This window comes from Apodemus sylvaticus, chromosome 1 (genome assembly GCF_947179515.1).
Source record: "Apodemus sylvaticus chromosome 1, mApoSyl1.1, whole genome shotgun sequence".
NCBI lineage: Eukaryota > Metazoa > Chordata > Mammalia > Rodentia > Muridae > Apodemus > Apodemus sylvaticus.
The window spans coordinates 187,007,083-187,079,171 of NC_067472.1; the positions used below are offsets into that span (position 1 = coordinate 187,007,083).

General features: G+C 40.9%; 2 pseudogenes; both read right to left on the reverse strand.

Moving 5' to 3' along the window:
• Window positions 1-23,354: 23,354 nt before the first annotated feature.
• Window positions 23,355-30,872, reverse strand: LOC127664121 (cytochrome P450 2A8-like; annotated as a pseudogene).
• Window positions 30,873-40,366: 9,494 nt separating this feature from the next.
• Window positions 40,367-41,637, reverse strand: LOC127664205 (arginine/serine-rich coiled-coil protein 2-like; annotated as a pseudogene).
• Between the last annotated feature and the right edge of the window lie 30,452 nt (window positions 41,638-72,089).

Consider the following 72,089-nt stretch of genomic DNA (forward strand, 5'->3'; position numbering starts at 1 on the left):
TGGTAAATCTTCAAGTTTATCAGAAAATGTTTATAATTCCACTTTTAATCAACATAGGAATACTTTTATACCTACCATAATTGTATCTATATAAAATTTTCCATGATAATCTTCAAATCTGACATGTGTTTCTACATTTTTCTATAAATTTACCAGAAATATTTTCCATGTAAATCTTCAATTCTGTCATAAAATGTTTCTTTCCCATATTTCAATTAATTTAGCAATGTTTACATATCTACCTCTTTACTCCTTAATTTTCCATGAAAATTGCCAATCTTAACATGTTTTTCTGAAATATTTTCCATGTAAATCTTTAATTTGATCATAAAGTGTTTTTACTTCCCTTTAAAAAATAAAAAAAATAAAAATAAAATAAAATAACATCCATTCTGTAAAAAGTCAACTTGCTGTTATGTGACTAGAGAGGACCCACCTCATGGAATAGGTGAAAAAAAATCTTTTAACTTATAAAAAGTTGATACATCAGTACATTGTTTTAAATAGACAAACATATTATAATTGTATGTAATTGTAATATCATTACAAATACAGATATAATTGTATTTAAAATTTCTTAGAAACAATTTCTTAAATAAATCTGCTTCTTAAAAGTGTTTGGCAGCTTAGAAACAATGAATTCATGAAATTCTTAGGCAAATGGATGGAGCTAGAAAACATCATACTAAGTGAGGTAACCCAGACTCAAAAGGTGACTCATGGTATGCACTCACTAATAAGTGGATATTAACCTAGAAAACTGGAATACCCCAAACATAATACATACATCAAATGAGGTACAAGAAGAAAGGAGGAGTGGCCCCTTGTTCTAGAAAGACTCAGTGAAGAAGTATAGGGCAAAACCAGAACGGGGAAGTGGGAAGGGGTGGGTGGGAGGACAGGGGGAGAAAAGGGGGCTTATGGGACTTTCGGGGAGTGGGGGGCTAGAAAAGGGGAAATCATTTGAAATGTAAATAAAAAATATATTGAAGAAAAAAAAAGAAAAAAAAGTGTTTGGCAGCAAATTAAGAAAGGATATAAATACTGGAAATCTTGATTACCTTACTATTCTAGCAGGAACAAAACTCTTTTTCTAATTAGGATAGAATCAGTATTAATACTTGCCAATATTCTTACCTATATTATCCTGGGAAGACTTTTTCAGGATGGATTTCGGCTCTCCTCGTGGTCTTACTCCACTGAGGTATATTTTAAGAGTGTTATTTTAATAGTCATATAAAACATTAATGAAAGGCTTTGAATTCTTTGTTGTTTGATTTCCTAATTTATATTACATTACAAATGAAAAAACTATTAATTTGTTCTTCAACCAGTTGATTACATTTGGAGACATTTTCTTTACAACTTTTCCTAATGTGGAATATAGGGGAGAATTTAGCCCACAAAAATTAGCCCCCCCCAAAAAAAACACATACACAGATACAGAAAAATGCACACACACTCATGAACACACACACACACACACACACACACACACACACACACACACACACACACACAATTACTAGTACCTCTTCAGCCTTTGTTTTGATAGTTGTACTGACTGGTATTTTTACTCTATAGACTCAATGTCAGTCTTTGGCCCTGGAGTAGCACAGCACCTTCTCTCATGGTACCTTGTGCATATTTCACTGACTATGATGTTACCACCCAAAAGGTTGATTTTTGGACCATCAAATAGATTTCTAGAACTCTTAAAATCCCACCACAGCTTTCACATTATTCAAGCCATTCCTTCATAACTCATGCATGGATGAATCCTGAAATCACAATCTGCCTGTTTCTGTGACAAACAAGCATTTCTATGATTTAATAAGATAATGACAAGAGCAAAGGACTATAAAACCTAGTGGGCACTTGTGGTTTTACTGTGGAACTGTTCAGAATTCCAAATAGAAGTTAACATGTGTAATTTGAAAGGAGTCTGAATAGTTTTGAGTACTGAAAATTTTTGAATATTCATTTTCAACATTAGCTTTGATGATTTGGGAAATTTTCAAACATTTTCAATATTATTTTCTTCTCTTGTGGAAGTAATTAATCGTAATGAGCACAGAATTGGCTTGAAATACAACTTTAAATTTTCTACCAAACCATTTTCTAAACAGGAATGGATAGGCCTTGGCCTTTATGTTCATGTCCAAATGAGGTGGAAGACAAAAGCCCCCGTTGTAGAGAGGTAAATATTAGTTACACTATCATTCAGATAATCGATTGAGAGTGAAAGGATTCATTTCTGTGGAAAACAGATGTGAACAGATCATTGATGGATGGAGCATTCTGGAAGACATGGGTGCCTTCCAACAACTACGAAAGACGCTACACCTGACAAAATGGTCCTTTGCATGTAAAGCTGGTTGTCAGAGGAGGAAAGAAATGCATTGGCATCCTGTAGTAATGACTGAAAATGGAGAACCACCACAATTTATGTAAACGTACTGACAAGAGAAATGCCTGAAATGACAGCTACTAGTGTGGGTCTTAGTTCACAAATTGAATTCAGTAAGGCTTGGAAAGCCAAGGAAGCTTAGATGGACAGCCATGTTCCTAGCTAATCCCAGCAGGCTCTTTTTCCAAACTGCAGAGTTGGTTCTTGGCAATGGTGGGGGAATGTGATGGGCATGTTCATAGGAACCACACTGAGAACGTTTTCAAGTGAATAAGCATGCATTATACTGTGAAACTTGTAAGACAAAGGTCTCAAAGTACTCCCAACAAGAATTTGCTTCCTCTCTTTGAATTTATCTACTATTACTGTATAGTTAATAAACCTTACCAGGACAAAGGTCTTTCATCGTTAAAATAAAAGACTTCTGAAAATAAAAACAAAATATATTTTATTACAACTAGAGAAAAACCTTACCTATAAAAATGATCAGATTCAATGTTAGTATCAATTTCTATGAGACAATTCTAGAGACTATTCTAGAAGAAATATTCATTTGTAGCAAATGACTTCATGAAGAACTGTTATATTTTAAATCAAAGATGACAATAGTTTATCAAACATTAATGCCTAAATATAAATTCACACACACAATTGTGTGTAAAATGAACTCTCTCATACTGATAGAGAGCACAAAACTGATCAGAAAAAAGTCAATTGTTTTGAAAATGAATTCTTATGATTCTTTTTAAACCTAGGCTGATGGTTCTGGGAAGAATTATAGATTGAGTCTGGCCGCATATCATATGAATATCAAAACTTAGGAGGCAAAAGCAGATGGATTGCTGTGATTTCCTAGACAAACAGAGCTACATTTAGTGAGACCATGTCTCAACCCCACTGTTAAAAGAGTTAAACCCAGAACTGAGCTGAAAGCTGTCCCTTGAGTGCCATTCTCTGGCCACAATTTAACCCAACATAAGCAGGCCTGCTGTACCAGGAACTTAAAAGTTTGACCTCTTCTCATTGAATGCTCTGCCCATTTTCCAGAAGACATACACCATGCCCTGATTTCCAATGTCCAGGCAAAGGCAGCCAACCTCAGGACTCCTGCACCAGAAACACCCATGGATAACCAGTTGCCTAAAGGTCACAATGAAAACACTAACCACAAGTGCTAATTCAATATGACACATCCAGAGCCCAGGTATCCTACTATAGCAATCTCTGGATATCCTATCATGATCCAAGCACAATAAAATGTCATTAAATCCAATCTTATGAAGATGGTAAACGAATTTAAAGGAAAAATTAACAAATGCCTTAATTAAACTGGAAACTACAATCAAGCAAGTGAAGAAAATGAATAAAACAATTCAATACCTGCAAATGGTCAAAGAAGTGGTAAAGAAAACACAGAGGGAACCATGGAGATGGAAAATCTAAGAAAGACAACAGGAACAGAAGCACAGCCAACAGAATAAAAATAATGGAAGAGTCGATCTCGGGTATAGATGATATGAAAAAAGAACCTAACACATCAACCAAAGAAAATGTTAAACCTAAAAAAATTACTGACTCAAAGTATACAGAAATTCTGAGTCACTGTAAAATCCTACTAAGAGTAATGGGAATGAACAAGAGTGAAGACAGTTCCAGCTGCAAGGACAAGAAAATATTTGAAAGAAAAAACATAGAAAAAATTCACCCAACCTAAAGAAAAAATGCCTATCAACAACAAAGTTGATTGGTGTTCCCAAAAAATAATAATCCTATGTTCTCTATGTTCTATGCTCTATGCTCAGTGACCTCCGGAGAAAGAAGAAATCAGAGTTTCTAGAATTCAATGAAAATGAAGGCACAAAGTATCCAAATTTATGGGACACAATCAAAGCAATGCACAACAAAATGTTCATAGAACTTTGTCTATTCAAAAAATTGGAGAGATTTCACACCACTAACTTAACAGCACATCTGCAACCTGAAGAAGAAACAGAAGCAAGCACACTCCAGAGGAGTAGATGGCACGAAATAGTCAACAGAGAAACAAAAAAAAAAAAACAATACAAAGAATCAACAAAAACAAGAGCTGCTTAATCAACTCTGAGATTCCATTCTACACACATCACAAAAGCAAAGACGCAGCTATACCACTCCTGGGCATATATCCAAAGGATGCTTCACCATGCCACCTCTAGGAAACTTGCTCAACTATGTTCATAAAACCTTGATTTGTAAAAGCCAGAAACAGAAAACAACCAGGATGGACTTCAACTGAAAAATGGTTCAGGAAAATTTGACATATTTAAAAAATGAAATGCCATTCATTTATTTAAAAACAAGGAATTAATGAAATTTGAAATCAAATGAATGGGATTTAAAAATTTCATCGTGAGTGTGGCAATCCAAACCCAGAAATGCAGATGTAGTACGTACTCACTTAGAAGTGAGTACTTCTTTGCCCATATAGAACAGAATAATCATTCTAAAATCCACAGACCTAAAGGCTAAAACATGAGGGCCCCAGGGTAGAAGCTTTAATCTCACTCAGAGGCAAAAACATAGAAATCAGGTTTCCATTTAGGCAGGGAAAATTTTGGGAGATGGGGAAGGGAACTGATGTGGGAGCAAGTGTAGGTAGTATCAGGGACAAGAGATACCTGGAGGTATCCTCCAGGGAAAGGAGGAGAATACCAATGCACTCACAAAAACATCAGCCCAAAATTCATCCTACCTACAAGATATTCAGGGATTAAAATGGAACATAGATTAAGGGAATAGCCACCCATTATCTGGCTCAAACTGAAACCATTAATAATATTCTGCTATTATTGCACACAGGATCCAAGGATAACTCTTATGAGAGGATACATCCAGCACAGAATGGAAAGAGATGTATGTACCCACATCCAAACATCAAGTAGAGTTTGGACGGTCTTGTGGAAGAATTGGGGAAGGACATTGAACACAAAGGCCAACAGTGTGATTGAGGGCTCTGGGACAAGAAAACCTAAAGAATCAACTAAACTGGGCCCATGAGGGCTCACAGAGATTGAACCACCCATGAAAGAGCACAAATGGGGTACACATAGGCATCCTCCCCATAAGGAGCAGATGTGCATCTTGGTCTTCATGTGGGTTCTCTAAAAACTGAAGTGAGGACTGTTTCACACTGTTGGATGCATTTGGATTCCTTTCTGCTAGTAGAGCTGCTTTCTCTGCTCTCAGTGGGAGAAGGAGCTAAAATCTCTACTCTTATTTAAGGTAATAGGACCAGCTACTATATGCTATATTAATAATCATTATAAAAACCTTACTTTCATTGAAGCTGACATGCTTCACTCCGGTTTTCTGGGCTGGTGTCTCTGTCCTGTGACATAGGTTTAAAAGTTATAATTATTGTGCTATTCATAAAAACATTTGGCAAGTGTATTAAGCACTTTATATTTGAGTCCCTACTCTATCTTACTCTAGAGGGTTACTAACAGTATTTTTTGGAACAGGATCTCACTATGTAGGCATGCTCCTCTGAAATCTGCTCTATGGACCATGATGGCCTTAACTCACAGAGATCTGTGTATCTTCTACTTCCACAGTTCCGGGATAAAATGCATGGGCCAACAGGAATAGACAAACACTGTTGAATTTGCTTTTCAGCAATTGACTGTGATTGGTGACTGCTATCCTTTCCAGCTTTTCTCAAGAGAAAACATGAGGAATACTAAGCACTTAATCAAACACAAACAAAAGTGCTCAGACAAACCCCCAGCACACACAAATACACTTTTCAAAAGCATTAAAGACAAAATTAGACGTGCTTGATATAATATGTCTGTTGACAGTTATGGAAGACTAGGAGGAAGGAATCGAGGCCTGAGGGAGATAGGAACCCCAGAGGTCGACCAACAGAAGCAGATAAACTGGACACTTAGGGTTCTCAGAGACTGAACCACCTATCCTAGAACAAACATGCACTGGACGGACACCTCCTGACACATATGTAGCAGATATACAGCTAAGTCTTCACACAGATACCGATCAACTGGGACTCGGTCTATCCATAAGGCTGTTGCCTGTACATGGGGTATATCCTTCTAGCTGCACTGTTTTGTCTGGACTCAGAGAGAGGAAGGGCCTACCCTTGCAGAAATGAACTGCCATGGTAGGGACATACAGGAGATCCCCAACTGATCAGAGGTGAAGTGGAGGAGGAACAGAGAAAGAAATATGGGATGGAACAGAGAAAGAAATGTAGGAACAGGATATGTAGGATGGATGACCAGGAGGGAGTCAGTTAAGCTAGATGTAATGTGAATAAAATAAAATAGAATAAAATAAAATAAGTTTTTACAAAAGGCATTATAGATTTGAAAGGAGAGTAAGCTACCTCTACCAAGGCTCATCGTAAAACACAGAGCTATTATGTGGGAATAATGGCTCAAAATAAACAGGTATACATATGGTCTAAACAGAAAATTCAAGCATACATAAGAGTATTTCATATGGAAAGGGCATATAGCATTGTAAGAACAAGCTGTTTCAGAACTAAACATTCACAGAATTCAGGACAAGATTGAAAATGCTAAAGTACCAGACTCTGTGGAAAGAAATGAACTACTTATATATCCACTTTGAAAGCTCCATCTGAAATGGGGAAGAAAAATGTCTTGACCTGTGGAATTACCAAACTAGCTGGGTACTTGTACTATGTCTCTTAAAGTACATCTTCCAGTGAAAGTTCGTTTCCTGCTGAGTTGGATATTTCAAACTTAAACAGATCATTAGGAAACACTATTTGTTACCTGTGATTATGATGTCATCTTTAGGGTCATAGAATATAAAATTTCAGGCTTAGGGACTATCGGTGTTTATCCATGATAAAACACTTGTCAATGACACCTATGGACCTTAATTCAGTGACAAACACTGTCAAAAGCAAAAATATGATGGTCGAGCAACAATTGTTCTACCTTATCCTTTGGTTTGGTTGAAGGCTCATGAGTTGAATTCCTTAACTAGCTAGTGATCCCTGGTGTGTGCTGTTCTTGTGTTGTGTTGAAACAGTCTCTTTTCCAGCTCCCACTTCATGTGTGCTAAGGTTTCTAACTATGTGCCTCTGAGTTTCTCAAAATCTTCCTGTCATTTTAATATTCCTGACCTAAGCAATTGTCGCTCTCAATAACAGCACTAAGATTGAAGAAAAGAAGAAACTGTACCCATTTATCTCTACCGGTGCATGTGCGTTAGCACACATTGCTTCTAAAAATTCTACCATTTCAGGTTTCCGTTCATATGTAGCAAGCAGTAAGGGGGTCAAGCCATACTGTAAAGGAAAGAATATTGCATTTTACAAAATGAATTGTTTCTCAATGAAAATTCATCACAGATTTGGTAAGCATAAATATACTGTAAAGTGTTACAAGGGTTCATTTATCCTACAACACCAGTTGCCCTTTCCCACACACAGCTTTTTCCCTATGACACACCTTTTCCCTGTCCAACATTATCTGTGAACAACACTCCCTTCCAGAACTCTCCCCAAACACTCAATGTTTCCAGTCTACTTAGCTCCATGGAGTAGGCCCTCCATTGACACAGCCCTGATACATAAAGTTTGGTATGTCCCTGTTGAAGAACTGGGCTCCAGAAAGGTGTGGAGCAGCGTTTCTCAATCTGTGTGTGAAATACATTTATTTGCTAAACTAAGAATTACCTTGCAAGCTCAACAGCATTTCCTATGTATATCAAAGTTTTTAAAAATTAAATAATTTTTTTAATTTTCTCCAATGATCAAATTTCCTAATTTTTCTGTCACCTCTCTCACTTTCCAGTGCACTCTCATACTCGAGTCAAACCCACATCAGTACCTTCTTTGCAACAACACACTTCTATCTATTCTATAATCATATAACATGAAATGAATTTATTTTTATTGTCTGTGTATATGTGATGTGTATGTGTAGTCCTAAATCCTTTATTTTTGAATGTTAAAATCAAGGCCAATTCTGAGACAAAATATGCTATGCTGTGTTTTTCTGAACTAACTACCAAAAATATGAAAACCATGTTTGGAGAAAGCAGCGTTCCTGTAAACAGATATATTGAGAATGCTTGAACTTCTGCACGTAGAAAACAGATGTGAGTGTCACTGCTAGAAGTGCACTGGGAATGAAGTTGAGTGATCTTTACCTTTGTTTTGGCTTCAATATCTACATTGTGCTTTAGAAGCATTTTTACAATGGGTAGGTTACCCGTGGATACAGCATGGTGTAAGGCTGTATTCCCAATAAAATCCATCACATTTGGATCAGCATTGTAGTCGAGCAATACAGAAACACAATGTATATTGCCTCGCTGGGCAGCCTGTAGAAATTGGACAAAAAAAAAAAAAATACATCTTCAATTCAAGGAATCCAAGAGAGACATTTCTACCATCACACTGAATAGTTCCCCTTAAAGCAAACACAGAGTTTCAGTTATGCATATTATCTATTTTGACACAAAGTCTTAAGTACTCCAGACTCACCTGATTTTAGAATTTCCCCACAACATCTTTTTACAAGCGGTAGAATTTAAAGGTAGAATGCACCCAGATTTTCTAAGAATTCTGGTCTGTGCTGGTTTGCTGTCGCAGTGCAGAGATTAGTTGTTTGGTTAGTTTTTGTTCTCTTTGCCAGTTTGACATAGGCTAACACACCTGGAAAGATTGTCACTTGAGGAACTTCCCCTATCAGAGTTCCCTCTGGGCAACTATGTGTAATATATTTTTGATTTTGATGGAAGTAGGAAAGCCCAGGGTCTTAAGGTTGGAGGCACAGCTGGGAGAATATACTCAGATGTATGAAAATAATCTGTGCAAGCCCTGGTAAAAGTCATGGAAAAGCTGCATTCGCCCATGATCTCTAGTTTAGCTCTTCCCTCCAGTTCCTGATTATGAGCTCCTGCCCTGGTTCCCCTTGAGAATGAACTGTGACATGTAAATATAAACCAAATAACCATTTCCTTTCCTGACTTGTTTTTGGTCAGTGTTTTATTACAGCCACAGAAACCAAACAAGGACAACCTCTAATCCATTTCATACCACAACAGATGTCCAATAGCTACCTTAATCAAGGGTGTGCAGCCTTCATCATCCCGGATATTAACGCTGGAGTTATTTTCTAATAATAGTAATACCACGTCTGGATGGTTGTGGGCACATGCATAATGCAGTGATGTCCTGCAAAAGGAAAGGACATTTAGGAACATTTCTGAATGCTAAATAAGAGCCCCATCACTTTTAAGTGCTACATAGTATGGAGGTAATTTCCATCTGATGTAAGCAAGGAACTGGAGTTTCCTTACTTGGTTATGTCTACCCAGATGTTCATTTGCTGTGCTAGGGATATAATGCACGGCTGATCTGAGTAAGGCAGGAGTTCTATCAAGGCTCTCATCCTGCACAAAGCAGCCTGTCTGGATCATAGAAAAGCTCCCACTAAATTATCTCAGCTTGAATCTAAATCCTACTCTACTATCTGGGATTTCTATGAAGCCCATGACTCCATTTCATAATAACTGACTCCCATTAAGAAGTATGGAGAGGGTCCTGATCCTGGAAAGGACTGATCTAGCATTGGTGGGGAATATAAGCACAGAGAAAAAGGAGGGAGGTGATTGGAGAATGGATGGAGAGGAGAAGGTTTATGATACATATGGGGAGGTGAGATCTGGGAAAGGGGTAATCATTTGGAATGTAAACAAAGAATATAGAAAATAAAAATATTAAAAAAACTAGGGTTTCAAAGAGTATGGTTCATTTCATTTCATATTTAAATTTTAGAATATAAGGAAATTTTGGGCAGAAAAACATAATCGTTTAAAAATGGGAAGATCTGTTAAGAGAGTAGAATGTGTATTTTATACAGTAGATATCTAATATATGTGTGGGGAATAAATGGACCAACTGAAAATCTACAGTTGGACAATTCAGTCTTTTTAAAGAAAACAATCAGTAAGCAAGAGAATATCTTGAAACTATAATTTATAATTTATTCTTCATGAACCTTGAACTTGAAGACTAATTAACCCCTTAGAACTACTAGACTCTGAAGAAGGAAATGGAAGAAGATCTCAAAAAATGGGAAAACCTCCCATGCTCAGGGATCGGTAGAATCAATATAGTTAAAATGGCCATTTTGCCAAAAGCAATGTACAGATTCAATGCAATACTCATCAAAATCTCAACTCAATTCTTCACAAGTTAGAAAGAGGAATTATCAAATTCATCTGGAATAACAAAAAACCCAGGATAGCTAAAAGTATTCTCAGCAACAAAAGAAATTCTGGGGGAATCAGTATCCCTGACCTCAAGCAATACTACAGAGCAATAGTGTTTAAAACTGCATGGTATTGGTACAGTGACAGGCAGGCAGATCAATGGAACAGGATTGAAGATCCAGAAATGAACCCACACACCTATGGCCACTTGATCCTTGACAAAGGGGCTGAAAACATCCAATGGAAAAAAGATAGCCTTTTCAACAATGGTGCTGGTTCAACTGGAGGTCAGCATGCAGAAGAATGCGAATTGATCTATCCTTGTCTCCTTGTACTAAGCACAAATCCAAATGGATCAAGGACCTCCACATAAAGCCAGACACTCTGAAGCTAATAGAAAAGAAACTGGGGAAGACCCTTGAGGACATCAGTACAGGGAGAAAGTTTCTGAACAGAACACCAATAGCTTATGCTCTAAGATCAAGAACTGACAAATGGGACCTCATAAAATTACAAAGTTTCTGTAAGGCAAAGGACACCATCAAAAGGACAAATCGGCAACCAACAAATTGGGAAAAGATCTTCACCAATCCTACATCAGATAGAGGACTAATATCGAATATATATAAAGAACTCAAGAAGTTAGACTCCAGAAAACTAAACAACCTTATTAAAAAATGCGGTACACAGTTAAACAAAGAATTCTCACCTGAAGAACTTTAGATGGCAGAGAAGCAGCTATAAAAATGCTCAACTTCATTAGTTATTAGGGAAATGCAAATCAAAACAACCCTGAGATTTCACCCTACACCAGTCAGAATGGCTAAGATTAAAAATTCAGGAGACAGCAGGTGTTGGAGAGGATGTGGAGAAAGAGGAACATTCCTTCATTGCTAGTGGGGTTGCAAATTGGTACAACCACTCCGGAAATAAGTCTGGCAGTTCCTCCGAAAACTGGGCACCTCACTTCCAGAAGATCCTGCTATACCACTCCTGGGCATATACCCAGAATATTCCCCACCATGTAATAAGGATACATGCTCTACTATGTTCATAGCAGCCCTATTTATAATTGCCAGAAGCTGGAAAGAACCCAGGTATCCCTCAACAGAAGAGTGGATGCAAAAAATGTGGTATATCTACATAATGGAGTACTATTCAGCCATTAGAAACAATGAATTCATGAAATTCTTAGGCAAATGGATGGAGCTAGAGAACATCATAATGAGGTAACCCAGACTCAAAAGGTGAATCATGGTATGCACTTACTAATAAGTGGATATTAACCTAGAACACTGGAATACCCAAAACATAATCCACACATCAAATGAGGTACAAGAAGAACGGAGGAGTAGCCTCTTATACTGGAAAGACTCAGTGAAGCAGTATTTGGGAAAACCAGAGAGGCAAAATGGGAAGGGGTGGGTGGGAGGACAGGGGGATAGAAGGGGGCTTATGGGACTTTCGGGGAGTGGGGGGCTAGAAAAGGGGAAATCATTTGAAATGTAAATAAAAATATATGGAATAAAAAAATAGAACTACAAAATGATCAAGAATCATGTAGACGACAGAAAATCTTCTGTTGTGTCATTAGTTCCCCTTCATAAACTAGAACGGAGTAAAAATAGGAAATAAGAATGAGGGGCTGGGGTGATTGGAAGAACTCAATTGGTAAATCACTTTCCCTGAAAACCTGAGTGCAGATATGTGGATAAGGGGATCCCCAAAGCTACTTACTTACCCAAAGTCTGAGAATCAATGTGTTCCAAGAGAGTAAATTAAACATTCCAGGGATTTGGCCAAATGAACATGTCTCTCTAAAACTGAGGGACCACGTGCTGGAACCCATAGGGAGGCCTGATGGCCTGAGGTCAGTCCCCAGAACACACAGTAGGGCAGAAGACAAGTGTCCAGTGGCGAGTCCTCGGACCATCACACATTTAGCTCCACATGTGTGGGACAAGGGAAAGTGAGAGGAAGACAATGCCCATCTCTTTCCTTCACATGTGTATCAATGCATGCACAACATGTACCTAGGGTGAGTATGGGGGTACAGGGCCAGAGTTCAAAATGTCTTTGTATGATCCATTCGCAAACACAGGTCATATTGACCTAAGATTTCTCAGTGATTTTTTGCATTAAAGTGGATGATTTATCTTATGATAAATTTTCCATTGTTGAATAATAGTATTTATTAATGGCTTATATATTAAGACAAATCTAGACGGGTGGCTTGGTAGTTAACAGCTCTAGTTGTGTTTTCTCAGATACTCAGTTTTTGTTGCTAGCACACACATTGCAGCACTGTGTGTAGCTCCAGTTCCAGGGGATCAAGCACTTGATTCCATCACACATGTTGCTTCAAAAATGCACATAGGCACAACACCTGTGTGTGTTTATTTCTCTCTCTCTCTCTCTCTCTCTCTGTGTGTGTGTGTGTGTGTGTGTGTGAAAGAGAGAGGGGGTATGTGTTTTGCTGTGTGTGTTTGTCTACAAAATTTAAGTGTAAACATAAAAATAAAATGATGCAGTTTGGTTAAGGCCTAGGAGCTGCTGTTCCAGGGTGTGCAGGTCTCTTATGCCTCAGAGCACTAAACAAGTGACCATGCAGGGACCCAATGGAAATGAACCTAAGCACACCATCTCTCCTCCATTAGGATGGAGCCCTGGAAGCTGATTTTCTCCCTGCTTGGCTCTGAGTATGCCTGACAGGTCCTACTCTACTGTCCACCCCCTCCCCCTCACCAACTCCAATGCCCATTACCTGTTCCTCCTATCAGATTCATCCACATGATGTCGACTGGAGTGTATTAATCGTTCAGTTTTGTCCAGGTCACCCACACTGGCTGCTCGCTGCAAAGGACCCGTAGGGTCATATCCGATATAGAAGAGGGTAAATTTGTGCCTTCTCTGACGATTTATGCATGTACAGCCCAAACATGAATGCCACAGACGGGTGTACCAGCGACTCCTTTGGGGGACGTTTCTTGTCTGGACATCATATCTAAGATCTTCCTCCATTATTGAGGCCTAGGGCCTCAGGGCCCCCTGAGGGTCACCCAAGATCTACTTTCCCTCTCTTCCCTTCCCTTTAGCTGATCACTGCTTCCCAAATTCTATAATAAAACAAAACAGATTTAAAACTCTTGTGAACAAAACACTAAACAGTCCAGCACGTTCAGTATCAACTGAACTATACTTCAGTATACAGCAGTACTGCTATGCTAGAACCACCACTGTTACATGCTGTGAGGTCACAATGGTGCTATGTTAATGTTCTATGCACACATGCCCCATTCTTCAGTGGTTGGAGGCCAGGTATCTAATACACTTATGTACTAAGCTCATTCTTTGAAAGTACACAATCTAGTAGTGTTTTCTTAGTATGTCATTAAAATTATGCACCCATCACCCTATTTGTTTTAAAAACATTTTTATCAAGGGCGGCGGCGGCGGCGGCGGCAGTAGCAGTGGCTGCTCCAGCTGAAGGGCCATCAGCAGTGGAACCAAGGCGACACAGGGTCCAGTTAGGCCCTGCGCCCACGACCACTGACCTTCGCTGACCAGCCGGGCGGCAAGCAACTGCGGTTCTGCGGAGCCTTTCGCTGCACGGAAGCCACTTCAGAACTCGGCTGCCCGCCAGTCAGGAGAGACTCACCGCCATCTTGATCCCGGGCTCCAGAGATCGGTCAGACTGAGGTACACAAACATAATCCTAGGCCCGCAGGGGTCTGAGCCAGACGGGAGTTGGCCTGCACCCAGGCCCTGGGCTGTTCGAGTGGCCATCGGGGCGCCAACCCAGCCAGGAGTTTTTTTTTTTTTGCCCCGGCCGGTGCACGCACCACCATTTTGCCTATAGGAGCCAGAGTGCTCGGGAGGGCAGAGACTGCTAACAAGCGTAGCCTGAGGCTAACAAAACGGGGGTCTAGGCCCCAAAAGGCACAGGACTGACCCCAAGAACTGGGCGGCTTGGTGGACCATCTGTGTGTCAACCAGCCCAGGAGGTTATTAGCACAACAGACTCTCCCGGTGCTTTCGCGGAGCGCGGACGCGCACGCCCGCCATCTGGGTCACCTGGCGGACCCAAATAACAGACATAGCCCTAGGGGAACTTTGCTCGGACCTTGGCCTCCCAGGCGTTTGCCTGGACTCAGGGCCCAGGCGACAAGGCTAACCTAGTGTGCGCCAGCCCGGTTGGGGAAATCGGCTGCCCAGCGGAGTGAGCGGAGCACAGGGGAGGTCACAGCAACATTCACCTTCAGAGCTCCCTGGGGGTGCACACGGGTTCCACCTGGTCCACAGACACAATCTGGGGCAAGGCCTCAGGCAGAAGCCCCCAGCTCAACTCTCTCCGCTTCAGATCAGCCTGGGTGGCCGCCACATCTCCAGGTCCCTCAAGAGGCTAGTGGGGGCTTCCGGGCGGCCAGCTGGGAGAAGTCGGTGTGCTCCAATAAATCCTGCGGGCCCCAGCGGGAGCCTTCAGGTGCCTGCTTCGGGATCTGAACAGCCTGGACAACAGCACCCTGTCTATAGGCAGTGCAGAGTGTAAGCTGTGCACCAGAGGCCAACGGGGAAGGGGCAGCTTGCACTGGTGAGTCCAGCACTGACAAGACCAAGTAACACCAGTGAGAGCTAGATGGCAAAAGGCAAACGCAGAAAAGTCACTAACAGAAATCAAGGCAATATGGCAACATCTGAACCAAATTCTCCTCTACCAGCAAGTCCTGGATACCCCATCACACCAGTAAAACAAGATTTGGATTTAAAATCACTGGTCATGATGCTGGTACAGGAACACATGAAGGACATTGAGGAGAAAATGGATCAAAAGTTAGAAGCCCTTGCAAGGGAAACACAAAAATCATTGAAAGAAATCCAGGAGAATACAAAAGCCAACAAGGAGGAAATGCAAAAAACACTTAAAGAAATACAGGAGAACTTTGCTCAACAGGCTGAGGTCATGAAAGACGAAACACAAAAATCTCTTAAAGAAATACAGGAGAACTTTGGTCAACAGGCTGAGCTCATGAAAGAGGAAACACAAAAATCTCTTAAAGAATTACAGGAAAACACAAACATGCAAGGGAAGGAGCTAAGCAAAACCATCCAGGATCTAAAATCAGAAGTAGAAACAACTAAGAAAACTCAAAGGGAGACAACTTTGGAGATAGAAAGCCTTGGGAAGAAATCAGGGGACAGAGATGCAAATATCAACAACAGAATACAAGAGATAGAAGAAAGAATCTCAGATGCTGAAGATTCCATAGAAACCATGGACTCAACAGTTAAAGAAAATGCAAAGTGCAAAAAGCTTGTAACCCAAAATATCCAGGAAATCCAGGACACAATGAGAAGACCAAACCTAAGGATTATAGGCATAGATGAGAGTGAAGATTTACAACTTAAAGGGCCAGCAAATATCTTCAATAAAATTATGGAAGAAAACTTCCCTAACCTAAAGAGAGAGATGCCCATGAATATACAAGAAGCCTACAGAACTCCAAACAGACTGGACCAGAACAGAAATACTTCCCGTCACATAATAATCAAAACACCAAATGTTCTAAACAAAGAAAGAATACTAAAGGCAGTAAGAGAAAAAGGCCAAGTAACATATAAAGGAAGACCTATCAGAATCACAGCAGACTTTTCACCTGAGACTATGAAGGTTAGAAGGTCCTGGGCAGATCTCATGCAGACTCTAAGAGAACACAAATGCCAACCAAAACTACTATATCCAGCAAAACTCTCAATCACCATAGATGGAGAAACTAAGATATTTCACGACAAAACCAAGTTCACCCAATATCTATCCACAAACCCGGCCCTAAAAAGGATAATAGGAGGACAACACCAATACAAGGAGGGAAACTCCACCCTGAAAAAAGCAAGATAGTAACCTTTCATCAAACCCAAAAGAAGTTAAGCAATCAAATTTAAAAAATAACGTCAAAAATGATAGGAAGTAACAATCACTATTCCTTAATATCTCTTAACATCAATGGACTCAATGCCCCAATAAAAAGACACAGACTAACTGACTGGATACGTAAACAGGACCCTACATTTTGCTGCTTACAGGAAACACACCTCAGGGTCAAAGACAAACACTACCTTAGAGTAAAAGGCTGGAAGACAATTTTACAAGCAAATGGTCTCAGGAAACAAGCTGGAGTAGCCATTTTAATATCAGATAAAATTGACTTTCAACCCAAAGTCATCAAAAGAGACTCTGAGGGACACTTCTTGCTGGTCAAAGGAAAAATACAACAAGAAGAACTCTCAATCCTGAACATCTATGCTCCAAATGCAAGGGCACCCTCTTTCATAAAAGAAACTTTATTAAAACTCAAAGCACACATTACACCTAACACAATAATTGTGGGTGACTTCAACACTGCACTTTCCTCAATGGACTGATCAGGAAAACAGAAACTAAACAAGGACACAATGAAACTAATTGAAGCTTTGGACCAATTAGACTTAACTGATATATATAGAACATTCTATCCTAAAACAAAAGAATATACCTTTTTTTCAGCACCTCATGGTACCTTCTCCAAAATCGACCATATAATTGGTCACAAGACAGACCTCAACAAATATAAAAAGATAGAACTAATCCCATGCCTCCTATCTGATCACTATGGAATAAAAGTGGTCTTCAATAGCAACAGAAACAACAGAAAACCCACATACACGTGGAAATTGAACAATACTCTACTCAATGACACCTTGGTCAAGGAAGAAATAAAGAAAGAAATTAAAGACTTTTTAGAACACAATGAAAATGAAAACACAACATACCCAAATCTATGGGACACAATGAAAGCAGTGCTAAGAGGAAAACTCATAGCCCTGAGTGCCTCCAAAAAGAAAATGGAGAGAGCATACATTACCAACTTAATGACACACCTGAAAGCCCTAGAACAAAAAGAAGCTATTTCACCCAGGAGGAGTAGAAGGCAGGAAATCATCAAACTCAGGGCCGAAATCAATCAAGTAGAAACAAAGAGAACCATACAAAAAATCAACAAAACTAGGAGCTGGTTCTTTGAGAAAATCAACAAGATAGATAAACCCTTAGCCAGACTGACCAAAGGGCACAGAGAAAGTATCCAAATTAACAAACTTAGAAATGAAAAGGGAGACATAACAACGGAAACTGAGGAAATCCAAAAAATCATCAGATCCTACTACAAGAGCCTGTACTCAACACAACTGGAGAATCTGGAGGAAATGGACAATTTCCTTGACAGATACCAAATACCAAAATTAAATCAGGACCAACTAGACCATCTAAACAGTCCCATAAAGCCTAAAGAAATAGAAGGAGTCATAGAAAGTCTTCCAACCAAAAAAAGCACAGGACCAGATGGTTTCAGTGCAGAATTCTACCAGACCTTCAAAGAAGAGTTAACACCAATACTCTTCAAACTATTCCACAAAATAGAAACAGAAGGAACACTACCCAATTCCTTCTACGAAGCCACAATTACGCTGATACCAAAGCCACACAAAGATCCAACAAAGAAAGAGAACTTCAGACCAATTTCCCTTATGAACATCGATGCAAAAATACTCAACAAAATTCTTGCCAACCGAATCCAAGAACACATCAAAACGATCATCCACCATGATCAAGTAGGCTTTAGCCCGGGAATGCAGGGTTGGTTCAATATACGGAAATCCATCAATACAATCCACTACATAAACAAACTCAAAGAACAAAACCACATGGTCATTTCATTGGATGCTGAAAAAGCATTTGACAAAATTCAGCATCCTTTCATGCTTAAAGTCTTGGAGAAAACAGGAATTCAAGGCCCATACCTAAACATAGTAAAAGCAATATACAGCAAACCGGTAGCCAGCATCAAACTAAACGGAGAGAAACTTGAAGCAATCCCACTGAAATCAGGGACCAGACAAGGCTGCCCCCTTTCTCCTTATCTTTTCAATATTGTACTTGAGGTACTAGCTCGGGCAATTCGACAACATAAGGAGGTCAAAGGGATACAAATTGGAAAGGAGGAAGTCAAACTATCATTATTTGCAGACGACATGATCGTCTACCTAAGTGACCCAAAGAACTCCACTAGAGAGCTCCTACAGCTGATAAACAACTTCAGCAAAGTGGCAGGTTACAAAATCAACTCAAGCAAATCAGTGGCCTTCCTATACTCAAAGGATAAGCAGGCTGAGAAAGAAATTAGGGAAATGACCCCCTTCACAATAGCCACAAACAGTATAAAGTATCTTGGGGTGACTCTTACCAAACATGCGAAAGATCTGTATGGCAAGAACTTCAAGACTCTGAAGAAGGAAATGGAAGAAGACCTCAAAAAATGGGAAAACCTCCCATGCTCATGGATCGGTAGAATCAATATAGTTAAAATGGCCATTTTGCCTAAAGCACTATACAGATTCAATGCAATACCCATCAAAATCCCAACTCAATTCTTCACAGAGTTAGAAAGAGCAATTATCAAATTCATCTGGAACAACAAAAAACCCAGGATAGCTAAAACTATTCTCAGCAACAAAAGAAAATCTGGGGGAATCAGTATCCCTGACCTCAAGCAATACTACAGAGCAATAGTGTTAAAAACTGCATGGTATTGGTACAGTGACAGGCAGGAGGATCAATGGAACAGGATTGAAGATCCAGAAATGAACCCACACACCTATGGCCACTTGATCCTCGACAAAGAGGCTGAAAACATCCAATGGAAAAAAGATAGCCTTTTCAACAAATGGTGCTGGTTCAACTGGAGGTCAGCATGCAGAAGAATGCGAATTGATCCATCCTTGTCTCCTTGTACTAAGCTCAAATCCAAATGGATCAAGGACCTCCACATAAAGCCAGACACTCTGAAGCTAATAGAAAAGAAACTGGGGAAGACCCTTGAGGACATCGGTACAGGGAGAAAGTTTCTGAACAGAACACCAATAGCGTATGCTCTAAGAGCAAGAATTGACAAATGGGACCTCATAAGGTTACAGAGTTTCTGTAAGGCAAAGGACACCATCAAGAGGACAGATCGGCAACCAACAAATTGGGAAAAGATCTTCACCAATCCTACATCAGATAGAGGGCTAATATCCAATATATATAAAGAACTCAAGAAGTTAGACTCCAGAAAACCGAACAACCCTATTAAAAAATGGGGTACAGAGTTAAACAAAGAATTCTCACCTGAAGAACTTCGGATGGCGGAGAAGCATCTTAAAAAATGCTCCACTTCATTAGTCATTAGGGAAATGCAAATCAAAACAACCCTAAGATTTCATCTTACACCAGTCAGAATGGCTAAGATTAAAAATTCAGGAGACAGCAGGTGTTGGAGAGGGTGCGGAGAAAGAGGAACACTCCTCCACTGCTGGTGGGGTTGCAAATTGGTACAACCACTCTGGAAAGCAGTCTGGCGGTTCCTCCGAAAACTGGGCACCTCACTTCCAGAAGATCCTGCTATACCACTCCTGGGCATATACCCAGAGGATTCCCCACCATGTAATAAGGATACATGCTCTACTATGTTCATAGCAGCCCTATTTATAATTGCCAGATGCTGGAAAGAACCCAGGTATCCCTCAACAGAAGAGTGGATACAAAAAATGTGGTATATCTACACAATGGAGTACTATTCAGCCATTAGAAACAATGAATTCATGAAATTCTTAGGCAAATGGATGGAGCTAGAGAACATCATACTAAGTGAGGTAACCCAGACTCAAAAGGTGAATCATGGTATGCACTCACTAATAAGTGGTTATTAACCTAGAAAACTGGAATACCCAAAACATAATCCACACATCAAATGAGATACAAGAAGAAAGCAGGAGTGGTCCCTGGTTCTGGAAAGACTCAGTGAAACAGTATTTGGCAAAACCAGAACGGGGAACTGGGAAGGGGTGGGAGGGAGGACAGGGGAAGAGAAGGGGGCTTACGGGACTTTCGGGGAGTGGGGGGGGCTAGAAAAGGGGAAATCATTTGAAATGTAAATAAATTATATCAAATAAAAAAAAAAAAACATTTTTATCTTTAAGAAGAAATCCTGTGGCCATTAGAAGTTACTCTTTACTCCTCCAGAGCCTACCACCTATCAGATTGTTAGATTCCAGCTCAACACATCCCTCTTTGATGACAGAAGTGTTACCTCCTAAAATAGGAACTTTAATTCTGGTTGTATAGAGCATCAATACAATAGCCTTCTCAATAACCCATGATATGCGGGGGTTTCTGTGGGTCCCACTCCAACTTCTGCTTTTCAGTTCTCATTCTATTGGGTATTGTTGTGTTAGTGGCTACTGCTGCTGTTGTTTCATTTTTAGTTTAGGGGATTTGGGTATTTTTGTTTGATTTATTGATTGATTTGAGAGAGGGAAAGAGGGAGGAAGAAAGAGAGAGAAAGAGAGAGAGATTCACAGACACACAAAGATACACTCACAGGCACACAGGCTTGGGCACAGGCACAGGCACGGGCACGGGCACAGGCATGGGCATGGACACGGACACGGACACGGACACGGACACAAACACAGACACACACACAGACACAGACACAGAGGGAGAATGTGTGTGTAGACCTGTCTGTTCTGAACCTAGCTCTGTAGACCGAGATGGCTCTGTAGATCAGGGAACCTGATATAGCTGTATGGTAAGAGGCTCTGTCAGAGCCTGACATAAACGGAGGCAAATGCTTCAGCCAACCATTGGATTGAGCATGGCGTCCCCAATGGAGGAGTGAGAAAAAGGACTGAAGGACCTTAAAGTTTTGCAACCCCCTAGGAAGAATAATAATATCAACCAACCAGACCAACCACAGAGCTCCTGGGACTAAACCACCAACCAAAGAGTATACATGCAGGGACCCACAACTCCAGCTGCATATGTAGAAGAGGATGTCAAAGGATGGGCATGAATAGTATGAGAGGCCCTTGGTCCTGTGAAGGCTCGATACCCCAGTGTAGGGGAATGCAAGGTAGGAGAGGTGGGAGTGGATGGATAGAAAAACACCTTCAAAGAAGTAGGCGGAGGGGGATGGAATAGGTGGTTCCTGGCCTGCTTCAGATTATTATATAATCTGCAATCTGCAATAGGTGAGCCCTTATTAAGCAAGGCTGGAAGGGACTCATTTTAGGAAAGATTCCTGCTATTAATATGCTTATCCTCTTGTTATTCTTAAACATACATAATAATCAATAAATAATAGCACACTCCTTTGGAGCAGATTGCTGCAGATCCATGAAGACGCACTGTCTTATAGTGACGCTATATAGACAAACAGATGACTTAACTTTTAATGATGATCTATAAGAATTCCTAAAATTATATCTGTAATTATGAAGCTCTTTTGTAATAGGAATGCAATTGGGCCCTTTTTCTGATAGTCAAAACTGCAATGAGAACTCTGTCAGTCTCCCAAGTGTCACAAGTTAATTGCTCTTAGATGGGAACCAGACCTTGTCCTACTCAGAGCACATGCCAAGAGGTTGTTAAACAATTAACCAGAGGTCATGAAAAGGAAACTAAAGATTTATCATAGATGCTAGGACAGCAGATAAAATGTTGACTGGGTTTATCTATGCAAACATTCACTTACTTAGGGTTTTAAACCTTCAGTGAAGCTGTGGAGCAGAGACAGGTAATAAATCTTAGCTAGATAATTACTTCTAGTGGATATGCATGTAAACATTCTCTGTTGCCTACTTCTATCTCAATTTATGATTTGATATTTTCTTTGAACTTGTGATGAACATCATACCATGGTATCATGTATTCTGAAAGATGTACTGAAGACAAAGAAGAAAGGACTTTCTCTTTTTGCCTTTCCCCACTTTGAACGGGAACTTTTTATCCTTTCCCACTTAGAAGAATTTTTCCTTTTCCCTTCACATAGGATCTTCCTGCTCTTCCCCATAGATAGCTTTTATAGGAAACTTTTTTATTTTTATTTATTCGATATATTCTTTATTTACATTTCAAATGATTTCCTCTTTTCTGGCTCCCCACTCCCTGAAAGTCCCATAAGCCCTCTTCCCTCCCCCTATTCCCAAATCCACCACTTCCAAATTCCCTGTTCTGGTATTCCCCTATACTGCTGCACTGAGCCTTTCCAGAACCAGGGGCCACTCCACAGTTCCTCTTGGACATCATTTAATATGTGGATTATGTCTTGGGTATTCCATGTTTCTAGCCTTATATCCACTTTGCAGTGAGTGCATATCATGATTGCTCTTTTGAGACTGGGTTGCCTCACTTAGTATGATGTTCTCCAGCTCCGTCCATTTGTCTAAGAATTTCATGAATTCATTGTTTCTGATGCTCCACTATGTTTATAGGAAACTTATTACAACTTAATAATAAATGATATTATAACTCTTTTAAGTGTCCCTTTTTCTTCCTGCTACTTCCAAGTAGCAGGTTGAAAGTTAGAACCCAAACAAAGGTGATTTTCTTAATCTCCTGTTGTTTTAGGATGAGGTGCTAAGTGCCTGAGACTGCAGTCTCTGACCTCAGAGGAACACAGAAGGCAGTTCAATTATAATAGCATAGCAAATTAAATGTAGATAAGTAAACTTTTTATTATACAGCAACTCTAAATATCTCATAAGACCTAGTCTTACCCACCCTCCAACACTCTTCCCCCTCCTCTGCCTGAAGAAGAACTTACAAGATAGACAATCACTTCCTGCTTGGTCTGGCCCCCTGCACAGCACTGTAATCTGAATAAACTTTCTGATTCTCCATTGCCCTTGAATGTGAGATAAGGGGACCCATGATTGGCTGGCACAATGGGAACTCTACATCCTCCTCTAACAAATAGGCTCTCAAATGTGGCTGCTCTGTTTCTACATCCAAAGAGTGAGAAGACCTGTGTGTGTGACCTGGGAAAAATTCAGATTCAGCCTGAGCCATGATTTTTCCCATCTCTGAAAGGAGTTTGACCATGCCTTTCCTTTGACCCCAGTCCACTTGGTTGTCTGGAAGGGAGACTCCAACAGTAAGATCAAAGGGGGAGAAAGATATAAGACTACTCTTCAGAAGGGGAGCCAGGAAGTGTTAGCCCTGTGTGTGTGAGGAGGGGCCTCTTACCAACAGAAAAGAGCATAAATGGATTGCTCTTCTTAAACTGCCCCCTGTTGTGCTGAAACTGCTGAGGGTTAAAGTCATTGGGATTGGAGATGTACTTGGGATCTTTCAGCAAAGAGCCCAGGATAGGCAATACATCAGTGCCCTGGAAGACAGGAGCCATGGGACTAATTAGGCAAGGTGATAGATGAGCATCCTCAGGGCTCACAAGATTGGAAGGAAGAGGAGAAAAGGAGAGGGGCTGAGCTAAGAGGGAAGTGTTGGCCAATGTGACAGGTTCTCTTGGAGCAGTGGTGGTTCAAGTTCTCTGAGGAAGGTCGCTTGAGAGACTCACAATCTCTTGGAACAGAATGTTAGGGAATGAGCAAGCCCATGCCTGTCAATTCAGGAGGTTGTGGGCCCAGGAAGAAGTTCACACTCCCTGGTACAGCAATTTGGGGTTTGTGTGCCTCAGCAGGCTGTATGGAGGACGTGAGCCTCTTCAACATAAGTAACAAATTCTAAAGAAACAGAGTCATGGTCCTTACCATGAGAGTTTGCTAAACATGGGGTTGATGCCTGAAAAACAGGGAGACCCAGGATTGAGGACAGCTTAAACACCATGGTGAAGGAGCAAAATTTTCATTGAGAAGGAAGTGTGTAAAACTCTGACTGGGGATGGCCTGCTGAGTCAAGAGGACTGGAATGAAGACTCTTAGGCTCGGCATGGAAGTACCTTGGGGATGAGGATGCCCCAAAACTTGATGTCCTTGGTAGTTCTACAAGCCACACCAAGAGGAATTATGTCTCCATATCTCTGGGATCTCATGGATCACAGCCTTGGTGTAAGGTGTCTGCATTCTATCCTCATACTGAGGCTGTTGGTTCCTGCCAATCACCTGGTCAATCTCCTCATGCACCATAGCTGAGAAGAGATGTGTTTATACATTTAGAAAGGGAAGATGCATTAAATATGCAAAAATATGGTGATGTGGAATTATGGGTGAAATGTTATAGACCATTTGCAGTAGATGCTAGCTATATATGGTGCTGGAATAGGATCCCATTAACCTTCTTGGGCTAGAATCAGAGGCATTAGCAGGAGACATTTACAGATTGGTAAGAGAAAAAAAAGCAAAGTACATTCAATGATTGAGAGGAGCAGTTTCCAAATACCTTCAGGCCTTTTCATTTTTTTAAATACAAGTGAGGCTCAGCATGAGATGGGAAGTTTTCAGCGATAAATTAGTAAGCCAGGATTCCCTCCAACACTGAGCCCCAGACACACTAGACAAGGCACACTACCATATGGAACATCACCATAGCAATACCATTGAATATATCTCAGAACTAGAGACATTGGACCATTCTAGCCTAAGCAGGCCTTAGGTTCATGCTGAATAAGGCAAATTGTAATTTTGAGCAATCAACCATTTGCCATCTTATGTCTGCCTGAAATTAGACATGCTCATGATTATATAAGTACATGCATTGTGGGAAATGGCATGCCCAGTTAGCAAAGGCTTACATAACTCAAGCCTGTCAATCAAAACCCAAAACCACACACACCCTGCCTTTAGCAATCAACCCTTTGTCTTTCTGAACTCATAAAAGGAAACCCTGGACAATCGCCTGGGATCCTCAGCAAATCCTGCTCAACCCTCCACTCCTTTACACTGTAGCTATTCCTTACTTTCTCCTTGATTAGGAAAAATACCCAACAGCTTTTCCATTTGTTGCATTTCTTCAGAATTCTGAAAGTAGCTTAAAAATATGCTAAGAACCTGGAGAAACCAGTCAGATGGTGACCAGCATTCACAATGGGTGCCTATCAGATCAGCTTCCTTCAGAGACTATCTTAAATCTCTGATATCTGGGAGAACTGGGGTAGGGATAGCCAATGTCCAGCACGGTGTAGTGGTCTGTGGCCTCTACCGTCCCTGTCTCCCTCAACTTTACCTGCAACGGCAGGTGCTTCATGAGGAGCAAGAAGTTGAAGCTCATGGCTGTGCTGTCCATCTCTGTGCCCACGAAGAAAAGGTTCAGTGTGGTCATCAACAGATTCCTCTTGGGAAAATGAATTTGGGTGTTCTTCTCCTACAGGGAGAGGCACATTTATCTTAATTCCACTTAGCACTCTTTTAGACACTACTGGGAGTTTTCCCAGGATTCACTTTTCTTGGGTTCAGATTGAAGGTGGGAAAGGAGAGTCTGACCAATCAAGGCCCTCCCCAAGTGCTGGCTTCTCTCATACCCCCCAAGAAACAAACATAAAATCCTCCTTCCTTGGTCTTTCCCTTGGTGAATCTCTGTACTTTTGCTATCAACCTGGTTGGAATTTATTTAAAATAGTAATGATATTTTTAAAAAGAGGAGAGATGGTGGAGAGGGTAAGAAAGGGGAGAGAAGTAGAGAAGATAGAAATAGATGACAAAGGGAGGAGTTTCTGCAAGATGGAGAATCAGAATTGGCAATGAGAACAGCCTACTTTTTCACAATTTGAAGATGCCCTTGGAGGAAATTCTTCCCCTGCAGGTATGCATTTGTGAAGCGTGCCTGCATGTGTTTTTGCACACATGTATATGCCTAAATGAGCATGAGTGCCAGAGTGCATCTCTCTCACTGTGTGTATGTGTGTGTATGTGTGGGTGTGCGTGTGTGTGTGTGTGTGTGTCTGTGTGTGTGTGCATGCACATCTGTGTGCTGATTATTTCTGGGTACAAGTGCGCCTGTGGGTGTCCACACCCATAAGTATATATGAGACAGCCAGAAGAGAACATTGCATATCTTTTATCAGTCACTGCCCTATTCATTTGAGGCAGGGTCTGCTGTCGAACCTAGCTGTAAAAGAACTTCTGGGGAAATTAGTATCCCAGACCTCAAGCAATACTACAGAGCAATAGTGTTAAAAAACTGCATGGCAATGGCACAGTGACAGGCAAGTGGACCAATGGAATAGAATTGAAGACCCAGAAATGAATCCACACACCTAGGGTCACTTGATCTTCGACAAAGGAGCCAAAAACATCCAGTGGAAAAAAGATAGCCTTTTCAACAAATGGTGCTGCTTCAACTGGAGGTCAGCATGCAGAAGAATGCCAATTGATCCATTCTTATCTCATTGTACTAAGCTCAACTCCAAGTGGATCAAGGACCTCCACATAAAACCAGACACACTGAAACTAATAGAAAGGGATACCAAGCAGGATACCTGGGGGACAGTTAGAGAACCACAGAAATCCAGGGAGATTTGAATTCTAAAACAATCTCAAAAAGGCCAAAGAGCAAATTAACAGTAACAGGAAAGTGGATCCAGGGCAGAAAGGGCTTCGAAAGGGCACTCAGGGAAGGCCATGGAACCTGCCACTACACATCTGTCAGGCCTAGTTCCCCATGTGCTGTGATTCTCGCCATAGCCTTTGAAGAACCAGGTGAAGAAAGCTTGCTCTCCACGACCACTGACTTCCTCAGCCTAGTTCTCCAGAGCCTCCCTCATGGCATCATTTCCCCATGGCACCACAGCAGGACAAGGCCCCAGAGGAGTGTTGAACACAGGAACATACTGCTCCCTGATCCGGTGAAGGGACAAGTTAGAGAGGCCATTCCTGGAACATCCCATGTCCTGATGTCAGGTACATAGATGCATTGCGGTGATGTATCAAACCTCTAAACTATGTCTGCATCCTGGCCTAGTCAGTCTTCTGCCTCAGAATCTGAGCCACACTGGGCATGCTCCACAGCTCAAATGCACCATCTCTCTGCCCAGTACTACCTTTAAGAGGGAATCATAAAACTTCTTTGTGTCTAGAATGTTGCCAAGGAAGGGTAATGGGGTAGGTCCTTGAGGCATCTTCCTCAAGATTTTCCTCTGCCTCCACTCAGATGTTATGATTATGACACTGAAGCAGGTCAGCATAGCCCCCAGGAGCATCCCAGAGGCCAACATGGAGGCAGTGGGATGGACATGCAGGTGGTTATCTCTGGGATGGTGTATCTTTATACTCTAGGCTGGAAGGATGGCTCTAGCTCCTGTTTAATAATTATCTCATTTTTTCCTCCCAGCTATTGCCCATGGTGACATTGCCTTGGTTATGAAACTGGCAGCAAGAGAAGAGGAAGGGGGTTCACATGTAGTGGATGTTAGGACAGAAGAAAATTGTACCAAGTTTGCATAATGAGATGAGAGTATGGATTAGGACATTTCTATAATTGAAGACATGGTAACATCTGCATGTGAAGGAAGCATGCAGATACAAGGTAGAGGGTCTCAGACAGAGAAAGAACATCACGGGGACATGGATTTATGGTTTTAAAAATAATCCAGGGGCTTGGGACTTTTATTTGATTGCACAGGACATGTTGCTGTGGATTCAGGACCCTCTAGTGAGAATGCATAGAAAGTTAGTACCTTAGAGGGGAGATTCTGGAGTTGTGATCTGAAGATGTGGGGTTAATGGAGGATCCAGACCTGTGGGTTTGGAGTTCCTGGCAGGTGAAGTGTATTGAATGTCCAATAGGATCCTGCAGCCAGCACTGGATTCCAGCTGTTGCATTTTCTTTGACCCTATGCTGTCTCCCAATACCAAGAATTCTTAAGGAAGCCTCAAAGTGAGACCAGGACTGATACCATATAACCATATAAGTAAGACATTCCATTCCCACATTTGGCATGGAAAAGGGGAAAACAGCCAGGTCCTCATGTCCCTGGGACATTGCTTAGGATGAGGAGAAAAGCAGGGGAAATCTCAGTTGTCAGAAGGCCTGAGGTGGTTTTATAAAGCAGTAATACCAACCACCAACACAGAGGAAAACCCCAACTGGCCCAAAACTTCCTAATTAGTTGTAAGTTAACTTAGATCTTAAAATTGCTTACACAATGGTCACATTGTCAAATTTCCTTTGAAGGATTTAGGTTTATATTTGGAGCCCTGGCAGCTCTCAGCCTTAGTCAGAGAAATCTCCTTAGGCAATAGACAGAAATCAGTGCAGAAACGCACAATTGGTCACAGTGCTAGGAACAGGAGATGGAGGGTCAGCCCTAAATAATTGGAAAGTCTTAACCAATGACCTCCCACCACCACAATGGCTCAGCAAATCTTGCACAAGAGGCAGGAAGAACGTAGGAGCTGGAGGATGAGAAGGAGGACTGTGGAGTGCTGTCTTCTAGATGTGACATAGAGGCTGCATTCATAAACTCACAAAAGCTGGGTCACTTACAGAAGACCTGGACAAGGTCAACTCAGCCAACTCTGGCATAAATGGTGAAAGTGCACCCCAAACCCTATGACTTAATGAAGAGCTATTGGCAATTGAGAGCTGATGGAGAGAGCTAACCATTCTTTGGGGAGGGGTGTTCCCACTGGTGCGATTCCCATGTTCTAAGTGAATGGCCCCCTCCTCACCCAGTCACACATGAGCAGCTCTAATTTAATGGGTTATCAAAAAAGAAGACATGACGTTGGGAAAGGAAATTTGGTAAGATTTGGAAGAAGAAAATGAGTTGTTGTGATCATATTTCATTTCACATGTATACATTCCCTCTCAAGAATAAAGAAGCGTGTAACTAAAAACTGAGCACACAAAATAACGAGCTTCACTATGGCACAGCCACACACAGCTTGCGCTCACTGGTCTCCCTCTCCACTCTTCTACCCATCCCCTCTATCTTCCTGCTCCGTCCTTCCTCACTCCTGGTACAGAACACACATTCTCTTAGTCTTTCTCCCCCATTGCCAATGTTCTCTCACAACAGCTGTGTCTCTTCTTTCTACTTCCAAGATCTACAACCCCATATGTGCACACAAGTCTAGGGTTTCTTCTTACAAGGGGCACAACTCTGGTCTTTGTGAGTCTGGGACACTTTGCTTAAATTTAGTAGTTTCTAGGTTCTTCCAGGTTCCTATCGTTGCCATGGATTCATTTTCTTCTTCTGGGGGGACACATAGGTTGTCTCCATGAGGACCGTATATAAAATAAATATGGATGTCTAAATATCCTTATGGTAGGACTCAGCATATTTGTAAACTCCAATGGAATGGCACAGTGGGTAAAGAAGCTTGCAGCAGGCATGATGGTGAGTTAGTCCTCAGGAGGAAAGAACTGACTTCCACAGCTTTCCTAGAGTTTACACACACACACACACACACACACACACACACACACACACACACAAACCGGGTCTTTTTAACACACACACAAACACACACACACATGCACAAGTTCAAAACTGTAATACAATATTTTTAATAACAAATTCTGGACTTCTAAAAGAAAATGTAGGGAAAGGACACTGAACTATCAATATATACAAGAACTCGCTATAATATAATTATTACATATAGATATATACATATTAAATTCAGTGTAATGAATTCAGAGATAGAGAGAGAAATAATGTCCAGAAATGAAAAATAAGATTATATGAAGTTCAGAGAGCTTCTGCCTAGCACGGAGCACAGTTGGCAAAGTGAAGAGCAGATATGTATAATGGGTGGGAAAAGAATTTGTCAAACAATAAATAGATAAATGAACTGAACAGACAGTTCTCAAAAAAAAAGGAAAGAAAAAACAAGTATCTAATAAGCAGAACTTACAGGGGCTGAACCTAGGCCTCCCTGCACATAGGTAGCACATGTGCACTTGGTTTTCATGTGAGTTCTGAACATCTGGAGCAGATGCTATCCCAACAGCTGTTGCCTGCACATGGAATGTGTTCTACCAGCTGGGCTGCCTTGTCCGTCCCCAGTGGGAGAGGATGTGCACAGCCTTTCAAAGACTTGAAGTGCCAGGGTGAAGGGAGACACAGAGGGACCGTGGCCCTCAAAGGAGAAGGGGAGGGGAAATAGAGGAAGGATTGTGGGAGGGGTGACCAGGACCAGGACAGGACAGTGAGCAGAATGTAGAGTCAATACATAAAAGAAAAGAAAAGAAACTTTTTAAAAAAGAAAGAATTTGCATCATACACCAACAGGGAAATAAAAACCAAAACTAGTTTGAGAGTCTCAGAAGTGGCTTCTAATTTATCAAACCCCACCCCACCTCCACTGCCACCACTGTACTGTTTACGCCCTGAACACAGGCTTGTCCTTCCTTGGACAATTTCAGTAGCTGTTGTGTTATCAAGGCATCCATTCTCCTATGGGGACACTACAGACAGGACAGAGAGGGTGAAAGGGGGCACATGACTTAGAGACCCTCAGGCTAAAGGCCTTGAACATTTGTCTGTCCTGTTCACTCCACTTTTTCTGCTTCTGGGCTCTCATTTCCCCACCATTAAAAAGGGAAAGTCATAGCTAAGGCTGTGTTGCATCTCCTTTTGGAGTGATTCCTGGTGTCAAACAATTAGAAAACAGAAGAATGAAATCTGGTATGAGGCTTGAGTGAATTTGTGGAAAGCACAGTGGACTGTGGGGTGACCAGGATGGGAGCTGGAAAGAATGCAAGGCCACACTGTGTCCTCCATATTCTTTACATCTTCATAATGCTATTATTAACATACAAAGGAATGCATTTCTCCCTGACCTTTTCTTACACACAGATCACTAACTATGTTCTCATTCACACACACACACACACACACACACACACACACACACACACACACACACACCTTTATTGGCCTCCCCATAAAATTATTCACTGCTAGCTTATTCACACCTATCAAATTTTGAGCATGGTGCATTGCAGAAAGATTTCTTCATGCTGTCCTTGGCTTTCACCTAATCAAGTTTAACTATCCCAATGTCTCTCCTTTTGGAAGATGAGATTTTCAGAAAGGATTCACTCCTCTATTTTCCTCATTCAGTCAAAGCTGCCCCACTGCAGCTGATGGAGGAAGCTCTCCTTCTGGTGGACAGACAGGAAGACAGAGAGGAAGACAGAAAGGAAGATGATAACACACTACAAGAATCAGATGGGTATATGCCCAGGAGTGGTATAGCAGGGTCCTCTGGAAGTCTCATGTCCAGTTTTCTGAGGAACCTCCAGACTGATTTCAAAACTGGTTGTACCATCTTACTGCCCCACCAGCAGTGGAGGAGTGTTCCTCTTTCTTTACATCCTCGCCAACAGCTGCTGTCTCCTGAGTTTTTGACCTTAGCCATTCTGACTGGTGTAAGGTGAAATCTCAGGGTTGTTTTGATCTGCATTTCCCAAATGACTGGGCATATACCCAAAGGATTCCCAGGCATGCAATAAAGACACATGCTCCATTATGTTCATAGCAGCCTTATTTGTAATAGGCAGAAGCTGGAAAGAACCCAGATGCCCCTCAAAGGAGGAATGGATACAGAAAATGTGGAATATTTACACATTGGAATACTACTCAGCAATTAGAAACAATGAATTCACAAAATGTTTAGGCAAATGGTTTGATCTGGAAAATATCATCCTAAGTGAGGTAACCCAATCACAAAAGAATACACATGGAATGCAATCTCTGATAAGTGGATATTAATTAGCCCAGAAGCCCTGAATACCCAAGGCACAAATTGCATAACAAATAACTCCCATGAAGAAGTATGGAGAAGGTCCTGATCCTGGAAAGGATTGATCTAGCATTGAAGGGAATATAAGGACAGAGAAAAAGGAGGGAAGTGATTGGAGAAGGGATGGAGAGAAGAAGGTTTATGGGACATATGGGGAGGGGGGATCCGGGAAAGGGGAAATAATTTGGAATGTAAACAAAGAATATAGAAAATAAAAATATTTAAAAAAAGAATCAGATGGGAATATGAGAGGAGGGAAGATCTAGGAGCAGTTTGGGAGAAAAGGGTAAATATGATAAGTATATATGGAATTTTCAAAGAAACAAATATATACAAAAGAATATGAAGAAAAAAGCATTATAAACAGTAAATAATCATATCAACAGTGAAGCCACAGAGCTAAAGGAAGAGGTGGGGACATGGGCAGAGGCTGACTCTGGTACACTGTGATTGACGTACACAGGAGTGGAGAGTCAGACATGACAGTGAGATGGGCTGACTGCAGACACCAAGACACCCTGCATCAGGCAGGAGATCAGAGTCTCTCTCTCTCTCTCTCTCTCTCTCTCTCTCTCTCTCTCTCTCTCTCTCTCTCTCTCTCCTCTTTCTTGTCTTGCCCCCTTTCCTTCATTCAGAGCCCCCTCTCTGCCTCAGACTCTGCTCCCAATACTCTGCGTTTCTGATTTTCTATTATTCTCCTGGTACTCATGGTTGGTGCCCCTGTGGCTGTTCATTCTATGTCTCACCCTTGGTGCCAGAGCTGAGCGAAGTCATGATCAGGTCCCAGAAGGTGGGCTCACTCTGCCTGAAGTTCAGCATCTGAGCAGCAGGGATCTGTCCAGGGCTCCAGTGGTTGAGTACAGGGATGCAACGTGCAGACAACTGACTGCAATCCAGGGCATGAGTCTTCTCTAAACCTTCTCTCCAGAATTGGGATGATGTCAGTGAATGACATGGAGATGTCAGAATAGAGGCTCACTCATCACTTTTTCACAGCGGTCCAATAAGAGCTGTGGAAACATTTACTTCTTGTGAAGGCTATTTGTGAACGACAGAACCACAATGGCATCTCCAACCCAGGGGCCCTTTAGCTTCTTTAGGACTAGAATTCGGTTCTGTATCTATGGTGCTTGCAATATGGGATTTAGTAAATGATTCTGCAATGAATTAGCAAATAGTGAAAGATCCCTATGCCGGTATATTGCACCACAGCTCTGAACCTTGTCAGAAGGGGTCTATCAGGATTGCCTTTTGGCAGAGGCTCACTCCTTCCCACTAAGCATCCTTTGTGAAAAGGACTGAGCAGCATTGGGATTTTGTCTGAGATGCCATTACCAACCCTTACTTAGCGTGTCCTCTTGACCACTGTTAGCATCAGAACCATCCAGGAACACCAGAAGCTGTTTACAGCCAGCCTCTGAACCCAGTGATGACATCATTCCTAGGCATCAAGACCTTTCTCTGTTGCCACAGCAACCACCCCATGCCACCAACTCTTGTGTTATTCATTTTACCTGCATTACCTGCACGACACTACTTGTGTTACCTACATAATGGCTCAGATAAAAGTCAAGGACCACGACCCATAGCTCTCTCTCACTCTCTCTCTCTCTCTCTCTCTCTCTCTCTCTCTCTCTCTCTCTCTCTCTGTTCTTTCATTCCTCTTCAGGAGTTCCTCTTTCAATAAAGACCACCGACATGAGCACTGTGCTGGCTTGGAGTGATCTGTCCAGGAGTACTCTGCTTTTCATCTAACATTGAGGCTGAAACTCACGCGTGACCACCCAGGCGGTTTCGAGGCTCCACTGCAAGCACCACCACCACTGCTGCGGGGCGCACAGGACTCCACCACGAAGTCTGGCCTCTGCCACGTGGGTTAAACCCCACAGGACCTCATCCGGACAGGTCAACAAGCTGCATAGGCTCACTTTTCCTGCCACCAGATTACCAAAACCTTCACACAGGCATCAGCAGATTGGTAAGGTTTTCCAGGGCAGGGCCCCTTCTCCAAAGAGATTCGGCCACCCTCTATGGGCTCAGGGGATGGACTTTCCACGGTCCCTATGACCAGCCTCCCAGCCGACACCCCAGGTCATGACTTCAACCCTTGGGTGATCCCTCCCTCTCAGAAACGCTACTCATGAAGCGGTTTTCTCTTTTTGCTGTAGAGGAGTCCTAAGCTTAGGTAAATCGTTTTTTCCTGTGAGTCCTGGTCTCACATAGCCACTAGCATACCTGTGACAACCCTGTTTGTCTAGATTGACTGTTTATTTGTATTAGTTATTGAATTTTTCTCAGAATGTGTGTAGGAATAGTTCAGTAACATCCCCACACCCAATGAGTATCTGTCATCTTCAGCCATACCTCAAGGTTTTCTTCTGAAATGTCTCCTGGAAAATCTCAAATCTCTAAAACTAACACCCGACTTTTGCCATAAGGTCTGAGATCAATACCCATTAGACAATGGCTGCAAACAGCCACTTAATGTCACATTTGATTCTGTCATTTTAAGGGATCTTCACGTGTACTGCCAGTGGTCCAATAAATGGAAAGAGGTCCTTTATGCTCAAACTTTTACCTATCTTCGGTCCAAACCCTCTCTCTGCAATTCTTGTACCATCAACTTCTTCTAGCTATGCAACCTCTACAGGATGACACCACAGTCCTCAATCCAGTTACAGAACCACCCCTTACCACTGCAGACTTGTCTCTGCAACCTGGCCTAAGACCCCAGCCTCCTCAGCTTCCTCTTCTCACCAGACTTCCCCAGAGCCTCCTTGCTTGACCTCTCCAGACTCCTTCTCTCTTCCTGGCCCAGCTGCAGGCCACTCCAATCATTCCACACTGTACCTACTTTCAGCCCTCCCACCACACTTAAGTCTACAGTTAAACCCCCTACTTCTCCCCTCCCCTACCCAACCCAACCCAGCAGCAGTCCTTCCTTTAAGGGAAGTTGCTGGGGTAGATGGTCCAATCAGAGTACATGTCCTTTTCTCACTAAGTGAACTTTCCCAAATAGAACAGAGACTGGAATCCTACACCTCTAACTCTTCGTCCTCCATTAAAGAATTTCAGTGTATTACTCAATCTTAGCTTGACCTTTCCTTGCTCGACCTCTCTAGACTCCTTCCCTAGAATACATGCAGACATGACTCATCAAACAAATCCAACATATCCAATCAGATCTGAGATAGTACCTGACCAGGATGCTCAATGGAGTTATGATTCCCTAGATGTTATTTTAGCCAGAGATGGATTCATAACCTGCCTCCTGGCTGGTCTCTGTAGAGCAGCCTTAAAATCAGCAAATTTTGAAAAAGTCCAAGAGGTCATCCAAGATAAACAAGAAAACCAGTCTTGATTTTTAGAGACCATTACAAAGGCCCTTTTACAACATACTAATTTAGACCCTGAAAACCCAGAAGGTAAGCAATTCCTGATGACATACTTCTTTTCCCAGAGCTACCCTGACATTTTAAAGACAAACTCAGACATTTGGAGAGGGAACCCCTACCTCCACAGGAAGGAGTCTTAGCACTGACCTGCAAATTGTAGCATCAGAGAGATGAAGAGGCCTGCAGACAAAAGTACCATATGCTGGCAAAGGCTGTGTGACCATCCCCAGACACTGCCCAGGCTTCCTGGGCTTCTAAGGCTCAGGGACCACCAGGGTCCGGCTACAAAAGTGATCAACAAGGTCATTGGATGAAGGCTTGTCCTAACCCTGCAATCCAAAAGGGCCGTGACCTAGGTGTCATGAGGAGGATTATTGGGCTATCCCTTGTCCTGTGCGACTCAGGACAGAGGGACATCACTCTCAGGTAGCCCTCCAGCTGATGATCTAGGCTTGCCGGTGGACGACTGAAGAGGCCTGAGCTCCCTTGATCTGACTGCTTCCATCACCACCAGAGAACCGAGGTAGTCATCATGGTATCTGGGCAGCCCATCTCCTTCCTCTTGGACTCTGGGACCACTTACTCAGTCCTGATGTAGTTTTGGGAACTCACCTTTCATTCTTGTTCCCCTGTTGTCATTGTAGGAGGACAACCTTACCTTCCTCACCAAACACCACTAATTTGTTGCATTTTTAGGGGTGTTCCTCTCACCCTTCCTGTTTGGTAGTACCAGTGTGTCCTGTCCCCTTATTTGGAAGGGATCTTCTAGCTAAGTGGGGAGCCTCTACTTCATTTGCTCCCCTCACTTGTCTAAACCCAACCTTGCCAGCAGACCCTCTCCTCCTCCTCCTCCTAGCCAGTCAACCTTCTAAATCTAGCATGTTGTTCCCTTTGTCAGCTTCTCAGTAGACCCCCAAATCTGTGATGATTAGAACCCCTCTGTTGCTAATCATCTTTCTCCTGTTGAGAAAGAGGAACACTCCTCTACTGCTGGTGGGATTGCAAGTTGGTAATAAGGACACATGATTCACTATGTTCATAGAAGCCTTATTTATAATAGCCAGAAGCTGGAGAGAACCCAGATGATGTCTTTCCAAAGAGAAATGGATACAAAAAATTGGTATAATTATGCAATGGAGTACTACTCAGCTACTAAAAAGAATGAATTCATGAAATTGTTAGGCAAATGGATGGAATTAGAAAGTGCCATCCTGACTAAGGTAAACCAATCACAAAAGAACACACACAGTATGCACTCACTGATAAGTGGATATTAGCTCAAATGCTCAAAAAGACTGTCCTACCTGGGGATTCATCCTATAATGTCACCAAATACTGACACTATTGTGAATGCCAAAAAGTGCTTGCTGAAAGGAGCCTGATATGGCTGTCTCCTAAGGGACCCTGTCAGAGCCTTATAGATAGAGGCTGATGCTAGCACCCAACCATTGTGCTGAGCGTGGGGTCCCAAGGGAGAAGCTAGATGGAGGATTGGAGGAGCTGAAGGGGTTTGCCTACTCGTGGGAAGAAGGCCAATGACTGCCAATCAGACCCCCAAGGGCTCCCAGGGACTAAGCCATCAATCAAGGGTTATGAATGGTTCCAAGTGAAATTGTGGTAGAGGAATGACTTGTTGGGCATCAATGGGAGGAAAGGTCCTTGGTCCTATGAAGGTTTAATAGATGCCCCAGCATGGTGAAATGGAGAGGGGGTAGGTGGGAGTGGGTTGGGTTGAGGGGCAGCTTCTGGGAGGCAGTGGGAGGGAGGATGGATTGAGGGATTTCTGGGAGGGCAGAAACAAGGAAAGGATATATCATTTGAAATGTAAATGAAGAATATATTCAATAAAAAAAGAAAAGAAAATATCATCCTGACTGGGATAACCCACACCTAAAGGGACATTCAAAGTATGTACTCACTGATAAGTGGATATTAACCAAAATGTAAAGAATCCCCAAGATACAACCCACAGTCCATAAGAAGTTTAACAATACTGAAGGCCCAAGAGAGCATGCTTCAACCTTGTTTAGAAAGGGGCACCCAGCTGGACAGTGGTGGTGCAAGCCTTTAATCCCAGCACTTGGGAGACAGAGGAAGGAGGATTTCTCAGTTGGAGGCCAGCCTGGTCTATAGAGTGAGTTTCAGGACAGCCAGAGCTACACAGAGAAACCCTATCTCGAAAAACCAAAAAAAAGAAAGAAGGAAAGAAAGAAAGAAAGAAAGAAAGAAAGAAAGAAAGAAAGAAAGAAAGAAAGAATTGAAAAGAAAAGAAAAAGAAAGAAAAAGAAAAGGAAAAGGAAAAGAAAAGGAAAAGAAAAGAAAAAGAAAGGGGAACACAATAATCCCAGGAGGCAGAGGAATGCAGGGACCTGGGTGGAGAGGGGAGGGGGAATGGAGCAGGATCAGGTTTGAGGGGAGACAGGAGAGAAGCCCAGAGGGCCTGAAAAATGAATGGAAATATGCAGCTGTGGGGGTGGGGTAGGGTAAGGGGAACCTCTAGAAATTCCCATAGACCTGGGATGTGAGAGGCTTGTAGGATTCATTGAGGATACCCTTATTCAAAATGCCCAAGAGTGGGGAGATGTACCCTTTATTTGTAAAAGCCATAAACAGAAAACAACCAGGATGGACTTCAACTGAAAAATGGATCAGGAAAATGTGGCATATTTACAAACTGAAATATCATTCAGCTATTAAAAACAAGGAAACCATGAAATTTGAAGGAAAATGAATGGGATTTAAAATTTTCATTCTGAGTGTGACTGCTATCCATGCCAGCTTTTCTCAAGAGAAAACTCGAAAACCTGAGAATTTCATGAAGTTGTTGTTTTTAATAGCTGTGTAGTATTCCATTGTGTAAATATACCTTTTTTTTTTATCCACTACTATGTTGAAGGACATCTGGTTTCTTTCCAGCTTCTGGCTATTATAAATTAGGCTTCTATGAACATAGTGGAGCATGTGTCCTTATTACATGTTGGAGCATCTTCTGGGTATATGCCCAGGAAGGATATACCTGGGTCCTCAGGTAGTACTATGTCTAATTTTCTGATGAAGCTCCAAACTGATTTCCAGATTGGTTGTCCCAACTTGCAATACCACCAGCAATGGAGGAGTGTTTCTCTTTCTCTGCATCCTTGACAACATCTGCTGTCCCCTGAGTTTTTCATCTTAGCCATTGTGACTAGTGTGAGGTGGAATCTCAGGATCGTTTTGATTTGCATTTCCCTGATAACTAAGGATATAGAACATTTTTTTATGTGCTTCACAGCCATTCAAGTTTCCTCAGTCGAGAATTCTCTGTATCATTGTGTACCTCATTTTTTAACAGTTTTAATTGACTCTAGAGTCTCACTTCTAAGGTTCTTTGTATATATTGGATATTAGCCCTCTATCATATGTATGTATCAGGATTGGTAAAGATCTTTTCCCAATCTGTTGGCTTCCATTTTTTCCTGTTGACAGTGTCCTTTGCCTTACAGGAGCTTTGCAATTTTATGAGGTCACTTTCTTTGATTCTTGTTCTTAGAGGATAAGCCATTGGTGCTCTTCTGTTCAGGAAATTTTTCCCTGTGCTGACATATTCAAGGCTTTTCCCCACTTTCTCCTCTATAAGCTTCAATGTATCTGGATTCATGTGAAGGTCCTTGATCCACTTAGACTTGAGCTTTGTACAAGGAGATCAGAATAGGTTGATTTGCATTTTTTTGCATGCAGATCTCCAGTTGACCCAGCACCATTTGTTAAAAATGCTGTCTTTTTTCCACCGGATGTTTTTTAGCTCCTTTGTCTAAGATCAAGTGGCCATAGGTGTGTGGGTTCATTTCTGGATCTTCAGTTTTGTTCCTTATTATACCTTCCTGTCTCTGTATCAATACCATGCAATTTTTGTCATTATTGCTTTGTAATACAGCTTGATGTCAGGGATGGTTATTCCCCCTGAAATTCTTTTATTGTTGAAAATAGTTTTCACTCTCCTGGGCTTTTTGTTATTCTTAATGAATTTGCTAATTGCTCTTTCTAACTCTATGAAGAATTGAGTTGGTGTTTTGGTGGGGATTGCACTGACTCTGTAGATCTCTTTCAGTAAGATGGCTAGTCTTACTATATTAATCCTGCCAATCCACGAGCACGTGAGATCTTTCCATCTTTGAGTTCTTTCTCCAGAGACTCGAAGTTATCACACAGATCTTTCACTTGCTTGGTTAGAGTCACACCAAGGTATTTTATGTTATTTGTGACTATTGTGAAGGGTGTCACCTCCCTAATTCCCTTTTTTCAATTGCATATTTTCTTTATTCACATTTCAAGTCTTATTCCCTTTCCATTTCTTATCATCACTGCCCAGCTTGTGTGCAGGATTATGTGCCACATGGCCAGACCTTCTAAAGGACATCTACAGAAACGTTGGCTTCATTTTTCAAGAAATGGAAATAACTGTGCTAGGTTAAATCAAAAGTATAGAAGACAGGGGACACGAGAAAATCTATGTATGAGATTTTATCCCACCCAAAGCTTTAATATATTTGAAAAGTAGAATTCATGAACTAAAAACTATTGTCCTTCTAGAGTCCTGTCAAGTTTAATAGAAGTGGGTTCAACCTGATTACAACACTGACACCAGTATCACTGATCTGATATTTACAAAAAAGTAATATTTTACAATAAATTAATGTCAATGCAACACCCAAGTCAGTTATAATACTAGCTGTTTGGTGAACAAGGTCCTAACATCAGACCAAGTCTATAAAGTCCAAATGGATATTTTCCAAACTTCACACATTGAAGATGTGAAACCCAAACCTGTTTCTCTTTGTGTGTGGGTTTGCAATCATACTGAGCATCAAGATTTCAAAAAAAACTTCTTGTTGCTTCAAAGTCTTTTAACTTTCTTCATCAATGGAGCTATAGCCAACTTCATCTTCACTCTTAATGCCCATTAACTTCCTAAATTTGACATTTTGGTCCTTGTTTCCAAAATTCATTTTTTTAAGATTTCAGCAGACTGAGATTTGTTGCCTTCTTTCTTGCCTTGCCAGAGCATTTTCCTCTCTTTCCCTTGCTCAGCAAATTTCACTGGATTCACAGCTGCTGGGTTATAGTAACTGGGCACTGCTGCTATACCTGTCTCTGCCAAGGCTTTAGCTTCCAGGGCCACTATTTGGGCGTCCATAGCTATCTGAGGAGTAACCTGGGTAACCTGGGTTCCTGATTTCAACACTGCCTCCAGTTGCTGCAGCCACTGCAGCCATTTCTTGTTGTTTCTGATTTTGACCATTTCATTTTTTGTTCTTATAGTTTCTTTGTCCTTTTTCATCTAGTTAATCTTCATGGGTAAATTGCTGTGTTTCTGCCTCTGAAGGGAGTTGGACTAGGTGTCTGGCTTAGGCTTCTGCTAAATCTTCTTGGTTTTTTTTTTATCCTCTTCTATTTTGACTTCAACTGCATGTTCTGCTCCTGGTTCTAGTCCTATGCCTGTGTATGGATCTTAATCAGGAGAATGTTCTGATCCTTCTTTTTCTATATCTGCTTCTAGATGGTGACATCTTCCTGCCTCTGCTTCTGGGTTGGGATTGATTTTCCAATCCCTACTTCTTGAGCAAGACTTCTTCCTTTCCCTGTTTCTACTGCTATAGCGTCTTTAACTTGATCTAACTTCTGCCCCATGATGACTTCCTTTCTTTGTGTTTGTGTCTGTCCTCACCATTCCCAGATGAATTTAATCATTCTCTTCCTTTGTCAGAAGAGTGTTCTTTGTCATTGTGCTCCTCAGACTTGTGTCTCTTAGAGGCCTTATCTTTGGATTCCTGTCTCTTTGCTTCTGCTCAGGCTCCTGTGCTTGCTTCCATCATTAACTAATTTTTGTTTTCTTTCTCTTGACTTTGACCTCAACTTTGAAAAATGATGTTTTGAGGCTACAGAAAAAATAGATATATTTGACTACTCTTTTTTTCTTTTCTCTATCTGGTGATGTCTTTTCTGGGCCTAATCTCATTCTGTATCAATAGCCACCATTGCTTTTGAGTCCCAGCTGCTAAATTGGTGCTTCTGCTTACCCACACTCAATAGTACTCCCTAATTTCTTTCTCAGCCCGTTTGTCCTTTGAGTAGAGGAAGGTTATTGATTTGGTTGAGTTTATTGTATATCCAGCCATCTTGATGAAGTTCATTATCAGGTTTAGGAGTTCACTGGTGGAATTTTAAGTAGACTATCATATCGTCTGCTAATAGTGATATTTTGACTTCTTCCTTTCCAATTTTTATCCGTTTGACTTCCTTGTTGTCTAATTGCTCTGGCTAGGACTTCAAGTACTATATTGAATAGGTAGGAGGAGAGTAGGCAGCCTTGTCAACTCCCTGATTTTAGTGGGATTGCTTCTAGTTTCTCTTCATTTAGTTTGATGTTGGCTACTGGTTTCCTGTATATTCCCTTCACTATGTTTAGGTATGGGACTTGAATTCCTGCTGTTTCCAAGACTTTTACCCTGAAGGAGTGTTGGATTTTGTCAAATGCTTTCTCAGTATCTAATGAGATGATTGTGTGGTTTTTTCTGTGGGTTTGGTGCAGAATTTTATCAGACCTTCAATGAAGACCTAATTCCAATACTCTTCAAATTATTCCACAAAATAGAAACAGAAGGAATGCTACCCAATTTGTTCTATGAAGCCACAATTATACTTATACCTAAATCACGCAAAGGCCCAACATAGCAAGAGAACTTCAGACCAATTTCCTTTATGAATATTGATGCAAAATTCTTGGAAAAAAATCCAAGAACACATCAAAATGATCATTCACCATGATCCAGTAGTCTTCATCCCAGGAATGCACGATGGTTCCATATATGGAAATCCATTTATATAATCCACCATATAAACAAACTCAAGGAAAAAAAACACAATCATCTCATTAGATACTGAGAATGCATTTGACAAAATCCAACACTCCTTCATTATAAAAGTCTTGGAAACCTCAGGTATTCAAGTCCCATACCTAAACATTTGAAGTGAGAAAACACATTCCAAATTCAGATCTTTGGAGGTGGTGATATTTAATTAAATATAGGCTAAGCCTTCTATGGATAAACCATCTTGTTCTCCAGGGTAAAAGAGAAGAGAGCAAGATAAAATTTGCTGCATTGAAGATAACAAACAATAACAATTATAAAGTCACTGAAGACAATGAAGGATTAATTTCCTCAGTCAGAGGTAGAAAGCCAATACTTCAAGGGGTATGGAGAGGGGTGCATCTTATAAGGAGGGTGGAAAGTCTATTTCTTTGGGTGATATAAGCCCTTGAGAATCTGAAGGTTCAAAGTTCCAGCCTCATGGTGTCCTGCCACACAGCTCCGTCCCAGGTTACAGGATCCCATCCTTTTTTTTTTCCATTTTTTTAATTCGATATATTTTTTATTTACATTTCCAATTGTTTCTGCTTTTCTAGCCTTCCCACTCCCCGAAAGTCCCATAAGCCCCCTCCTCTCCCCCTGTCCTCCCACCCAACCCTTCCCACTTCCCCATTCTGGTTTTGCCCTACGCTGCTTCACTGAGCCTTTCCAGAACAAGGGGGCACTCCTCCGTTCTTCTTGTGCCTCATTTGATGTTTGGATTATGTTTTGGGTATTCCAGTTTTCTAGGTTAATATCCACTTATTAGTGAGTGCATACCATGATTCATCTTTTGAGTCTGGGTTACCTCACTTAGTATGATGTTCTCCAGCTCCATCCATTTGCCTACAAATTTCATGAATTCATTGTTTCATTGTGGCAGAATAGTTCTCCATTGTGTATATATACCACATTTTTTGCATCCACTCTACTGTTGAGGGAGACTTGGGTTGTTTCCAGCTTCTGGAAATTATAAATAGGGCTGCTATGAACATAGTGGAATATGGATCCTTATTACATGCTGGGGAATCTTCTGGGTATATGCCCAGGAGTGGTATAGCTGGATCTTCTGGAAGTGAGGTGCCCAGTTTTCAGAGGAACCACCAGACTGATTTCCAGAGTGGTTGTACCAATTTGCAACCCCACCAGCAGTGGAGGAGTATTCCTCTTTCTCCACATCCTTTCCAACCCCTGATGTCTCCTGAATTTTTAATCTTAGCCATTCTGACTGGTGTAAGGTGAAAACTCAGGGTTGTTTTGATTTGATTTCCCTAATGACTAATGAAGTTGAGCATTTTTTAAGATCTTTCTCCGCCATCTGAAGTTCTTCAGGTGAGAATTCCTTGTTTAACTCTGTACCCCATTTTTAATAGGGTTGTTTGGTTTTCTGGAGTCTAACTTCTTGAGTTCTTTATATATATTGGATATTAGCCCTCTATCTGATGTAGGATTGGTGAAGATCTTTTCCCAATTTGTTGGTTGCCGATTTGTCCTTTTGATGGTGTCCTTTGCCTTACAGAAACTGCAATGTTATGAGGTCCCATTTGTCAATTCTTGATCTTAGAGCATACGCTATTGGTGTTGGCCACTTGATCCTCGACAAAAGGGCGGAAAATATCCAATGGAAAAAAGATAGCCTTTTCAACAATGGTGCTAGTTCAACTGGAGGTCAGCATGCAGAAGAATGCGAATTGATCCATCCTTGTCTCCTTGTACTAAGCTCAACTCCAAATGGATCAAGGACCTCCACATAAAGCCAGACACTCTGAAGCTAATAGAAAAGAAACTGGGGAAGACTCTTGAGGACATCGGTACAGGGGGAAAGTTCCTGAACAGAACACCAATAGCTTATGCTCTAAGAGCAAGAATTGACAAACGGGACTTCATAAAATTACAAAGTTTCTGTAAGGCAAAGGACACCATCAAAAGGGCAAATCAGCAACCAACAAATTGGGAAAAGATCTTCACCAACCCTACATCAGATAGAAGGCTAATATCCAATATATACAAAAAACTCAAGTAGTTAGACCCCAGAAAACCAAATAATCTTATTAAAAAAATGGACTACATAGTGAAACAAAGAATTTTCACCTGAAGAATTTCGGATGGTGGAGAAGCATCTTGAAAATGCTCAACTTCATTAGTCATTAGGGAAATGCAAATCAAAACAACTCTGAGATTTCACCACACACCAGTCAGAATAGCTAAGGTTAAAAACTCAGGAGACAGCAGGTGTTGGCAAGGATGTGGAGAAAGAGGAACACTCCTCCACTGCTGGTGGGATTGCAAGCTAGTACAACCACTATGGAAATCAGTCTGGTGGTTACTCTGAATACTGGACATGACACTTCTGGAGGACCCTGCTATACCTCTCCTGGGCATATACCCAAAGGATTCCCAGACATGCAATAAGGACACATGCTCCATTACGTTCATAGCAGCCTTATTTATAATAGCCAAAAGCTGGAAAGAACCCAGATGTCCCTCAGTGGAGGAATGGATACAGAAAATGTGGTATATTTACACAACGGAATACTACTCAGCAATTAAAAACAATGAATTCATGAAATTTTTAGGCAAATGGTTGGAAATGGAAAATATCATCCTAAGTGAGGTAACCCAATCACAAAAGAATACACGTGGAATGCAATCCCTGATAAGTGGATATTAATTAGCCCAGAAGCTCTGAGTACCCAAGGCACAATAAGCATAACAAATGACTCCCATGAAGAAGTAAGGAGAGGGTCCTGATCCTGGAAAGGCTTGATCTAGCATTGTAGGGGAGTACCAGGACAGAGAAAAAGGAGGGAAATAATTGGGAGAATGGGTGGAGAAAAGAAGGCTTATGGGACATATGGGGAGGGGGGAACTGGAAAAGGGGAAATCATTTGGAATGTAAACAAAGAATATAGAAAAATATGTATAAATATATATTTTATATATATACATATATATATATACATATACATATATACATATATATATGTATACATATACATATACATATATATATATATATATATATATATATATATATATATATATATATATATATATATATATATATATATATATATATATATATATATATAAAAGAACTGGGAAAGGGGAAATCATTTGGAATGTAAACAAAGAATATAGAAAATATATATATATAAAAGAAATGTTCAACATCATTAGTCATTAGGGAAATGCAAATTGAAACAATCCTGAGATTTCACCTCACACCAGTCAGAATGGCTAAGGTTAAAATCTCAGGAGACAGCGGGTGTTGATGAGGATGTGGAGAAAGAGGAACACTCCTCCACTGCTGGTGGGATTGCAAGCTGGTACAACCACTATGGAAATCAGTCTGGCGGTTCCTCAGAAAACTGGGCATGACATTCCAGAGGACCCTGCCATACCACTCTTGGGCATATACCCAGAGTATTCCCCTGGCATGCAACAAAGACACATGCTCCACTATGATCATAGCAGCCTTATTTATAATAGCCAGAAACTGGAAAGAACCCAGATGTCCCTCAGGGGAGGAACGGATTCAGAAATTGTGGTATATTTACACAACGGAATACTACTCAGCAATTAAAAACAATGATTTCATTAAATTTTTAGGCAAATGGTTGGAACTGGTAAATATCACCCTAAGTGAGGTAACCCAGTCTCAAAAGAACACTCATGGTATGCACTCACTGATAAGTGGATATTAGACCAGAAGCTTGGAATACCCAAGACACAATGCACATATCAAATGATGCCCAAGTAGAAGGAAGAAGTGGCCCCCAGTCCTGGAAAAGCTCAGTACAACAGGAATACCAGAACATGGAAGTGGGAAGGGGTGGATTTGGTAACAGGGGGAGGGAAGAGGGCTTATGGGACTCTCAGGAAGGGGGGGATCCAGGAAAGGAAAACTCACTTGAAATGTAAATAAAGAATATATGGAATAAAAATAAACAGGAGACAGCAGGTGTTGGCAAGGATGTAGAGAAAGAGGAACAGTCCTCCACTGCTGGTGGGATTGCAAGCTGGTACAACCACTCTGGAAATCAGTCTGGTGGTTCCTAAGAAAACTGGGCATGACACTTCTGGAGGACCCTGTTATACCTCTCCTGGGCATTTACCTAGAGGATTCCCTGGCATGCAATAAGGACACATGCTCCATTATGTTCATAGCGGCCTTATTTATAATAGCCAGAAGCTGGAAAGAATACAGATGTCCCTCAGTGGAGGAATGGATACAGAAAATGTGGTATATTTACACAATGGAATACTACTCAGCAATTAAAAACAATGAATTCATTAAATTTTTAGGCAAATAGTTGGAACTGGAAAATATCATCCTAAGTGAGGTAACCCAATCACAAAATAATACACATAGAATGCAATCCCTGATAAGTGGATGTTAATTAGCCCAGAAACTCTGAATACTCAAGACCCAATTAACATATCAAATGATTCCCAAGAGGGAAGGAGAGTGCCCTCTTCCTGGAAAGGCTTTGTGCAACAATGTAGGGGATTGCCAGGACAGAGAAGTGGGAGGGGAATGGGCAGAGGAAAGAAGGCTTATGGTACTTATGGGGAGCAGGAAACCGAGAAAGGGGAAATCATTTGGAATTTAAACAAAGAATATAGAAAATTGAAAAAAAGGAAAAGAAAAAAAGAAAACGGAAAAAAAGATGCTACTATGAAAGAAAAAGTACTTTGTCCTTGCCACTTGTTTCAATGATAAAGACTGAAATATGCAGCATTCTGTCCATTGCTCCATAACAGACCTACCTCTTCCTGACCATTGCTTTCCCATGGCTACAGTTATCTCATGGTGAACCATGATCAAAGCTGCTGTTATGAATTGGGCATTTAGAGATGTCAGCAGAGCTGTCCCTCAGGTTCTCACATTTCTGCCATGATCCTATTCCTTCCTGCTCAGTGTGACTTCCACAAATAGACTTCTCATGAGGCTTTCAGTAACTTTCACATACTCTCTATAAGATCTCTTCCTGCAGGAGCTGTGAGGACAAAGCACAATGATCAGTGGCCTTTGAGAGTTTGATGTTTTCCCATATTACTCTGTTCATTAGGACATGTGGACAGCCCAAATTGGGAATTTTATTGATGACAGTCATATGTTCGATATTCTAGATAATAAATGAATAAAACAGGCAGTTAGGTTAATGCATTCATTAGAATATGTGTACTTCTTTGAGAGTATGAGGTGATATTGACCACAACTATTTCTTAAATCCTCTATCACAGGTTATCATAAAAGATTTTTCCTCTGTTAGCTGTGAATATTTAAGAGGCAGAAAGAAGAATTACACACTGGTTCAGTGTTGTTACCAGTGTTGCCATTGTGGAAGATGTCTCTGTCTTTTCTTTTTATTAATTGACTGTTTATATCTTTTAAAACATTTGACTCTTAGTCTACATGTATTCCATTATTCTTACATTTATGAATATATCTATACAAAATATACATCATAAATTCAGCTCTTTCAATTGGTGCCACTAATTGATATGTGTATCAATTCTACTGAATTTGGTATGCATTCAAGTATTTCTTGCCTCTTCCTCTTGGTGTATGTAGAGAGAATTTTTATCAATAACAGTTTTTATAGGTGACAATAAAAACCAATCCAAAGGGAAATCCACACAGGTAAAAGAACTCATATTGAGTTTCCTGTTTGGATGTGTGGGTTAAGTTCTAAATATGCCATATGTAGATATAATCCAAAGTGACAAATTGATTTTAGAGTTGGTGTCTGTCAGAAGACAAGAGCGTTAGTAGTAACAATCTGAATACTGACCGAAGATTTTGATGAGAATGAGTTGAAGTGTTTTAATGGAAAACTGGTTTGTGTGATCAAAAATACTTTTGGGCATATTGGAAACTGAGGAAGTTTGGGATAGGAGAGTGATTAAATATCTAAAATGGCTATATTGATGTAGTGTGATTTACACTAAAACTTAGCCTGAATCTTAAAAGATGATTCCTACATGAGGAAAACTATGAGAGCCCTCAAAATTTGAACAAGAGAAAAATGCTTGTTTAAAGTACAGTTTCAGCATGCTCTACCAGGATCTGAGGCTTTGAGTTTCTGTTTAAATAAAAAGTGAAGTTGAATTCACCTGCAGTTCTATAATTCTATTTATCTTGGGTTCTCCATTCTCATCGTCTCAAGGATTAAATGTTCCTCAGTAAATAGCTCTATTCAGATTTCTGTGCTGGAAGCTTCAGTATCTGAAGTGAACATGGTTGAAATTTTATGAGCCTTTCATATCTGAGTAGTCATATATTGACTCAAAAGTAAATATAGGGACTTCATTGTATATTTTAATTCCCCTAAATTCAGGGGGATAAAATGTGTATTACATCATGGAAAATATTTTCGTGTGTAAATTTCTATGTTCAGATTTTATAATCTGATGCATATTTTTCTGTGCAATAGGAGATTGCAGTATTTTAGAACTCAAATGAAATTTTTACTATACTATATTAGTTGATATTTCAAAAGACATATCACCTACAAATTATTTGATAATCTTATATCTGTAATGGAACCTGCTGTTGTATCATTGTAATTAACAACATAGTAGCAGGCAGCATTCTTTGATTTGATTTTTTGGCTTTTTTGTTTGTTTGTTTTGTTTTTTTGAGGCAGGGTTTCTCTGTATAGCCCTGGCTGTCCTGGAACTCACTGTGTAGACCTGGCTGGCCTCGAACTCAGAAATCCACCTGCCTCTGCCTCCCAGAGTGCTAGGATTACAGGCATACGCCACCACCGCCCGGCTAGCAGGCAGCATCTTATGCACACATTTTCATAATCTGTGACTAATTAATGTGGTTGTAAAATCACGGTAGACATTTTCTGTCTTTTTGAATTGTTTTTTAGATTGACATAATTTTATAATTTTAGATTTTATATATGTATATGAATATTTATGTATGCTTGTAATACATTGGAAAAATAGAAAGGTTGTTATTAAATAGAAAGAAATATACTTTTATCTTTTTATAGGATATTTTCTTTATTTGCATTTCAAATATTTTCCCCTTTCCAAGTCCAACCCACAAAACTCCTATCCCATCGCCCCTGTTCCTGCTTCTATGAGTGTGTTCCTCCACCCACCCAACCACTCCCACTTCCCCCGCCTTGCCATTCCCCTACATTGGGGCATCAAACCTTCACAAAACCAAAGGCCCCTCCTCCCATTGATGTCCAACAAGTCCATCCTCTGCTACAAATAAGGTGGAGCCATGGGTTACTACATATATACTCTCTGGTTGGTGGTTTAGTCCCTGCGAGCTCTGGGAGGGTTTGGTTGGTTGATATTATTGTTCCTACTATGGGGTTGCAAACACCTTCAGCTCCTACAGACCTTTCTCTACATCTTCCACTGGGGACCCTGTATTCAATCCAATGGTTGGCTGCAAGCCTCTGTATTTGTCAGATTCTGACAGAGGCTATCAAGAGACAGCTACATCAGGCTCCTGTCTGAAAGTACTTCTTGGAATTCATAATAGTGGTTGGGCTTGGTAACTGTGTATGGTATAGATTCCCAGGTGGGGCAGTCTCTTGATGGACTTTTCCTCAGTCTCTGCTCCACACTTTGTATCTCCTCCCGTGGGTATTTTATTCCCCCTTCTAAGAAGGACAGAAGTATCCATACTTTGGTCTTCCTTCTTCTTGAGCTTCATGTGGTCTATGAATTGTATCTTGGGTATTCCAAGCTTTGGGGCTAATATCCACTTATCAGTGAGTGCATACCATGTGCATTGTTTGTGACTGGCTTACCTCACTCAGGATGATATTTTCTACTTCCGTCCATTTGCCTAAGAATTTCAGCAAGTCATTGTTTTAATAGCTGAGTAGTACTCCATTGCCTCAAAGTACAACACTTTCTGTAACATGGATTGTGTTTTAAATATAATCAGGAGATATAATTATATCCATAACATTTGTTCCACTACTGCACCAGAATAGCTTACAGGCCAGTCACTATTTTAGTTTGCAATGTTTGTAACTTTGGGATAGCCATGCTTACGTTTCTGTTCTGGTAGCATGCAGAGTACCTTGCATATCTTGAATGCTACTTAGGAGAGAGAAGCTTAATACATAATGTTTTACTTGTGTTTATATTGTAAATATACTTTTTTTTATAAGGCATTAGTAAGATTTGATATTTTTGGATTTTATATATGTATATGAATATTTATGTATGTTTGTAGTAGTGAAAAAATAGAAAGGTTGTTATTAAATAGAAAGAAAAATACACATGAGAGAGGCGTCTGTTTCTTTCAAATAATGGTGTTCTTTGATTTAAACTTTTGAATTTCATGATGTCTGATTTATGAATTTTTGTTTTTATTCTCTATACTTTTGGAGTACTTCTCAGGAAATACTATTCTGTATAATGAAGTCAAGTGAATTTTCTACTTCCAGGTAAAAAGTGACCTTCAGAATTCATAAGACAAAACTCGGTTCAATATAAAAAATGGAATGTTCTGAGATCACTCAGCATCTCCTAAACTTTCTGCAGCCATTTACTTATGTTAATTGCTTTTAGAAAATGACTTAGTCCCCTTGATTTTCAGGTTTTATGGGAATAGCCCTCTACTTTTTAAAGAGTTTCCACTGTACAGTCAACTTCAACAAGCACGCTGGAATTTAGTTCCATTAGGAAATTTTAGGATGTGGACATCAGTGGGCCTGCTCAGATATCCATCAGAAAGGGATATAATCATTATGATTGTAAACAGTCTATTACAAATCCATTGCAATTAAATTTAATTACAGTCATGATAAGTATCCCAGGAAGTTTTATAAAGGAAAGCTGGCCAGGCAGCCTGAAGTCAGTGGCTTTTGGTGTGAGAGGAATAGATAGATCCAGGGAATGCATTTTTGAAGGAGTAACATTTTAAAGGAAACTTGTGTGAATCAGGGAAAAGAGACAGAAGAGTAAGTTCCAGGCAAAGAACATCAAAATCTCAGGTAGGAAAATGAATGTAGCCCATTGAAGTTAACTTGAAGAAGAAAGTCTGCCTGGCAATGCACCTGTGAAAAGCTGTAGGAGGGACACTGTCTCCTAATGTGATCCTGTTTGTCCCCTGAATGCACTTTGTGAAGCCACATTCAAGTTACACCCATTGTAGTAAAGAGTCATTGTTGGACCTAGCTGAGTGTGCTCAGCCTTCTTTGAAACGTCTGTGACTCAAACAAAGCTATAGGCAGGCAGAGCAACCCAAACCAAGGTCAGTGCTCATGCCCCACTCTGTGTGGGGGTCATATTTATACTCTATCACAGGTCCTTTCACATATCTGCTATATCAAAACATCCGTCATCTGTGTTTGCTTCAGGTAAGCATTCTTTCCTGTGTCTGTTGCAGCAAAACATCTTTTCTCCTGTGTCTGCTTCAGGTAAACATTCTCCCGCATGTTTGCTTTAGCAAGACATCCTTTAATCTGTGTGCAGCAGCAAAACATCATTTGACATAGGTGAATGTCGACGAACTAGAAGTTTCCACTTTGGTGTATGTGGTCCACACATAGGTAAATGTGGGCACATCCTATGATTTGGTGTATGTATGTTGCTTTCACTAAGTTTCAGTATGGGCTTTACATTTCTGATCTCTCCAAGATATTTTATTTTTAAATTTATTGATATATTTATTTACATTTCAAATGATTTCCCCTTTTCTGGACCCCCACTCCCAGAAAGTCCCATCAGTCCCCTTCCCTCCCCCTGTTTTCCCACCCAACCCTTCCCACTTCCCTGTTCTGATTTTGCTCTATACTGCTTAACTGAGTCTTTCAGAATAAGGGGCCACTCCTCCATCCTTCTTGTACATCATTTGATGTGTGGATTATGTTTTGGGTATTCCAGTTTTCTAGGTTAATATCCACTTATTAGTGGGTGCATACCATGATTTATCTTTTGAGTCTGGGTTACCTCACTTAGTATGATATTCTCCAGCTCCATCCATTTGCCTAAGAATTTTATGAATTCGTTGTTTCTAATGGCTGAATAGTACTCCATTGTGTATATATACCACATTTTTTGCATCCACTCTTTTGTTGAGGGATACCTGGGTTCTTTCCAAATTCTGGCAATTATAAATAGGGCTGCTATGAACATAGTGGAACATGTATCCTTATTACATGCTGGGGAATCTTTTGGGTATATGCCCAGGAGTGTTATAGCAGGATCTTTTGGAAGTGAGGTGCTCAGTTTTCGGAGGAACCACCAGACTGATTTCCAGAGTGGTTGTACCATATTGGTACAGTGACAGGCAGACAGATCAATGGAACAGGATTGAAGATCCAGAAATGAACCCACACACCTATGGCCACTGGATCCTCGAAAAAGGGGCTGAAAACATCCAATGGAAAAAAGATAGCCTTTTCAACAAATGGTGCTGGTTCAACTGGAGGTCAGCATGCAGAAGAATTCGAATTGATCCATTCTTATCTCCTTGTACTAAGCTCAAATCCAAATGGATAAAGGACCTCCACAAAAAGCCAGACACTCTGAAGCTAATAGAAAAAAAAACTGGGGAAGACCCTTGAGGACATCGGTACAGGGAGAAAGTTTCTGAACAGAACACCAATAGCGTATGCTCTAAGAGCAAGAATTGACAAATGGGACCTCATAAAATTACAAAGTTTCTGTAAGGCAAAGGACACCATCAAGAGGACAAATCGGCAACCAACAAATTGGGAAAAGATCTTCACCAATCCTACATCAGATAGAGGGCTAATATCCAATATGTAAAAAGAACTCAAGAAGTTAGACTCCAGAAAACCAAACAACCCTATTAAAAAATGGGGGTACAGAGTTAAACAAAGAATTCTCGCCTGAAGAACTTCAGATGGCGGAGAGGCATCTTAAAAAATGCTCAACTTCATTAGTCATTAGGGAAATGCAAATCAAAACAACCCTAAGATTTCATCTTACACCAGTCAGAATGGCTAAGATTAAAAATTCAGGAGACAGCAGGTGTTGGAGAGGGTGTGGAGAAAGAGGAACACTCCTCCACTGCTGGTGGGGTTGCAAATTGGTACAACCACTCTGGAAATCAGTCTGGCGGTTCCTCCGAAAACTGGGCACCTTACTTCCAGAAGATCCTGCTATACCACTCCTGGGCATATACCCAGAAGACTCCCCACCATGTAATAAGAATACATGTTCTACTATGTTCATAGCAGCCCTATTTGTAATTGCCAGATGCTGGAAAGAACCCAGGTATCCCTCAACAGAAGAGTGGATGCAAAAAATGTGGTATATCTACACAATGGAGTACTATTCAGCCATTAGAAACAATGAATTTATGAAATTCTTAGGCAAATGGATGGAGCTAGAGAATATCATACTAAGTGAGGTAACTCAGACTCAAAAGGTGAATCATGGTATGCACTCACTAATAAGTGGATATTAACCTAGAAAACTGGAATCCCCAAAACATAATCCACACATCAAATGAGGTACAAGAAGAAAGCAGGAGTAGCCCCTGGTTCTGGAAAGACTCAGTGAAACAGTATTCAGCAAAACCAGAACCGGGAAGTGGGAAGGGGTGGGTGGGAGGACAGGGGAAGAGAAGGGGGTTTGCGGGACTTTCGGGGAGTGGGGGGGCTAGAAAAGGGGAAATTATTTGAAATGTAAATAAATTATATCGAATAAAAAAAAAAAGAAACTGTGGAAGACCCTTGAGGACATCGGTACAGGGAGAAAGTTTCTGAACAGAACACCAATAGCATATGCTCTAAGATCAAGAATTGACAAATGGGACCTCATAAAATTACAAAGTTTCTGTACTGCATAGGACACCATCAAGAGAACAAATCGGCAACCAACAAATTGGGAAAAGATCTTCACCAATCCTACATCAGATAGAGGGCTAATATCGAATATATATAAAGAACTTAAGAAGTTAGACTCCAGAAAACCAAACAACTGTATTAAAAAATGGGGTACAGAGTTAAACAAAGAATTCTCACCTGAAGAAGTTAGGATGGCAGAGAAACACCTTAAAAAATGCTCAACTTTATTAGTCATTAGGGAAATGCAAATCAAAACAACCCTGAGACTTCACCTTACACCAATCAGAATGGCTAAGATTAAAAATTCAGGAGACAGCAGGTATTGGCGAGGATGTGGAGAAAGAGGAACACTTCTCCAAGATTTTCAACATGAAGGGATGCTACATGTTGTCAAATGCTTTTGCAGCATCTAATGAAATGATCATGTGCTTCTTTTCTTTGAGTTTATGTAGTGGATTACATTGATGGACTTCAGTATATTGAACCATCCCTGCATCCCTGGGATGAAGCCTGCTTGATCACGATGATCATTTGGAAATGTTCTTGGATTCAGTTTTTGACAATTTTATTGAGTATTTTTGCATCGATATTCACAAGGGAAATTGGTCTGACATTCTCTTTGTTGGCTCTTTGTGCAGTTTTGGTATCAGCTTAACTGTTGATTCATAGAAGAATTGGGTAGTGTTCCTTCTGTTTCTATTTTGTGGAATAATTTGAAGAGTATTGGTATTAGGTCGTCTTTGAAGTTCTGATAGAATTCTGCACTAAACCCATTTGATCCTGGGCATTTTTGGTTGGGAGACTTTTAACAACTGCTTCTATTCATATAAAGGTTATGGGACAGTTTGGATGTTTTATCTGATTCTGATTTAACTTTGGTATTTAGTATTTGTCTAGAAAATTTCTACTTCAACCTGCTTTTCCAGTTTAGCTGAATATAGTCTTTTGAAGTAGGATCTGATGATTTTTTTTAAAATTTCTTAAGTTTCTGTATCTCCCTTTTCATTTCTGATTTTGTTAATTTGGATTCTGCCTCTGCGCACTTTGGTTACTCTGGCTAAGGGTTTGTCTGTCTAGTTGATTTTCTCAAAGAACCAGATCCTAGATTTGTTTATTATTTCCTATACTTCTTTTTGTTTCTACTTGGTTGATTTCTGCCCTGAGTTTGATTATTTCCTGTCATCTTCTCCTCTTGAGTGTATTTGCTTCTTTTTGTTCTAAAGTTTTGAGGTCTGTTGTCAATGTGCTAGTGTATGCTCTCTCCAGTTTCTTTTTTTTTTTATTCGATATATTCTATATTTACATTTCATTTACATTCTTTATTTACACTGGAAAAGCTCAGTGCAGCAGTGTAGGGGAATACCAGGACAGGGAAGTGGGAAGGGGTGGATTGGGGAACAGGGGGAGGGAAGAGGGCTTATGGGACTTTTGGGGAGGGGGGATCCAGGAAAGGGAAAATCTTTCCAGTTTCTTTTTGGAGGCACTCAGAGCTATGAGCTCTCTTCTTAGTACTTTCATTGTGTCCCATAAGTTTGGGTATGTTGAGCCTTTCTTTTAATTCTCAAATGTCTTCAACTTCTCTGTTTCTTCCTTGACCAAGTTATCATTGTGTAGGGCGCTGTTCAGCTTCCATATGTCTGTGAGCTTTCTGTTCTATTTGCTTCTATTGAAGACCATCCTTTGTCCATGTTGGTCAGATTGTACACAAGGGTTGTACCAGCTTGCATTCCCACCAGCAGTGGAGCCAGCATCCGCTGTCTCCTGATGTTTTTTTTAATTTCTTTTAAAAATGTATTTCTTTTTTTTTAAATTCTGTATATTCTATTTACGTTTCAAATAATTTCTCCTTTTCTGACTCCCCACTCCCCGAAAGTCCCATAAGCCCTCTTCCCCTGTTCCCCCATCTACTCCTTCCCATTTCCCTGTTCTGGTATTCCCCTATACTGCTGCACTGAGTCTTTCCAGAACCAGAGGCCACTCCTCCATTCTTCTTGGACATCATATAATATGTGGATTATGTCTTGGGTATTCAAAGGTTCTAGGCTAATATCCACTTATCAGTGAGTGCATACCATGATTGATCTTTTGAGACTGGGTTACCTCACTTAGTATGATGTTCTCCAGCTCCATCCATTTGTCTAAGAATTTCATGAATTCATTGTTTCTAATGGCTGAATAATACTCCATTGTGTATATATACCACATTTTTTTGTATCCATTCCTCTGTTCAGAGTCACCTGGGTTCTTTCCAGCTTCTGGCTACTACAAATAGGGCTGCTATGAACATAGTGGAGCATGGGTCCTTATTGCATGCTGGGGAATCCTCTGGGTATATGCCCAGGAGTGGCATAGCAGTATCTTAGTCAGGGTTTCTATTCCTGCACAAACATCATGACCAAGAAGCAACTTGGAGGAAAGGGTTTATTGAGCTTACACTTCCACATTGAAGTTCATCACTAAAGGAAGTCAGGACTGGAACTCAAGCAGGTCAGGAAGCAGGAGCTGATGCAGAGGCCATGGAGGGATGTTTCTTACTGGCTTGCTTCCCCTGGCATGCTCAGCCTGCTCTCTTATAGAACCCAAGAGCACCAATCCAAAGGTGGTACCACCCACAAGGGGCCCTCCCCACTTGATCACTAATTGAGAAAATGCCCCACAGCTGGATCTCATGGAGTCAGTTCTCCAACTGAAGCTCCTTTCTTTGTGATAACTCCAGTCTGTGTCAAGTTGACACATAAAACTAGCCAGTACAAGCAGGGTCCTCCAGAAATGTCATGTCCAGTTTTCTGAGAAACCGCCAGACTGATTTCCAAAGTGGTTGCACAATCTTGCAATCCCACCAGCAGTGGAGGAGTGTTCCTCTTTCTCCACATCCTTGCCAACACCTGCTGTCTCCTGTTATTTTGATGTTAGCCATTCTGACTGGTGTGAGGTGAAATCTCAGGGTTGTTTTGATTTGCATTTCCCTGATAACTATGGATGTTGAACATTTCTTTAGGTGTTTCTCAGCCCAGAAGCTCAGAATACCCAAGACACAATTCACATATCAAATGATGCCCAGGAACGAAGCAAGGAGAGGCCGCTGGTCCTGCAAAGGCTCTATGCAGCAGTGTAGGGTAATACCAGGACAGGAAAGCAGGAGGGGGTGATTGGAGAACAGGGGGAGGGGAGAGGGCTTATGAGACTTTCAGGGAGGTGGAAACAAGAAAATGTAAATAAAAAATCGAATATATACATAAAATATATCTAATAATATTTGTGATGTTAAAAGGTGCAGAAGAATGGATGCAAAAAATGTGGTATATATACACAATGGAGTACTATTCAGCCATTAGAAACAATGAATTCATGAAATTCTTAGGCAAATGGATGGAGCTGGAGAACATCATACTAAGTGAGGTAACCCAGTCTCAAAAGATCAGTCATGGTATGCACTCACTAATAAGTGGATATTAACCTAGAAAACTGGAATACCCAAAACATAATCCACACATCAAATGAGGTACAAGAAGAAAAGAGGAGTGGCCCCTGGTTCTGGAAAGACTCAGTGAAGCAGTATTCTGCAAAACCAGAACAGGGAAGTGGGAAGGGGTTGGTGGGAGGACAGGGGAAGAGAAGGGGGGTTACAGGGCTTTCGGGAAGTGGGGGGGCTAGAAAAGGGGAAATCATTTGAAATGTAAATAAATTGTATCGAATAAAAAAGAAAGTGTTACTTAAAAAAAAAAAAGAATGGAGGAGTGGCCCCTTGTTCTGGAAAGACTCAGTGAAGCAGTATAGGGCAAAACCAGAACAGGGAAGTGGGAAGGGGTGGGTGGGAGAACAGGGGGAGGGAAGGGGGCTTATTGGACTTTCAGGGAGTGGGGGGACAGAAAAGGGGAAATCATTTGAAATGTAAATAAAAAAGTGTATCGAATGAAATAAATTAATTAATTGATTAAATTTAAAAAAATAAAAATGAAAAAGGTGATGTTAAAAGGTATTAAAAAGTAGTGATTGTTGCTTCTGTTATTTTTTATCTTATTTTTATGTTTGTGTGGCTATCTTCTTTTGGGTTTCCTTAAAGAAGATAACTTTCTAGCTTTTTTTTCCTTGAAGAAGATAACTTAGCCTATGACATATACCCAGGATTTCTGGCTTTCTCTGGTGAGAAGTCTGGTGTAATTCTGATAGATCTGCATTTTTATGTTACTTGACCTTTTCCCCTGTCTGCTTTTAATATTCTTTCTTTGTTTTGTGCACGTGGTGTTTTGACTATTATATGGCAGAAGGATTTTTTCTGGTCCAATCTATTTGGAGTTCTGTAGGATTCTTGTATGTTTATTGTGCCCTGGAATTTCTAGATGTTTCTCATTAGCAGCATTTTGCATTTTTTCATTTTCTTTGACTCTTGTTTCAGTATTTTCTATAGTATATTCTGCACCTGAGATTCTTTTTTTTAAGATTTATTATTACATGTAAGTACACTGTAGCTGTCTTTAGACACACCAGAAGAGGGCTTCTCATCTCATTACAGATGAATGTGAGCCACCATGTAGTTGCTGGGATTTGGACTCAGGACCTTCAGAAGAGAAGTCAATGCTCTTAACCACTGTTCCAGCTCACCATCCCTGAACTTGAGGTTCTTTCTTCTATCTCTGGTATTCTGCTGGGGATGGATGAGCCCCTGAACTCTTTCCTCAGTTTTCTATCTCCAGGGTTCTCTCCTTTTGTGATTTCTTAATTGTTTCTATTTTCATTTTTAGATCCTGTATGGTTTTGCTCAATTTCTTTACCTGTTTGTTTTTTTCCTGTAGTTCTTTAAAAGATTCATGTGTTTCCTCTTTAAGAACTTCTAGCTGTTTGCCTGCCTTCTCCTGTATTTCTTTAAGGGAGTTGTTTATGTCCTACTTAAAGTTCTCTATCATCATCATGAGATGTGATTTTACATCAGAGTCTTGCTTTTCTGGTATGTTGAAGTATCCAGGGCTCACTGTGGTGGGAGAGCTGGGTTCTGATGATGCCAAGTAGCCTTGGTTTCTGTTGCTTATGTTCTGTTCTTATGTTTGCCATCTCATTACGTCTGGTGTTGGCTGTTCTTGCTGTTTCACTGTGGCTTGTCCCTTTTGGGAGCCTGTGTGTCGGTGCTCCTGTGAGACCAGCTCTCTCTGGGAGGAATTTTGGTATGCGGCTTTATGGCCCTGGGTCATCTCTGGGGTGCAGACAGAAACCCAAAGGATCCTTTGCCCATGTGTGCCTTGGTGCCTATGTCCTGAGGGTTCCTTGTGAGTCCCTCTGAGCAGAATCAGTGGTCTTACCTTTGCTCACGGGCATGTGTGCACTCCTTGGTGACCCCCACAATCCTGGCAGTATTTGGGTTTTGGCTATGTGCATTTCTTCTGGATAATTCTCAGGTTGTGGGCAATTCCAATGGATTAGTGATAGCATGCAGCTTTTTTCTCCAAATGATTGCCATGCTGGGGGTATGCCATGTGCATGACTGTTGCTATTTCCTATGGGTGATTGACAGGTTGTGGGCATTTCCAGGAATGACTGACAAGTTGTGGGTACTTTCTATGGATAGTTGACAATCTGTACTTGCTACCTATGTCTGACAGGTTGTGAAAATGTCCTAAAAAAATTGACACGATATGGGTATATCCTATTAATGACTGAAAGTCTGTGGGCATTTTCTGTAGATGATTAGCAAGCTGTGGTTATATGTTGTGGGTAAATGACAGCTTTGGGCATTTCTTAGGCATGATTGATAGCCTGTAGACTTTTCCTATGGATGATTTGCACATGGTGGTCATTTTCTGTGGATGACTGACAAGCTGTGGACATATCCTGGGGATGACAGAAAGGCTGTGCATGTTGGCAATGCATATTGAAAAGATGAAGATATGTAGTATGTATGTGTGACAGGCTTTGGATGTTTCCTGTGAATGATTGACAGGGCATAGGCATTTTCTATGGATGATTAACAGAGTGTGAGCTTGTCCTTTGGAGGAGTCACAGGGTTGGTGTGTGTTTCCTGTGGTTGATTGACATGCTGTTGGCATTACCTATGAATGGTTGACAGGGTCTCAGATATCCTATGAAAGATTGACCGGCTATGAGTGTTTCCATGGGATAATTGACAGGGTATAGGAGTTTCCAATGAATAACTGACAGTCTTTGAGTGCTTTGGTATGTAAGATTGATAGGTTATAGCCATATCCTGTGAATGATTAACAGACTATGGCCATATTTTATACATGACTGACAGGTTGTGACTGCTTTCTGTGGCTGATTGACAGGCAGGGGGCATGGCTTGTGAATTAAGGACAAGCTGTGGGAGTTTCCTGTCGATGAGTGACAGGCTGTGATAATTTCTTCTGGTTGACTCCCAGGCTTTGTGAGTTGCCTGTAGATGATTGACAGGCCAGGGATGTTTCCAGTAGATGATTGACAGGACTTGGGCATTCCTTATGGATGATAGCCAGGTTGATGGTTTTTCCTCTGGATAATTAACAGGCTGTGGGGGCTGTTGGACAGAGTTTTGGTAAGCTGTGTGTGTCTTGTGCAAGACTGTCAGGCTGTGGGTCAGGTTGGATGATTGACAAAATATAGACCAACAGATGCAATTCTACAGATCACTTGTATCTGTGCAAATTTTTAACAACAAATGGAAATCTATATTGCTAGTCATGAGCACTTTCTTTTCATTTCCACATTTCATTTTTTAATGCTCATGAGTAGTGTCTCTATATTTGCAGCCAGCAAAAGCACAGCATATCCGAAGGTAATAAGTATCCATGGTAATCCAGGTGGTAAATGGTACCAAAGCAGGACCACATGCTTTGACATAAAAAGGTCAATGTGCCCCTGGACTCACACCAAATTTGGGAAAATATTCCCATAAGGTGATAACCTATGCCATCGAAGATCTCATGCTTGATATTCAAAAGCTTTAGGCAAAATGAAACTAGGGTTCCAAAGAGTACGGTTCATTTCATGTAATATTTATATTTATAGAGTGTAAAGAAAACTAGACTGACAGAATGGCTAATATTAAAGACTCAGGAGACAACAGGTGTTGGCGAGGATGTGGAGAAAGAGGAACACTTCTCCACTGCTGGTGGGGTTGCAAATTGGTACAACCACTCTGGAAATCAGTCTGGCAGTTCCTCAGAAAATTTGGCACCTCACTTCCGAAAGATCCTGCTATACAACTCCTGGACATTTACCCAGCGATTTCCCAGCATGTAATATGGATATATGCTCCACTATGTTCATAGCAGCCCTATTTATAATAGCTGGAAGCTGGAAAGAACCGAGCTATCCCTCAACAGAAAAATGGATGCAAAAAAATGTGGTATATATACACAATGGAGTACTATTCAGCCATTAGAAACAATCAATTCATTAAATTCTTAGGCAAATGGATGGAGCTGGAGAACATCATACTAAGTGAGGTAACCGAGTCTCAAAAGGTCAATCATGGTATGCACTCACTAATAAGTGGATATTAGCCTGGAAAACTGAAATGCACAAAACATAATCCACACATCAAATGAGGTACAAGAAGATCAGAGGAGTGGCCCCTGGTTCTAGAAAGACTCCGTGTAGCACTATAAGGCAAAACCAGAACAGGGAAGTGGGAAGGGGTGGGTGGGAGAACAGGGGGAGGGAAGGGGGCTTTCAGGGAGTGGGGACCCAGAGAAGGGAAAATCATTTGAAAAGTAAATAAAAAATATATCCAATAAGAGAAAAAAAAGAAAACTAGACTGGGCAGAAGAACATAAATGTGTAAGAACAGAAAGAGCTGGAGAGAAGTAGAATATATATTCTACATAGTGGATATCTAAGTTATGTGTGGGGAATAAATGGACTGACAGAAAAAAATTACAGTTGGACAATTCACCGTTTTTAAAGAAAACATTCAATAAACAAAAGAATATCTTGGAACTATCCTTTACAGTCTATTCTTCTATTATTTCTATGAACCTCCAACATAAAAAAATGATTAGCTGTTTACAACTACAAAATGTTCCAGAATCATGTGGAAAACAGAAAATCTACTGTTGTGTCTTTGGTTCCCCTCTGTAACCTAGCAGAGAATAATAGCAAATAAGAATGAGGGACTGGGGTGGCTGAGTGCAGATATGTGGATAAGGGGATCCCCAAAGCATACTTGCCTGCGAGTCTGAGTATCAGTGTACTCCAAGAGAGTAAATCTATCACATCTGGGATTTGGGTGAGTGAACATTAGCTTTTATGGAAGAAGAAGAAGAAGAGGAAGAGGAAGAGGAAGAGGAAGAGGAAGAGGAAGAGGAAGAGGAAGAGGAAGAGGAAGGAGGAGGAGGAGGAGGAGGAGGAGGAGGAGGAGAAGGAGTAAGAAGAGGAGGAGGAGGAAGAGGAGGAGGAGGAGGGATGGCAGTCCATATGGAGATAGGAATTTCACAGGACGAATAACAGAATCAGCTAACATGGACTCTTTGGGCTCTCAGAGACTGAACCACCAACCAAAGAACATACACAGTCTGGCCCTAAGCCTCCATACACATAGATAGGAGATGTGCAGCTTGGTCTTCATGTGCACACCAAACAAGTAGAGGTGGGGCTATCTCAAAGGCTGTTGCATGTATGAGGGATACGTTCTTCTAGCTTGACTGCCTTGAGTGGATTCAGTGGAAGTGAAAGCACATAGCCTCACAGAGACTCCATGTTCCAGGGTTGGGATATAACCAGGCAAACACCACCCTCTCAGGGAACGAGGGGAGGGTAAGAAAGGGCAAAGATTGCAGGAGAAGCAGACTGGGAGGGGGCAGTTATCAGGATGTAAAGTAAACAAGTAAAAAATAAAAATAAATGAAATTTTTTCCAGAAAGCATCACATGGCTCAAGTGAGACTCCAATAAAACAATAAATTTTGACTTCAGTCTACTTTAAGTTAAATTATTTTAATTTAATATTTCAATATATACATATATTATGCAGTTTTTCTTTACACACTGCATCTTGATGTGTTTAGTGTGTTTTGTCCCCTGCTTCAAGGGACTGATGATCAGCTGCAGCAGCAACTAGAAGGAAAGCAAGAAGCATCAATAGTATCATCAGGCACATCATTGGTGGTATTGTCACCATCAGCATCAGTAACATCAGTGTCAGTATCATCAGAATCAGCTACATGAGAAACTGAGATGGTGGAGGCTTATTTTGTTGAATTTATTCTCAGATGTTGCTTCTTCTGGAATGCTTGTTTGCAGGCTGATGCTATCCTCACAAGTCAGAGTTCAGAAAACAGAGATAGATACTAATGTTTAAGAGGAAGATTTCTCTGCTTAGCCATTCAGAAAACACAAGGTTTTCCCTGGGAGTGAAAAAAATGTCCTCATTCCAGAATGGGAGACAACCAAGTAACAATCAACTTGACATGGTCAGTTGTGTTGGTCTAAACTGGCTTTGTTACACTATGTAAAGTATTTTCAGTAAATTGGGAAAAGGAAACCCTTTTTTCTGGGTCTAGGTAATGCTTAAATAGCCAGATAGAAGCAAGAAATGTAATAAGAATAATACCATATAAAAGTTCATCTATTTTAGCAACTACTGTGCTCTAACTTACCTGACCCTTCTTTTCTGTTAATTGGAGGTCCTTGGCCATTTTCTTCATGCCACACTTGTTGAAAGAGATTACTCATCCCTGCAATTATTGATAAGAGGTATGCCGGGAGCCACAGGAAGGGCATTAACATCATCAGTAGGCTCTCTTGTTCCGGGAGATACCCAGGCTCCCTGACAGTGGTCTTGCTATGGCCAGTGTGGTCAGCTGACAGTAAATTATCATAAAAAACGTTAGCATCCCGAGTAGGGGTCAGATGTTCATCTAGGTCAGGAACTTGAGTAGGTTCCTCATCTAAAGAAAAGCTATCATACTTGTCTTGTGCTTTGAGCAAGGTCAAATTGTTCAGGTCAGCTCTTTCAGTGGAGTCTATGGAATAACAAGTGTGGGGACCAGGAGTAGGCTCTGGGTCAGCCCAGGGAGCGTCCCTTGCATGCTCCGTGTAAACGGCTAAATCACTTATGGAATCTAACTCAATGTCACTAGCTGTTTCTGAGTCATGTTTCTCATCTGACTCAGCAATGTCAGCAGGACCTGGGGCAAAAGTTGCTTCAACTTCAGCAATAGCCACATTGTCAGCAGCACATTGGGAAGGAGTTATTTCAATGACAGCAGGAGCTCTGCTGCTGGCAGCACTGGTTTGCCTTTTTTCTGGGTAATGTAGTTCAGGCTCACATTATTTTGTTTTGTTTTTTTATTTGTTTTTGGTTTTTCAAGACAGGGTTTCTCTGTGTATTCCTGGCTGTCCTGGAATTCACTCTATAGATCAGGCTGGCCTCAAACTCAGAAAATTTATCATAAGATAAATCATCAACTTTAATGCAAAAAAATCAATACTCAATAAAAATCTTGCCAACCGAATCCAAGAACACATCAAAAAATGATCATCCACCATGATGAAGTAGGCTTTATCCCAGGGATGCAGGTTTGGTTCAATATAGGGAAATCCCTCAAGGCAATCCACTACATAAACAAACTCAAGGAAAAAAAACACATGGTCATTTCATTGGATGCTGAAAAAGCATTTGATAAAATTTAGCATTCTTTCCTGCTTAAAGTCTTGGAAAGAACAGGAATCCAAGGCCCATACCTAAACATAGTTAAAGCAATATACAGCAAACCGGTAGCCAGCATCAAACTAAATGGAGAGAAACTTGAAGCAATCCCACTAAAATCAGGGACTAGACAGGGGTGCTCCCTGTCTCCTTACCTTTTCAATATTGTATTTGAGGTACTAGCTCAGGCAATTAGACAACATAAGGAGGTCAAAGGGATACAAATTGGAAAGGAAGAAGTCAAACTATCATTATTTGCAGATGATATGATAGTCTACCTAAGTGACACAAAAAGTCCATTAGAGAAATCCTACAGCTGATAAACAGCTTCAACAAAGTGGCAGGTTATAAAATCAACTCAAGCAAATCAGTAGCCTTCCTATACTCAAAGGATAAGCAGGCTGAGAAAGAAATTAGGGAAATGACACCCTTTACAATAGACACAAACAGTATAAAGTACCTGGGGGTGAATCTTACTAAACATGTGAAAGATCTGTATGACAAGAACTTCAACACTCTGAGGAAGGAAATGGAAGACCTCAAAAAGTGGAAAAATCTCCCATGCTCATGAATCGGAAGGATTAATACAGTTAAAATGGCCATTTTGCCAAAAGCAATATACAGATTCAATGCAATACCCATCAAAAACCCAAGTCAGTTCTTCACAGAGCTAGAAAGAGCAATTCTCAAATTCATCTGGAATAACAAAAAACCCAGGATAGCTAAAACTATACTCAACAACAAAAGAAATTCTGGGGGAATCAGTATCCCTGACCTCAAGCAATCCGACAGAGAAATAGCGTTAAAAACTGCATGGTATTGGTACAGTGACAGGCAGGTGGACCAGTAGAACAGGATTGAAGGTCCAAAAATGAACCCACACACCTATGGACACTTAATCCTCGATAAAGGAGCTGAAAACATCCAAAGGAAAAAAGATAGCCTTTTCAACAAATGGTGCTGGTTCAACTGGAGGTCAGCATGCAGAAGAATGTGAATTGATCCATCCTTGTCTCCTTGTACTAAGCTCAAATCCAAATGGATCAAGGACCTCCACATAAAGCCAGACACTCTGAAGCTAATAGAAAAGAAACTGGGGAAGACCCTTGAGGACATCGGTACAGGGAGAAAGTTTATGAACAGAACACCAATAGCGTATGCTCTAAGATCAAGAATTGACAAATGGGACCTCATAAAATTACAAAGTTTCTGTAAGGCAAAGGACACCATCAAGAGGACAAATCAGCAACCAACAAATTGGGAAAGGATCTTCACCAATCCTACATCACATAGAGGGTTAATATCGAATATATATAAAGAACTCAAGAAGTTAGACTCCAGAAAACCAAACAACCCTATTAAAAATGGGGTACAGAGTTAAACAAAGAATTCTCACCTGAAGAACATCGGATGGCAGAGAAGCATCTTAAAAAATGCTCAACTTCATTAGTCATTAGGGAAATGCAAATCAAAACAAACCTGAGATTTCACCTTACACCAGTCAGAATGGCTAAGATTAAAAATTCAGGAGACAGCAAGTGTTGGAGAGGGTGTGGAGAAAGAGGAACACTCCTCCACTGCTGGTAGGGTTGCAAATTGGTACAACCACTCTGGAAATCAGTCTGGCGGTTCCTGCGAAAACTGCACCTCACTTCCAGAAGATCCTGCTATACCACGCCTAGGCATATACCCAGAGGATTCCCCACCATGTACTAAGGATACATGCTCTACTATGTTCATAGCAGCCCAATTTATAATTGCCAGACGCTGGAAAGAACCCAGGTATCCCTCAACAGAAGAGTGGATACAAAAAATGTGGTATATCTACACAATGGAGTACTATTCAGCCATTAGAAACAGTGAATTCATGAAATTCTTAGGCAAATGGATGGAGCTAGAGAACGTCATACTAAGTGAGGTAACCCTGACTCAAAAGGTGAATCATGGTATGCACTCACTAATAAGTGGATATTAACTTAGAAAACTGGAATACCCAAAACATAATCCACACATCAAATGAGGTACAAGAAGAAAGGAAGAGTGGCCCCCTGTTCTGGAAAGATTCAGTGAAGCAGTATTCGGCAAAACCAGAATGGGGAAGTGGGAAGGGGTGGGGGGGAGGACAGGGGGAGAGAAGAGGGCTTGTGGGACTTTCGGGGAGTGGGGGGCTAGAAAAGGGGAAATCATTTGAAATGTAAATAAAAAATATATCAATTAAAAAAAATTCAGGAGACAGCAGGTGTTGGTGAAGATGTGGAGAAAGAGGAACACTCCTCCACTCCTGGTGGGGTTGCAAATTGATGCAATTACTCTGAAAATCAGTCTGGCGTTTCCTCAGAAAATTGGGCAGGTCAATTCTGGAGGATGCTGCTACACCACTCCTGGGCATATACCAAGAGGATTCCCAGCATGTAATAAGGATATGTTCTCAGTATGTTCATAGCAGCCCTATTTATAATAGCCAGAAGCTGGAAAGAACTCAGGTATACCTCAACAGAAGAATGGATGCAAAAAAAAAAAATGTGGTATATATACACAATGGAGTACTCTTCAGCCATTAGAAATGATCAATTCATAAAATTCTTAGACAAATGGATAGATCTGGAGAACATCATACTAAGTGAGGTAACCCAGTGTCAAAAGATCAATCATGGTATACACTCATTAATAAGTAGATATTAGCCTTGAAAATTGGAATACCGAAAACCTAATCCACACATCAAATGAGGTACAAGAAGAACAGAGGACTGGCCCCTTGTTCTGGAAAGACTCAGTGTAGCAGTATAGGGCAAACCCAGAACAGGGAAGTGGGAACGGTTGGGTGGGAGAACAGGGTGAGGGAAGGGGACTTATGGGACTTTTGGGGAGTGGGGGGCCAAAAAAGGGGAAATCACTTGAAGTGTAAATCTTCATAGAGCTAGAAAGAGCAATTCTTAAATTCATCTGGAATAACAAAAAACCCAGGATAGCTAAAACTATTCTCAACAGTAAAAGAACTTCAGAGGGATTCAGGATCCCAGCCTTTAAACTTTACTACAGAGCAATAGTGATAAAAACTGCATGGTATTGGTACAATATCAGGCATGCAGATCAATGGAATAGGATTGAAGACCCAGAAATAAACCAACACACCTATGGTCACTTGATCTTCGACAAAGGAGCTGAAAGCATCCAGTGGAAAAAAGATAGTCTTTTCAACAAATGGTGCTGGTTCAATTGAAGTTCAGCATGCAGAAGAATGTGAATCAATCCACTCTTATCTCCTTGTATTAAGCTCAACTCCAAATGGATCAAGGACCTCCACATAAAACCTGACACACTGAAACTAATCGAAAAGAAATTGGGGAAGACCCTGGAGGGTATGGGCACAGGGGAAAAGTTCCTGAATAGAACACCAATAGCTTATGCTCTAAGATCAAGAATTGACAAATGGGACCTCATAAAACTACAAAGTTTCTGTAAGGCAAAGGACACTGTCAAAAGGACAAAACGTCAACAAACAGATTGGGAAAGGATCTTCACCAACCCTAAATCCAACAGAGGGCTAATATCTAATATATACAAAGAACTCAAGAAAGTAGAACCTAGAGAACCAAATAACCCAAAACCAGAATGGGGAAGTGGGAAGGGGTGGGTGGGAGGACAGGGGGAGAGAAGGGGGCTTATGGGACTTTCGGGGAGTGGGGGGCTAGAAAAGGGGAAATCATTTGAAATGTAAATAAAAAATATATCGAATAAAAATAATTTTTAAAAAGTGGGGTACGGAGCTAAACAAAGAATTTTCACATGAAGAACTTTTGAGTTTGGTTTGTGACAATAGTAAATTTACAGTTTCTAATGATTTCACTAGGTGGAATAATTTTGTCTACTCTGCCACTTTTAAAATGGTGACTTCAGAGGTTTCAGATTAAGGTGCTGAGCTAGTTGTTAACAGTATGTAATGGAGTAAGTGGTGCAAGTAAGATCTGCAAACAGACCCTTCTTCTGCCTTTGTGCCTTCTGAATGGGGATTAAAACAGAATGGAGGGCTATTACTTTTTCCTTGCTTCTGTAGTTGCTGTGACAAAATATCTGATGGAGAACATCAGTCAGTTACTTCAAGGAAGGCAACAGGGTGCCCTGGTTTGTGGAAGTAGTCTGTTGTTTCTCACATGCCCGTAGACCAGGAAACAGATATCACAGAACCGGTACCACAAGTAGTCATAACCATTGAAATCTACCACTGACAACCTTGTGCTACCTAGGCCATAACCTGAAAGGTAAACCTCCAAAGAGTGGCCAAGTGTTCTAACACAGGAGAATCCATGTATCTCTGTCTGATCCTTCCATGTACCAGTTAGGAAGCATGTTGTTAAATAACACACACACTTTTTATAATACAGGGTGTGTGTGTGTGTGTGTGTGTGTGTTAATACTAAAGTATTTTCAGTCAAAGTGTAAATCAGAGTGCCAGTGAGATGGCTAAGTAGATAAAGGTATTTGCCAGCATTACTGACAATTGGAATTTCATACCTGAGACTAAAATAGTGGGAGAAGACTGACTCCTATTAGTTTTCATTTGATACTCTAAATTCACCTTGCCTTCCCCTACTCCCCAAAGATATTAAGAACACATTGTCCTTAAACTGAAAGAGAATATCCTGTCTGCTTTATGAGTTCATATATTAAAGTTGTGCACCCATGCACACAGTATCCTATTGTGTACACCCTGCCTATGAGTCCTTAGGACTTCAATGGGTAAAATATGAAGGCTGAAACCAGGGGTCCAGGAAATTAACAAATATTCTTTTTCTTTTAGCAAGAACAGTAGGCAATTTTTATTTCTAGATACCTGCCCAGGAGCCTAGTGACTCCAGTATTTCTCAAAATTGTTAAATGAACATCAGACATGCATATGCTGGACATGATATCAGGAACACGGTGACTTTAAACCACAGCATCCAGATTATGCTACAAATAGCAATGGAGAAACTTAATGCTCCACAAGCAATTATTATCAATACCATCAAATGGACATTATAAAACCATATTTATTTATATAACACTCCAAATTACAGACCTGAGGGTCATGAGCCAACCAGTTTGGGGGATGGTCACAGTACAGGGCCCCATTAATGTGACATGAGCTGTGAGAGTCATGCCTTTTTATTTGACAAAAACATTTTATAAATTATCAAAACTGTAGGTAAAAGATTTTTTCAATTTTCTTTGTTGTTTGGTAGAAATCCTCTACAGACCTAATAATCATAAGGTCGTTTACATTTTCTTACCAAACCCAAGCCCCTAAAGTCCTTAGCCTAGGTGAAGTTATGACTCAAACCACAGAGGAGTAATTAATGCTGATCATTTCTAACAGCCTTACAAAGGGCAGTTAGCAAGTCATGTATTACCTTAGCTAGAGACTATAGAAGACAACTGAAATTCCTCTTCAACAAGTTTATACACACATGTTATGTAGACATGGAATAGAAGTGATAGTGTTCATCATGATGATAAGTTTCCCTTATACAAAGAACAAGTCAGATCCCAGAGTTGTTTACTTGATGCACTATCAGCAGAAAACAATCTCAACCTATATCTTCCTTTTCCATAGTTGGACCATCTAGGCACATGAACTGATAATTATGAAAGACATCTTTTTTCTTTTTTTCTATATTCTTTGTTTACATTCCAAATGCTTTCCTCTTTCCCAGTTCTCCCCTCCCCATATGTCCCATAAGCCCTCTTCTTTCTGCCCATTCCCCAATCACCCCCCTCCCATTTCTCTGTCCTGGAACTCCCCTAAGAGGCTGGATCAAGCCTTTCCAAGACCAGGGCCCTCTCCTTCCTTCCTTCTTGGGAATCATTAGATATGCTAATTGTGTATTGAGTATTCAGAGCTTCTGGGCTAATTAATATCCACTTATCAGTGATTGCATTCCATGGGTATTCTTTTGTGATTGGGTTACCTCACTTAGGATGATATTTTCCAGTTCCAACCATTTGCCTAAAAATTGCATGAAATCATTGTTTTTAATTGCTGAGTAGTATTCCATTGTATAAATATACCACATTTTCTGTATCCATTCCTCCATTGAGGGACATCTGGGTTCTTTCCAGTTTCTGGCTATTATAAAGAAGGCTGGAGCAGCAGCAGCGGCTGGTCCAAAGGAAGGGCCATCAGTAGTAGAACCAAGCGGACAGGGTCCAGGCAGACCCTGCGCCCACGACTACTGGCCATCGCTGGCCAGCCAGGCTGCGAGCAGCGGAGGATTTAAGGCGCCTTTCACCACACAGAAGCCACATCAGAACTCTGCCTCCCACCAGTCAGTTACGAGGCCTCCATATTGGTTCTCGGTCGCCAGAGAAATCAGACTGAGGTACGCAAATATAACCCGAGACCAACATCGCGGGGGTCTAAGCCCGACGGGCGTTGGCCTGCACCCAGGCCCTGGGCTGATTGGGGGTCCACCGGGGTGCAAACCCAGCCAGGAGGTTTTTTTCCCCCCGGCCAGCACGCGCACCACCGCCATTTTGCCTAAGGGAAGCCAGAGAGACCTAGCAGGCAAAATCAAACCGGCTAACAGGCATAACCACTCTGGAAATCAGTCTGGCGGTTCCTCCGAAAACTGGGCACCTTACTTCCAGAAGATCCTGCTATACCACTCCTGGGCATATACCCAGAAGACTCCCCACCATGTAATAAGGATACATGTTCTACTATGTTCATAGTAGCCCTATTTATAATTGCCAGATGCTGGAAAGAACCCAGGTATCCCTCAACAGAAGAGTGGATACAAAAAATGTGGTATATCTACACAATGGAGTACTATTCAGCCATTAGAAACAATGAATTCATGAAATTCTTAGGCAAATGGATGGAGCTAGAGAATATCATACTAAGTGAGGTAACCCAGACTCAAAAGGTGAATCATGGTATGCACTCACTAATAAGTGGATATTAACCTAGAAAACTGGAATACCCAAAACATAATCCACACATCAAATGAGGTACAAGAAGAAAGGAGGGGTGGCCCCTGGTTCTGGAAAGACTCAGTGAAACAGTATTCAGCAAATCAGAACGGGGAAGTGGGAAGGGGTGGGTGGGAGGACAGGGGAAGAGAAGGGGGCTTACGGGACTTTCGGGGAGTGG